Raw genomic sequence first — 66752 nt, 5'->3', positions numbered from 1 at the left:
CTATCCAGTTTTTCCAACACCATTTGTAGATTTTTTTCCCCACTGGATATTCTTTCCAGCTTTATCAAGGATTAAACGACGACATAGTTGTGGGTTCATTTCTGGGAGGTCTGCTCTGTTCTCTTGGTCTGTGTGTCCGTTGTCGTGCCAGGACCGTACTGTCTTCATCACAACAGTTTTGTGACATAACTGGGAATCTAGCGATGTGAAGCTTCCTACTTTGCTTTTCTTTTGCAAGGCTGCTTCGCCTGTCTGGGGTCTTTTGAGGTTCCATGCAAAGTTGAAGATCATTTATCTTAGCTCTGTGAGAAATGCTGGGGGCATTTTGATAGGGTTTATAGGAATGTCTGGGCTGCTCTCGGTTGTGAAGACACTTCGTACCCTTTCAGTCCACGAGTGTGGAGTGTCTCTTTCCGTTTCTTTGTGTCATCGATTTCTTTCCATCATCGTCTTCAGAGTAAGTTTTTATAGCTGTTTCCTTAGGTTTTTTCTTAAGTATAATATTATTTTTTGTTTCATTTTAAATTTATTTTTATTAATGTCTTAGTTTCTCTTTTTCTTACCTTCTTACTGAGGTATAGGAATGCAACAGAATTCTGTGCATTAATTATGTATCCTGTGACTTTACTGAATTCATTTACCGGTTCTAACATTTTTTTGTTTGTTCATTTTTGTAGTTTTCTATATATAGTGTCATGGTGTCCATTTCTTGTAGGTTGTCCTATTGGCATATAGTTTCTGATGTGCCATCAAGCCCTCTTGTCTCCACCGTTTCTGTCAGAACCCTGCGTTCACCCTGCCTGTGTCCGAGTTTTGTTTTGTTTTGTTTTGTTTTTTTTTCTTTTTATCTCGGACAAGTGACTGAGTTTCAAACCTCCAAGTTTTAGGGGCTGCCCTGGGGGAGACCCGTGCTCCTCCCGCCCGGGAGGGTCTCCTCCCACTTCTGGCCTTTGCTGGCCCGGCCCAGGGACGCGGCCCCGTGACCGCACAGGGGTTTGCAGTTTGTGGCCACACAGGGCAGACAGCTGGCCCTAGTCCCGCGGCCCTCGGCCGGGGTCCCCGCTCCTGGGCCTGGGAACCGTTGGCGCCACCGTCCTTGGGACCCCGGGGACCCTGAGCCCACCCTGTCGCTCCAGGGGCCGCCCCCCACTTCGCCTCCCGAGCACCGTCGAGGCCGGCGTGTCCCCCCCTCTAGCAGACTTCTGGAAGTTCTGACTTTGTGCTCTGCTGCTTCTAATAGTGTGCGTAGACCCGTCAGCTGGCTCCCTGCCCCTGTGGGATCCGGGGCTGTGTCTCCCCCAGACCGACTGACTGATTTTCTTTTTAAGATTTTATTTTTCTGTCATCTCTACAGCCACATGGGGCTTGAACTCTCCGCCCCAAGAACAAGAGTCGCGTGTTCTTACCAACCACCCCAACCACCCCGAGAGCGGCCAGGCTCCCTTTGATTGATTGACAGGGAGTAACTGAAGCCGACGTGCTGCCTGTGTCGTGTCAGGGCAGAAACTGAGCCCCGGCGTCGAGGTGCGGTGGAGTCATTGGGACCTTGGTCGATGTTAAAGAAAGCGGAGCCTCCCCGGGAGCCCCGGGAGCCCAGGGAGCGGGGCCCACACACGTGACAAGTTGGCCGTTTCCTTGACCAGGAGTCATTGGGCTGGCTGCCGATTTATTTGAGTTGCTGTTCGACGGCGAAGGTCGTTCTAGGATGGGGACACAGCGAGAACGTTCCGGGTTCTTGCGGGTTCGGAGGTAGCTAAAGCTCCCCCGTCGTGGACTCGATGTCCCAGCTGGGTGCAGAGATAGGCGAGCCAGCAAAGAGATGAGAAACATGGCCCTGGGGTGCCTGGCCGGCCTGGTCGGGGGACCTTGATGTCAGGACTGTGAGCTGGAATTCCGTGTTGGGTGTAGAGAGGACATAAACGTAAAACCTTTAACAAATAATAAATGGATGAACTAAGACAGCGTGACGTGGAAGGGGAGTGCTCGCTTCAGGACAAACCTCAGAGCGGACCATGTCTAGCCTGCGACCTGTTCTTGATGGCCCCGCTCGCTCTCCCGGGCCCAGATGACGGGGTCCCCCACGAGGGACGGTCCCGCCCGAGTGGGAGTGGGCCTCCTTCCCCGTAAGGCCCGTGCCTCCCCTCGTTCTGCAGGACAGAAGAGCCGGGAAGGCACGAGCTCGGGGGGATCAGCATAAACCTCGGCGATGGTCCTTCTCGATCCCGGGAGCCAGAGCTCGGCCTCCTTTTGGGACCCGACGTCCTAAAGAAGCCCGTGTGGTCAGTGGCTCGGATGCAGGGCGGAGGCCGACGGAGAATCAGGAAGAGCAAAATGGGGCGGGGGGGAACCAGAAGCTGAAGGAGAGGGGGACAGCTGTCAGCATCGGGAGCCTTCGCGGGGACCCGGCGTCCTTTCCCAGGAGGGGCCCCCCTCTGTAGGGTGCTTCCCGCCGCCCCGCGCTCCCCGTGGGCACCCGCAGGCGCATCCCCGGGCCTCCAGCGCCTCTGCAGCCGTGGTCTGGAGCGTCCTCCGTGTGTCCTACCGGGGACCCCAGCGTCACGTCTGTAACCGTCCGGCTGCTGTCTGACAACAGTCGGGGGATTCCGACGTTTGTTGGGTTTGGGGTGTGTGCCTGTCTGTCGCCGTGCCGCGATCTGATCCTCGGGCCGCGTCGTCCTGACGCCGAAACGGTTGAAACACCATCATTTCTGGTGCTGGCGCTGGGCGGCTAGCTGGGTTCTCCCGGCCGACCCGGGCCCCCTCGTGCCGTCCCGTGCCGTCCCGTGCCGTCCCGTCCCGCCGGGGGGTCAGCTGAGCTGGAAGGTCCGGCTCGGCCACATTCCCGTGGGTGGCAGCGGGTCCCCGCCGAGCGCCGGCCGCTTCTCTTCTCCCCGATGCCTCTCCAGCGGGGAGCCAGACCTCGGGGCCGCCCTGGGGGGAGCTCCTGAGGGGCCGGCTGCCCGTGGGGGGAGCCCTGGGGCTGCCTGTGTGTGTGTGTGTGTGTGTGGGAGTCGGGGTGGGGACGGGGCCGGGGTCCCTCGGTCCCCTGCGCTGCCTGCCCCCAGGCCGAGCCCCGCGCTCACCCAGCCCCTACTCTCCAGGGCGTGCAGGGTGCCCTCCACACTCTGGTGCGAGGGATCCAGCAGCACCGGGTGTGCACGCTGAGCCCGCCCGGTGAGGGTGGCCCAGGTGTGAGAGCTGCAAGGGCCTGCTGTCCTGACGTCCGCTCCGGGGCCACGCTGACCGCCCCGCGGGCCCTCTGTGCCCCAGGCGCACAGGCCCGGGGCGGGGAGGGGAGGAAGCGCCCCGGAGCCCGGGCAGCCCAGGCCCCCTGGACAGAGGGGGCACAGACCTCCCAGGGCGCTTAGCACAGACCCTGGTGACCTGAGGCTCCCCGGCTGTCACTCTGTCCCAGGGCCCGTCCTGGCCGCGGGCGCAGGCTGAGTCGCAGTAGAGTCTGCGGGGTCCTGACCCTGGCGTCTGGCCGCCCCGGGAAGGCACGTGGGGACGTCAGCCGTGTGTGCCTGGCGGCGCCCCCGCAGGGGCTGGTCGGGGCCTGGGCGGCGCCCCCTCCTCCTCTCTGGGGGTGTCTCCGCACCCCGTGCACAGAGCTCCGGGAGACGCAGAAACGAGCCGGCCGTGCCCTCTCACACAACAACACTTTATTGAACTTGCAACAGCAAACAGGGGCTCAGAGCCGAGGGTGCGCGCCTTCCCCTGGGAGACCTTCCTGTCCTTAGAGGAAAGCGGGAATCCCACAGGGGTGCGGGTGCTGGAGTCGTCCCCCGCCTGGGAGCCTGTGCGGACTCGACTCCGGGTGGGGGCGCGTGTCCTGAGGTCGGGGCGGTGAGAGGCGGTTCTGGGGGCGGCAGGGCTGACGTGGACCTGCGGCCCATGGGCTCCTGCGCTGGGTCCCCGCAGGGCAGCTGGACCCCGGCCTCGGGCCCCCTGGGGCCGGGTGACTGACTGCTGGAGCCCCAGCGCGTGGAGGAGCCTGCCTCCTCGTGTGGGTGGGGGTGGGGGTGGGGGTGGGGGTGTGGGTGGGGGTGTGGGTGGGGCCCACGGGCCTGCCCCCGCTGCCCTGCCCTGGGGTGTCCCGGGATCCCCAGGGCTGCCCTAGGTCAGCGACCTGGGTCTGTGGGGCACGCCCAGGGCCCAGGAGGCCACATCCTGCTGTGAGAGGGCTCGCTCGGCCCGGGGCCAGAACGCAGGCCTGGCCAGGGCCCCGGGGCGCTGGATCCCATTAGCGCTGGGCCTGGGGCAGGCGCTCGAGTCGCCCCTGCCCCCACAGAGCCCGGGGCCAGGCCAGCCCAGGTCCCTCTGGGTCAGGGGCTGGTGTCCCGTGCGGGCGGTGCCGCCCTCCGGGAGGCACAGCGAGACGAGGCAGGGCACGGTGACGGCGGGCCGGAGCCTCCGGGCCCCCGCCCTCACCGCCACGCTCTGCCCCCGAGGCCCGCGAGCATCGAGCTGCCCCGTGGACGCGGGGGGCAGAGGGTCCCGGGCCTGTGCGGGGCCTCGGGGCAGCGGGCTCAGCGCCGCCCTGGCTCTGCCCTGGCTGTGCCCGTCACTGCCCAGCGAGGGGCACGAGCTGCAGTGGCCGCGGGGCAGGAAGGGTGTCCTGGGCCCGACAGCGTCATCCCTAGGGGGCTGGGGGGACCGCGTGATGGGAGTCCCGGGGGTGCTCCAGGGCCCGGTCCGTCGCGGGGCCTCTGGGGTGGCCCAGGCAGGTGCCAAATGGAAGGAGACCCCGTTTTCTGTCTCGAAGCCCGCCGTGTCCCGGGGCCGCCTGCCTGCACCGCCTTGTTGCCCCGGGAGGGTGGGGAGGGAGTTCCACCGCCGGGGCTGGGGGGCAAGTTGGACGATGGCCTGGCCGGGAGGGGGTCCGGGCGGCTCAGGCCGGGCGGCTGGGCCCGGGGAGGCCGGCTCCTCCACCCTGGGCGGTGGCTCAGAGGCCGGAGAAGGGAGGAGAGGCCCGGGCGCCGGGGACACTGGCTCCAGGCCCAGGGGCCTCGTGGGGAACTCCTCAGGTCCCGCTGGAAAGAGGCCGACGGGGTCAGCGTCTCCAGCAGGCTGTGTGTCCCCCGCTGGGGGCCCCGGGGTCCTCACGGCTCCCGCGTGACCCCCCCCCCCACCGGCCTGACCCTGTGCTCAGCCCCCCACACTGCTGCCCGGGCCCTGCAGTGGGTACCCGCCCGCCCGCCCAGCCCTGGCCTGGGGTCCCCGAGGCTGGAGCAGAAGAGGAGAGCCCCAGAGATGAGGACGGGGGCCCCGGGGGCTCTGTCCCCTGTGGGCGGCCCCAGCAGGCCGAGTCGGGAGGGGCCGGGGCCCTGAGCCCACCTGGCGGGGGCAGGTCGCACCGCATCCTGCGGAGCTGGGTCATGGAGGCCCGAAGGTGTCTCAGCACGGCCTCGTCCTCCAGGGCCCAGGGCTGGGCCAGAGAGTCCTGGAGGAACTCCCGGAGCCCTTCCAGGGGCAGCTTCAGGAGGCGCTCTGGGCGGTGGGCGAGAGTCAGACCCAGAGGGCCCCGCCCTGGGGCCCCCGGGGCCCCCAGGCCAGCGGCTGGGGTCCCGCTGTGCCCAGGAGCGCCGCGGGCAGTGCGCTGGCCGGGGTGGCCCCTGCCCGCTGCTCCACTCGGGGAGCCCCGCTGCACCCGCCTGCCCCGCCGTCCCCCCGCCCCAGGTCTGGGTGCTGCTCAGAGCCCAGGGTCACCGCCCCTGCCCCCCGCCCCCGGCACACCTGGGCTCCCGGGGGCTCACTTACTCCTGTGCACCTTGAGGATGGTATAGGCCATGGCCGTGAGCACCCTCTCCCCATCCAACACGTAGGCATCCCACAGCTTCAGGGTGAGCGAGAAGGGGGTCTAGGGGGACGGCGGGGTGGGAGGAGCGGCCTGAGCAGGGCCCCTGGGGGGCTCGGCTGGGGCTAGGCTAGGCCTGCCATCTGGCCCCCGGCTGCCTGCGACGAGGCCCCGCAGCGCCCCCCCCCCCCCGCCCCCCGCCCCCCGCCCCCCGCCTCCCCGTCCGTGCCCTCCTCCCAGGGAGATCAGGGACTCCCGGCCGCTCCGGGTTCCGACCCCGGCCAGCACCTCCCGCACCCCTGGGGGCACAGACTCTGCCCGCACTTGACGACACCACGCCTCGAGAGGACCCCAGGCTGGCCGCCCGATGGGCCGAGGGCCCGTCCACACCCCGGGCTGACCCGGCCTCCCCCGGGGGAGCTGAGGCAGAGACGGGCCGCCCCCCGGGACCTCGTCCAGGGACCCTCTGGGCTTCTCCAGGACGGGCTGGGCTGCGAGCCTCAGCCTCAGCCTCAGGACCCCGGGGTCGGGCCTGGCTCGTCTGGAGGGTGGGGCTGAGCTGGGCCCTCCCCGGGGGCAGGGGGCAGGTCCGGGAGCGGGGGTCCCGGGGGGGGGGGCCTCACCCGGCCGAGGAAGCACTGGAGAAACCATTTGGGGCTGTAGATGCCGGTGGACATCTGCTCCTCGTCCTGGCGGGAGGGCAGGGGGTGCTCAGGCCCCACGCCGCGGCCCCTGGAGCCGGGTGGACGCGCTCCCCACGGCCCAGCCCAGCCCCGAGGGCGCCCCCGGGCCCCAGGGGGAGGAACGTGACCCCAACTCTGGGCAGCTCGGAGGGAGGGCCATGCCCCCCACCCCCTGCCCCGGGCTCCGGGGACGGAGCCTCAGGAGCTCCCACTCGCCCCCACTCGCCATGTGCTTCCTCAGGTCCGGGAGAGCTCTTTGGAGGACCCGCTCGTGATGTCTCTGGAACCTGAGGAGCTTCGGGAAGCCCGGGACGAAGAAGCCTGAGAAGGCCCCAGGCCCCCACGGTCAGGGCCTCCTCCTGCACCAGGCGGGGTGGGGGGTGTCGGGGCAGGGGCCTCCCCGCCACGCCCTGACCCCCGTGTGCCCACCGCCCTCGGAGCCCTGGCTGGATCCGCTCTTCCCAGAGGGCAGGGCCTGCCTCCCAGGCCGGGGGCGCGGGGCCCGGGGACCCTCGTCCTCACAGAGACCCCGCGGGGCGTGGGCTGGGGGCTGAGGACCGGGCCCGGCTGACCCAGCACCCTCTCTCCTGCGGGGGCCGCCGCGGGGACAGGCGGGTCCCCAGCCCCGAGGGGCAGCGGGTGCAGGCCAAGGGGAGGGTGATGGGCGTGCACGGCCCTCTGCTGTGGGGCTTGGGAGTGAGGCTGGGGGCCCCCGGGAGGGGGAGACGCTGCCCCCTGGGCCCCGTGTGGCCGTGGGCTGGCAGGGGGGCCTGGGGGACAAGCCGGCTGCCCGGCGGGAGGCTGGGGGAGCAACGGGAGTGCGTGCCTGGCCTGCAGACGGTGGGGCGGGTGGCCGTGGCTCCGGGACCCCGAGGCCACCGGGGAGGCGGGGCCCTTGCCCGTGGGGGGGCGAGCTGGGGGGTCCCCGCCTGCCCCCCGGTGCAGCAGCCTGCAGGGAGGCCCTCCTGAGCTCCCCGGCGGGCCCCTACCGTGCATGGAGTGCCGGTCGCCCACCATCAGCTGGGCCAGCGCCCAGAAGGCGTCCTCCTCGGGCAGGAACATGAGGAGGACGGCCGCGATCTCGCTCATGCCCTGGCAGTAGCCCACCTCCTGCAAGAGCCAGAGCCCCACGGAGGGCGTGCGCCCCGAGGCCCCCTCTGAGCCCTCCCCGCGGGCGTCAGGCTCCCCCGGCTCCCTCCCAGCCCGGGCTCCCGGAGGGGGCTCCCAGAGGGCGGGGGAGCAGGTGAGGGCCACCCGGACCAGCTGGGGCGCGAGCACCCCGGGCCCCGCTACCGAGCCCTGCGGCCGCCGTGCCAGGACCCCCGTCCTCAGGCCAGCAGGAGGGGCCTCCGTGAGCTGTGCCAGGCTGTAGGGGACCCGCCAGGTCTGGAGACCCCCCAGAGGGCAGGTCGGCGGGGGGGTGGGGGGGCCTGACTGTGGCCCCTGGCAGGTCCCACGAGGGGAGCTGGGCCAGGACACCCCGCGGGGCCGGGGAGCGTGTGAGCTGGGGTCCTCGGGGACCCTTCTGGAATGCGCCGTGGAAGGGGGCGGCCTCCTGGGCGCCTCGGCCTCGTTCCCTTCGGGGGAGTGGGAGCCTTCCCCGCCCGGGCTCTCGTCGGTAGTGCCGTCTGTCAGGGTCCAGACCCGAGCTCTAGGACGGCCGCGGTGCACGCGGGGGCCCCGGGCAGCCCCGGCCCTCGGGCACGCAGGCCCTGCCTCCCCTGGGAGGTCTGCACCCCGCCCCCTGCCCGTCCCGGAGGAGAGAGACCCTCCCCGGCATCTCGGGGGCCGTGGAGCCGGGGCCATAACTGTGAGTCCCGCTGGTCACCACCACTCAGGACAAGGCCGCCCGCGGGGCAGGAGGCGGGGGCAGGGACACTCACCGTGTCGTACAGCGAGTAGGCTGCCAGTACGCAGAACAGGGCTCGCTGCCTAGGAGGGGGGACAGCGGGGGGCTCTGCTCAGTCAGCCCCCGCCCAGCGAGGCCGCCGAGGTGCCGACACCGGCCCCGCAGGCCCCGCGGCCCGCAGGGCCCCTCCGCGGGGGCCGATCTCCGGGGTCAGGTCTGCGCACGGGGACAGGCGGCGACCTCACACGTGCAGCGTGCCGGGGGTTCAGTGCACCCTGGGGTGTCCGACGCCTCCGAGCGGCTCCCGCCGTGGGGTGTGCAGCTCCGGGCTCCCCCAGCGCCGCCAGCGCCCCGGGCCTCCAGCCCTGGAGCGGCCCCCCCCCCCCCCCGCACGCCCCCATGGGAGCCAGCGCTCCCCCTGCCCCGGTCCCCGCAGCCCCTGACGCCTCTCCTCCGCTGCCCTGGCCTGGCCCGGCCCCGTGTCCCGGGAACACCACCAGCCCCACGTGACCCCTGCCCCGAGCCCACGCAGCCGGGGCATCCGTGGCCCTGAGCGCACCCCCAGGTCTTCCCAGGTGTCCCTGGGCTGGACTCTGTGGGGGGCACCCCGGGCCCGCCCATCCCAGAGCATCTCGGGGCTCCAGGTCTCAGCCGCCGTGAGGAGAGCAGGGAACGTCGTGCAGGTGTGACCCCGATACAGGCTGCGAACCCCTGGGGTCACTATCTGAGCACGGGGGGGTACGGGGTGCGGCCCCCTCAGCGCTGCCAGGAGCCGCCCGATGCCCCCCGCACGGCGGCCTGAGTCTGCACCCCGGCTCCGCGGCCCCCGGGCCCGGGCTGCTGGAGGCCGGCTCCCCCCGGGCCGGGGGTCACAGGTCAGCCTGACCCGGCCGCGCTCTGAGGGCCGCGGGGGCCCCGGGGGGCAGCAGGTTCCCTGCAGGGAGGAGCACCGAGTTCTCGTGGGGAGACGGTCCGAGCGGCCCGCCCGGGAAGCCCAGCCACCCATGCCTGGCGTATCCCCAGCCCCGCCCCTGGCGCCCCAGCAGGTCACCCCAGGGGTCCCGGGCTCCCACACACCCCGCCCGCTGCACACACAGGTAGCTGCACCCTATGCTCCACCCACCTGCAAGCCCCTGTCGGGGGGCTCCCTGCCTTCCCCACCTCCCCGCGGCCCCTGGGGACTCTGCGGGACACCCGGGCTTCTGACGGGAGCAGGCCGTCCAGAGAACCCCAAGGTGGCCGGGGAGGCTGAGCATGTCCCACAGGGGGCAGCTGCACCGCGTCCTCGTGGGGGTGGGGTGGGGTGGGGGTGGGGGCGGGACCGATAGTGTAGGGGTGGGGGTCTGGGGTTGTGGGGGATGGTGTGGGGGGTGATGCAGGGGGATGGCGTGGGGGCGGTGGGTGAGGGGATGGGGTGGGGGGCTGCGGACACAGGGCACCCCCTTCTCTAAGGTGCACACGGAGACGTCTACAGATAAAGGCGACCCCAGTCTGGGGTTTGCTGTGACCCCTGCCCCTGCCCCTGCCCCTGGGGCCCCGTGTGCTCCGCGCAGGGCCTGCCTGGACCGGGGCGGCGTCTGGGGGGGGGGGGGGGGGGCGGCGTCATGCCGTGTGTGCTCACCAAGTGCAAATTGTCTAAAACAAAATGCCCAGAATTCAGAAGTACATAAAGCACCGGAGGGTGGGTGTCACCCTGACCTGTCCGACCCTCGTCGGGTCCACGTGTCCCGGTCCAGCCGCGGCCATGCACCCTGGCCCCAGGTCCCCTTCGTGCCCCCCACGCCCCCACCCCGGCCCCCTGCTCTTCACGGGGCCGCCCCTCACCCCCTTGGGGTTCAGCTCAGACGGTGACCCCTGGAGGCCCCGTCCTGCGGCCTCCCCATCCCCGAGACCCTGGGGTTGGGGGCACGGGGGTCATCCCCAGCACCCTACCACGTGGCAGTGTGTTGTTTGCTGCCGTCGCTCCCCCCGGCCTCGGAGACCCCGTGTCCCCAGCACAGAAGCCCCCGGGCCTCTCCCAGGCCGGGCCCCCGACCCCCGAACCCCGCTGGCCCAGCAGCCTCACCCGACCCCGTAGCGGTCCCAGAACATGGTGTGACTGCGGAACGTGCGGTTGACGTCCAGGTCGATCTGCACGATGTCCCGGGAGGAGACCAGGGCCGCCTCCTTCATTGCCTGCGGGGAGACCCCGGGAGGAGGAGCCGGCGTCAGGGACACAGACCCCGACCTGTCAGCAGCTGCCGTCCTGGGCAGGGAGCCCCGGGGCCACCACGGGAGTGTGTCCTGCAGGAACCTCCACCCTTCCCCTGGGAGGCCGGGGACGGCGGGAGTGCCCACCGTGCCCGCGGGGCCTGCGTGAGGGCCTGTGCCCAGCTGTCGTGGGCGGGGAGGGGACTGAGGGTCAGCCCTGGACAGGGAGGGGACGTGGAGGATCAGCCCGGGTGGGGAGGGGTCACGGAGGGTCAGCCCTGGGCAGGGAGGGGACCGAGGGTCCACGGGGAGTAGACGGGTCGGGTCCCACCTGGTATTTCCCGGCATTGCTGGCCTTAACCTGGTCGACGTTCAGCAATCGCAGCCACACCTGTCCCCGCACCTGGGGCGGGACCCCCTTGTACACCCGGCGTCGCAGCTGCGGGGAGGAAGGCAGTGCTGGTGAGAGGGGCCCAGGGCGGCCCCTTGGAGCCCAGGGAACACGAGGCATCTAGAAGGTTCCGGCGTCGGCTCCAGGGTGTCTGCAGAGAGGCTGGGTCTCCCTGGATCTGGGCCCCCCCCCCCCCCCGTCCCCCGCGAGGAGCAGGGACCCTGGCCCCGACCTGACGCTCCCCCACCGCCGTCCCGGGGCCTGGGGAGGGAGGCCCGGGCTCCCAGCAGACTCTCCCCAGGCAGGGGGCTCCCCCGAGGACGGGGCAGGAGGACACTGAGGGCGGCCCCCCAGCCCCGTCAGGACGGAGAGCCCTCGGGGGCACCCAGCGCCCCACCTTCTCGCTGGGGAGGTAGTGGTCCCATCGCTTGAGCATTTTTATCCATTTGTCCGCGCGCCGGGTCTCCTGGCGGAGTTTCTGGGAGAGGACAGGCGGGGGCCGCAGGTGAGGCTCCCGCCGCGGGAGGTGGGCGCTCGGGCCGCGTCCAGTGCCCCGCGGGACCCGGAGGAGCCAGGAAGGCACAGGGCCCCCCGCGGACCGCGGCTCCGGGTCTCGGGTGCGTTCCCGGCGGCCCGTGCAGCGCTGGGACGGGGGACTGGGGAGACGCCCGGGGATGTCCTGGGGGACGCGGTGCAGACAGCTGGCCCCAGCTCCCCCCCACGTCCTGCCCGGGGCCCAGGACGGGCTCTCACCTTGGCCTCGCCGGGGCTGGGGTCGGGCAGCTCCCTGTCCCTGGAAGGCAGGAGACGCAGAGCCCTGAGGCCCCGGCCCCACAGCCACACACACACACACACACCCCGTCTGCACCCAGCGTCCTGGGGAGGGCAGGGCTCCCCCGGGGAGGGCAGGGGCTGCCAGCGGCCTGAGGGCGGGCGGGGGCGGCGTCTGGGGGGTCTGAGGAGGGTGTTTGCCGGTGGTGGGCTGGGCGGGGACCCCTCGGCGCCCCCAGGGGGTGACCTGCCCCCCTCCTCGATGGACCAGCCCGAGAGCTGTCAGCGTGGCCCGGGTGCCCCGTGACCGTCCCGCTGAGGTCCCCCCGCCTCCCCAGGGCCTGACTGCCCAGCGTCCAGCCGGCCTCCCCCTGCCCCCTGGCCGTCCCCCTGCTGTCCCCGGGCTCCCCTCTCTGCTGTCCCCTCTGCCACCCTGGCCCATTTCACCTCCCGTCCTGTCGGAGCCCCTGAGCACGACCACCCCTGAGCCATCCCAGCAGACACTGGGCCGTGAGCAGGGCCGAGGGGGCCCCACCTGGGGTCTCCAGCGTCCGTCAGGTTCTCGTGGGGCTGTTGACCCATCAGCCTCGTCCCCTGCGACCTAGGCCACTGGGCTGTCCCCTCCCTCCTTCCCGCCCAGGGCAGCCCCCTCCTCCTCTTGCCTCCTCCTGCCTGGTCGGGGCCTCCCTCTGCGGCCCCCCCCCCCTCCCTGCGCTGGCCTGGTCCCCGGCATCCACCTGCAGCCCCGCAAAAGCCTTCGGGTGTGGGCGAGAGCACCCCTGCGGACTCGGCCCAGACCAGGCCGTCCCCCTACGGAGAGCACGCCCCGGCCCCAGAGCCCCTCACGGGCGGGATCCCCTGCTGAAGGGACTGGACACCCCACCCCACCACCACCCCCGGATGCAGCAGGCTGACACCTGGGCCTGCCCAAAGCAGGCGTGGGGGCCCCTCCTCTGAGTGTCCAGGGGCCTCCCCCGGGCCCAGCTCCCTTCCTGCCCACGTCCCGGGTCGGTCTCCGGGGTGTCTCAGCTGCAACCCAGCGCAGACATGGCCCTCAGAGGGCTCCAGGGGACCAGGTCCCGACCTGGGGGCGGGGGGGTCAGCCTCCAGAGAGGTGTTCCTGCAAAGGCCACCCGCCCTGGGATGGATGAGGGGTGTCCAGGGGACTCACTGCAGAAAGCCCTGGTGGTCGGCGACCTTGCACAGTGACAGGTCCTGCGGAGACCCTGCTTGGGGCGCCTGCAACAGAGGGGGCTCCGTGGTGGGGACCGATCAGAGCAGGGGAGTGGGGACAGAGACAGGAGGGAGCAGAAGGGCTCCTCCCTCCCCTGGATCCTGAGGGAGCGCCGACCCTCTGAGATTGGCCGGGCGCCAGAGTGGGCGCAGCCTGGCAGCCTCAGCTGCTTCTGTCTGTCAGTGACGATCCCCCCCTGGGCCTCACCCGGACCCGGCGACTGTGGTCCCCACCTGGGCCTCACTTGACCTGGTGACTCTGATCCCTACCTGGCCCTCACCCAGGCCTGGTGACTCTAGTCCCCAACTGGGCTTCACCCAGGTGACTCTGGTCTCCACCTGAGCCTCATGTGGATCTGCGACTGTGGTCCCCACCTTGGCCTCACCTGAACCTGGTGACTCTGGTCCCCACCTGGGCTCACCTGGACCTGGTAGCTGTGGTCTTCATCTGGACCTGGTGACTCTGGTCCCCACCCGGGCCTCACCTGTACCTGGTGCCTGGGCTCCTCCGCTACCAATGACGAGGATCCAGGATGGACCCTTAGTTGCTACTGACACCGGGACCATCCCCAGGGTCTCACTTGTTCCTGGTGACTGTGGTCCTTGCCTGGGCTGACCTGGCTCATCCTTGGCTCTGATCCCCTCTTGAGCCTCACCTGCTCTTGCAGGTACGGTCCCCCCTGTCGTGGGTGTGTAGTGTCTATGGTCCCTTCTGGGCCTCACCTGATGGTACTGGGCCACGATATTGGCCCTTTGCAAGGCCAGCAGGGTCTCCGGGTCCTCCTGCATCGTGCTGCAATCCAAACACATCCAAGGATGACGGCGCGTGAGAACCTTCCGAGGACACATGCGTCCGGGTGCTCCCCGTGGGCGGGCGCCCCTCTGTCTGACCGGAGCCGGAGACAACCCCGTAGCCCCGAGGGGCACAGGCATCACACACGGGCCCTCGCTGCCTGTCTGTCTGTCCGTCGCCCACCGACAGTCCACCTTCCCAGCCACTGTCCCAGGGCACGCCGTCACGCTGGGGTCACAGAGCGCTCCCACCCCGGTATCAGGAGCACACGGGCGGGGGACCCAGGGGCTCCGGGGAACTGCCCACCTGATGCTCGGGGGTGACGTCTCCCAGCCCGGGGCCGGCGCAGAGATGGTGGTGGGTGGGCCGGCCAGCGAGTGTCCCTGCGGGCTTGGGGGGGCGGGGGGGGCGGGAATGGAAGGTTTCTCCGAGATTCCACAAGCACACGACCAAGGGGAGAAAGCGACGGACTGGACTTCATCAAAACTAAAACCTGATGCCAGCAAGAGTGCGACCGAACTCCCCACCCTGAGGGCAGCGATGTGTGAATAGCCTGAGGGGGGCCCTGGGGGAGCACGAGGGACTCCACGTTCTTTGGAGCCTGAAGAGCAAGCCTGCTCACGGGCCAGGGGGACCCAGCGGGCACAGGGCGGGATGGGGGGGTGACAGTCACCCCTGTCGGGGTCCATGCGTCTAGGACAGGCTGGAAAGGTCATGGCTTGGGTGCCTGCACAGCAGAGGGCTTACAGGGGAGCGGGGGTCCCGGGGGAGCTGCCTGAGTTCCGACTGCAGCCTCCTTCCCTGGACGGGGGCAGCAGGGTGGCCGCTCTCACCCCGTGGGGCTGTGGAAGGGCTGTGGGAGCTGCTCACGGTCATCGCATGGGGGTCGGGGTGTTGTGGACCCCAGCGCGGGAGGCCTGTGCCCCCACCCGGATCCACAGGCCCCACTGTGGCCCGCGGGGATCAGGGATCAGCTGCCACTCACCTGTGACCTGTCGCTGTGTGGGCGCCTCCTCTTTATGCACTGGGGTACTGGGGAGAGTGGGAGGGTGGGGGTACTGGGGAGAGTGGGAGTAGCGGGGTACTGGGGAGAGTGGGAGGGTGGGGGTACTGGGGAGAGTGGGAGGGTGGGGGTACTGGGGAGAGTGGGAGTAGCGGGGTACTGGGGAGAGTGGGAGGGTGGGGGTACTGAGGAGAGACGAGTCCTGGGCTACTGGGGAGAGCAGGAGAGTCGGGTCGCTGCGAGCCAGATCCGGAGCACCGGTGCCTCCGAAGGTCTGCGGACGCAGAGTGGGCACCAGGCAGCGGTGGAACCCGGGGGCACCACAGTTCCGCCCAGAGCGGGGTCCCGCATCATCACTGTGGGCAGGCGGGGTCCAATCAGCACTCAGCCCTCACCCTGGTGGCCGAGGGTCCCGGGGGAGGGTCCTGTCCCCACGCCGGGCGGGAAGGCGATGCAGGCAGCCTCCCGCATCCTCAGTTCCCATCCTCGGGCCCTGCAGGCCTCCCGCCCTTCAAGGCAGACTGGGGGTCACAGATGCCCCCCTCCGCCCCCCAGGGTTCACAGCGTGGGGTTGCAGTTAGGAGCATTTGAGGGGCTCCTGGGTGGTTCCGTCCGTCGGTTCCACGTCGACTCTTGAGTTTGGCTCAAGCCAGGATCTCCAGGTTGTGGCGTGGAGCCTCGGGTGGGGCTCGGTCTCCGGTGGGTGAGGAGTCCGCTCCAGGTTCCCCCTGTCCCTCCGCCCCTGCCCCCCGCACCGTCTCCCAAGTACATCTTCTAAACATTAACATGAAGACACGTGAGCATCTGGATCCCCTCTGCAGAGGCGCCTTCGTGTGCGTCACGACCGTGTAAATGCCTTTCACGGACCCACCGGGATTCCCACCGGAAACCCCTTTTCCTTGGTATCTATTGAAGTGCCGTCGACACCCAAGGGGACAGTAGTTTCAGGGCTACAGCTGGCGACTTGACAATTCTGTGCCTCGCTCAGCTCTCCCCGCGAGAAGCGGCGTCACCGTCTGTCCCCGTCCCGAGTTGTCCCCACGGTCCTGACTCTATTGCCAGGCCGTACTTTCTAAATTTCCGGGATTCCTTTATTTAGAACCACACGCTTGTAGCTTTCCCTATTTGTTCATCCACGTTGCCCACCTGCCCCCCGCGGCCCCTCTGATCACTCAGCACGATCCATCCCGTTAACCAGAGAAAGGACATGGGGCGGCCCGGGGCGGAGGGGGGCGGCGGGGCTCAGCGCTTCAGCGCCTGCCTTCCCTTCGGCCCAGGGCGTGATCCTGGAGTCCCGGGATCGAGTCCCACATCGGGCTCCCTGCACGGAGCCTTCTTCTCCCTCTGCCCGTGTCTCTGCCTCTCTCTCTCTCTCTCTCTCTCTCTCTCTCTCTCTCGTCTCTCGGTGTCTCTCAAGGATATATAAATAAAATCTTTAAAAAAACAACAAAAACAAAGAGAAAGGAGACGATCCCCTCAAGAGTCGCAGAAAACGCATTTGACAGAACAAAGCATGAAAAGCACAGGGGGTTTTAGGAAAGGTCTGTCAACAGAGGAGAGGCCGCGTAGGAGGGCCCGCAGCTGACGTCATCCCCGGGGGTGACGACCTGAAATCGTCTCCCCCGAGAGCAGGAACAAGCCACGGAGGTGCCCTCTCAGCGCTGGGAGTCCCACGTAGTCAACAGACGGGAAACAGCCGTGTGGGGGTCGCGTCCACGCCCACAGGGGCCCGGCCTCCTCAGGACCCGCGGGGAGGCTTCCGGGTCAGGGTTAGGGTCAGGGTCAGGGTCAGGGTTAGGGTTAGGGTTAGGGTTGGCATATTGTGCTTAGCATAATACTCTTTCTAGGCTTTAATACTTCTTTAAATGTTTCATAGAATTCACTCATGAAGCCATCTGGTCGTGGACTTCTGCGTTTTGGGAATTTTTTTTCTATTACTCAACAGCTTCGCTGAGAATTGGTCTATTCAAATTTTCTATTTCTCTGTGTGTCAGTTTTGGTAGGTTATATATTTTCTAGGAATTTAGCCACACACAAAAGTAAAATCAAAAACTAGAAATTTCATTCTTTGGCTTGTGTCTATCCAGTTTTTCCAACACCATTTGTAGATTTTTTTCCCCACTGGATATTCTTTCCAGCTTTATCAAGGATTAAACGACGACATAGTTGTGGGTTCATTTCTGGGAGGTCTGCTCTGTTCTCTTGGTCTGTGTGTCCGTTGTCGTGCCAGGACCGTACTGTCTTCATCACAACAGTTTTGTGACATAACTGGGAATCTAGCGATGTGAAGCTTCCTACTTTGCTTTTCTTTTGCAAGGCTGCTTCGCCTGTCTGGGGTCTTTTGAGGTTCCATGCAAAGTTGAAGATCATTTATCTTAGCTCTGTGAGAAATGCTGGGGGCATTTTGATAGGGTTTATAGGAATGTCTGGGCTGCTCTCGGTTGTGAAGACACTTCGTACCCTTTCAGTCCACGAGTGTGGAGTGTCTCTTTCCGTTTCTTTGTGTCATCGATTTCTTTCCATCATCGTCTTCAGAGTAAGTTTTTATAGCTGTTTCCTTAGGTTTTTTCTTAAGTATAATATTATTTTTTGTTTCATTTTAAATTTATTTTTATTAATGTCTTAGTTTCTCTTTTTCTTACCTTCTTACTGAGGTATAGGAATGCAACAGAATTCTGTGCATTAATTATGTATCCTGTGACTTTACTGAATTCATTTACCGGTTCTAACATTTTTTTGTTTGTTCATTTTTGTAGTTTTCTATATATAGTGTCATGGTGTCCATTTCTTGTAGGTTGTCCTATTGGCATATAGTTTCTGATGTGCCATCAAGCCCTCTTGTCTCCACCGTTTCTGTCAGAACCCTGCGTTCACCCTGCCTGTGTCCGAGTTTTGTTTTGTTTTGTTTTGTTTTTTTTTCTTTTTATCTCGGACAAGTGACTGAGTTTCAAACCTCCAAGTTTTAGGGGCTGCCCTGGGGGAGACCCGTGCTCCTCCCGCCCGGGAGGGTCTCCTCCCACTTCTGGCCTTTGCTGGCCCGGCCCAGGGACGCGGCCCCGTGACCGCACAGGGGTTTGCAGTTTGTGGCCACACAGGGCAGACAGCTGGCCCTAGTCCCGCGGCCCTCGGCCGGGGTCCCCGCTCCTGGGCCTGGGAACCGTTGGCGCCACCGTCCTTGGGACCCCGGGGACCCTGAGCCCACCCTGTCGCTCCAGGGGCCGCCCCCCACTTCGCCTCCCGAGCACCGTCGAGGCCGGCGTGTCCCCCCCTCTAGCAGACTTCTGGAAGTTCTGACTTTGTGCTCTGCTGCTTCTAATAGTGTGCGTAGACCCGTCAGCTGGCTCCCTGCCCCTGTGGGATCCGGGGCTGTGTCTCCCCCAGACCGACTGACTGATTTTCTTTTTAAGATTTTATTTTTCTGTCATCTCTACAGCCACATGGGGCTTGAACTCTCCGCCCCAAGAACAAGAGTCGCGTGTTCTTACCAACCACCCCAACCACCCCGAGAGCGGCCAGGCTCCCTTTGATTGATTGACAGGGAGTAACTGAAGCCGACGTGCTGCCTGTGTCGTGTCAGGGCAGAAACTGAGCCCCGGCGTCGAGGTGCGGTGGAGTCATTGGGACCTTGGTCGATGTTAAAGAAAGCGGAGCCTCCCCGGGAGCCCCGGGAGCCCAGGGAGCGGGGCCCACACACGTGACAAGTTGGCCGTTTCCTTGACCAGGAGTCATTGGGCTGGCTGCCGATTTATTTGAGTTGCTGTTCGACGGCGAAGGTCGTTCTAGGATGGGGACACAGCGAGAACGTTCCGGGTTCTTGCGGGTTCGGAGGTAGCTAAAGCTCCCCCGTCGTGGACTCGATGTCCCAGCTGGGTGCAGAGATAGGCGAGCCAGCAAAGAGATGAGAAACATGGCCCTGGGGTGCCTGGCCGGCCTGGTCGGGGGACCTTGATGTCAGGACTGTGAGCTGGAATTCCGTGTTGGGTGTAGAGAGGACATAAACGTAAAACCTTTAACAAATAATAAATGGATGAACTAAGACAGCGTGACGTGGAAGGGGAGTGCTCGCTTCAGGACAAACCTCAGAGCGGACCATGTCTAGCCTGCGACCTGTTCTTGATGGCCCCGCTCGCTCTCCCGGGCCCAGATGACGGGGTCCCCCACGAGGGACGGTCCCGCCCGAGTGGGAGTGGGCCTCCTTCCCCGTAAGGCCCGTGCCTCCCCTCGTTCTGCAGGACAGAAGAGCCGGGAAGGCACGAGCTCGGGGGGATCAGCATAAACCTCGGCGATGGTCCTTCTCGATCCCGGGAGCCAGAGCTCGGCCTCCTTTTGGGACCCGACGTCCTAAAGAAGCCCGTGTGGTCAGTGGCTCGGATGCAGGGCGGAGGCCGACGGAGAATCAGGAAGAGCAAAATGGGGCGGGGGGGAACCAGAAGCTGAAGGAGAGGGGGACAGCTGTCAGCATCGGGAGCCTTCGCGGGGACCCGGCGTCCTTTCCCAGGAGGGGCCCCCCTCTGTAGGGTGCTTCCCGCCGCCCCGCGCTCCCCGTGGGCACCCGCAGGCGCATCCCCGGGCCTCCAGCGCCTCTGCAGCCGTGGTCTGGAGCGTCCTCCGTGTGTCCTACCGGGGACCCCAGCGTCACGTCTGTAACCGTCCGGCTGCTGTCTGACAACAGTCGGGGGATTCCGACGTTTGTTGGGTTTGGGGTGTGTGCCTGTCTGTCGCCGTGCCGCGATCTGATCCTCGGGCCGCGTCGTCCTGACGCCGAAACGGTTGAAACACCATCATTTCTGGTGCTGGCGCTGGGCGGCTAGCTGGGTTCTCCCGGCCGACCCGGGCCCCCTCGTGCCGTCCCGTGCCGTCCCGTGCCGTCCCGTCCCGCCGGGGGGTCAGCTGAGCTGGAAGGTCCGGCTCGGCCACATTCCCGTGGGTGGCAGCGGGTCCCCGCCGAGCGCCGGCCGCTTCTCTTCTCCCCGATGCCTCTCCAGCGGGGAGCCAGACCTCGGGGCCGCCCTGGGGGGAGCTCCTGAGGGGCCGGCTGCCCGTGGGGGGAGCCCTGGGGCTGCCTGTGTGTGTGTGTGTGTGTGTGGGAGTCGGGGTGGGGACGGGGCCGGGGTCCCTCGGTCCCCTGCGCTGCCTGCCCCCAGGCCGAGCCCCGCGCTCACCCAGCCCCTACTCTCCAGGGCGTGCAGGGTGCCCTCCACACTCTGGTGCGAGGGATCCAGCAGCACCGGGTGTGCACGCTGAGCCCGCCCGGTGAGGGTGGCCCAGGTGTGAGAGCTGCAAGGGCCTGCTGTCCTGACGTCCGCTCCGGGGCCACGCTGACCGCCCCGCGGGCCCTCTGTGCCCCAGGCGCACAGGCCCGGGGCGGGGAGGGGAGGAAGCGCCCCGGAGCCCGGGCAGCCCAGGCCCCCTGGACAGAGGGGGCACAGACCTCCCAGGGCGCTTAGCACAGACCCTGGTGACCTGAGGCTCCCCGGCTGTCACTCTGTCCCAGGGCCCGTCCTGGCCGCGGGCGCAGGCTGAGTCGCAGTAGAGTCTGCGGGGTCCTGACCCTGGCGTCTGGCCGCCCCGGGAAGGCACGTGGGGACGTCAGCCGTGTGTGCCTGGCGGCGCCCCCGCAGGGGCTGGTCGGGGCCTGGGCGGCGCCCCCTCCTCCTCTCTGGGGGTGTCTCCGCACCCCGTGCACAGAGCTCCGGGAGACGCAGAAACGAGCCGGCCGTGCCCTCTCACACAACAACACTTTATTGAACTTGCAACAGCAAACAGGGGCTCAGAGCCGAGGGTGCGCGCCTTCCCCTGGGAGACCTTCCTGTCCTTAGAGGAAAGCGGGAATCCCACAGGGGTGCGGGTGCTGGAGTCGTCCCCCGCCTGGGAGCCTGTGCGGACTCGACTCCGGGTGGGGGCGCGTGTCCTGAGGTCGGGGCGGTGAGAGGCGGTTCTGGGGGCGGCAGGGCTGACGTGGACCTGCGGCCCATGGGCTCCTGCGCTGGGTCCCCGCAGGGCAGCTGGACCCCGGCCTCGGGCCCCCTGGGGCCGGGTGACTGACTGCTGGAGCCCCAGCGCGTGGAGGAGCCTGCCTCCTGGTGTGGGTGGGGGTGGGGGTGGGGGTGGGGGTGTGGGTGGGGGTGTGGGTGGGGCCCACGGGCCTGCCCCCGCTGCCCTGCCCTGGGGTGTCCCGGGATCCCCAGGGCTGCCCTAGGTCAGCGACCTGGGTCTGTGGGGCACGCCCAGGGCCCAGGAGGCCACATCCTGCTGTGAGAGGGCTCGCTCGGCCCGGGGCCAGAACGCAGGCCTGGCCAGGGCCCCGGGGCGCTGGATCCCATTAGCGCTGGGCCTGGGGCAGGCGCTCGAGTCGCCCCTGCCCCCACAGAGCCCGGGGCCAGGCCAGCCCAGGTCCCTCTGGGTCAGGGGCTGGTGTCCCGTGCGGGCGGTGCCGCCCTCCGGGAGGCACAGCGAGACGAGGCAGGGCACGGTGACGGCGGGCCGGAGCCTCCGGGCCCCCGCCCTCACCGCCACGCTCTGCCCCCGAGGCCCGCGAGCATCGAGCTGCCCCGTGGACGCGGGGGGCAGAGGGTCCCGGGCCTGTGCGGGGCCTCGGGGCAGCGGGCTCAGCGCCGCCCTGGCTCTGCCCTGGCTGTGCCCGTCACTGCCCAGCGAGGGGCACGAGCTGCAGTGGCCGCGGGGCAGGAAGGGTGTCCTGGGCCCGACAGCGTCATCCCTAGGGGGCTGGGGGGACCGCGTGATGGGAGTCCCGGGGGTGCTCCAGGGCCCGGTCCGTCGCGGGGCCTCTGGGGTGGCCCAGGCAGGTGCCAAATGGAAGGAGACCCCGTTTTCTGTCTCGAAGCCCGCCGTGTCCCGGGGCCGCCTGCCTGCACCGCCTTGTTGCCCCGGGAGGGTGGGGAGGGAGTTCCACCGCCGGGGCTGGGGGGCAAGTTGGACGATGGCCTGGCCGGGAGGGGGTCCGGGCGGCTCAGGCCGGGCGGCTGGGCCCGGGGAGGCCGGCTCCTCCACCCTGGGCGGTGGCTCAGAGGCCGGAGAAGGGAGGAGAGGCCCGGGCGCCGGGGACACTGGCTCCAGGCCCAGGGGCCTCGTGGGGAACTCCTCAGGTCCCGCTGGAAAGAGGCCGACGGGGTCAGCGTCTCCAGCAGGCTGTGTGTCCCCCGCTGGGGGCCCCGGGGTCCTCACGGCTCCCGCGTGACCCCCCCCCCCACCGGCCTGACCCTGTGCTCAGCCCCCCACACTGCTGCCCGGGCCCTGCAGTGGGTACCCGCCCGCCCGCCCAGCCCTGGCCTGGGGTCCCCGAGGCTGGAGCAGAAGAGGAGAGCCCCAGAGATGAGGACGGGGGCCCCGGGGGCTCTGTCCCCTGTGGGCGGCCCCAGCAGGCCGAGTCGGGAGGGGCCGGGGCCCTGAGCCCACCTGGCGGGGGCAGGTCGCACCGCATCCTGCGGAGCTGGGTCATGGAGGCCCGAAGGTGTCTCAGCACGGCCTCGTCCTCCAGGGCCCAGGGCTGGGCCAGAGAGTCCTGGAGGAACTCCCGGAGCCCTTCCAGGGGCAGCTTCAGGAGGCGCTCTGGGCGGTGGGCGAGAGTCAGACCCAGAGGGCCCCGCCCTGGGGCCCCCGGGGCCCCCAGGCCAGCGGCTGGGGTCCCGCTGTGCCCAGGAGCGCCGCGGGCAGTGCGCTGGCCGGGGTGGCCCCTGCCCGCTGCTCCACTCGGGGAGCCCCGCTGCACCCGCCTGCCCCGCCGTCCCCCCGCCCCAGGTCTGGGTGCTGCTCAGAGCCCAGGGTCACCGCCCCTGCCCCCCGCCCCCGGCACACCTGGGCTCCCGGGGGCTCACTTACTCCTGTGCACCTTGAGGATGGTATAGGCCATGGCCGTGAGCACCCTCTCCCCATCCAACACGTAGGCATCCCACAGCTTCAGGGTGAGCGAGAAGGGGGTCTAGGGGGACGGCGGGGTGGGAGGAGCGGCCTGAGCAGGGCCCCTGGGGGGCTCGGCTGGGGCTAGGCTAGGCCTGCCATCTGGCCCCCGGCTGCCTGCGACGAGGCCCCGCAGCGCCCCGCCCCCCGCCCCCCGCCCCCCGCCTCCCCGTCCGTGCCCTCCTCCCAGGGAGATCAGGGACTCCCGGCCGCTCCGGGTTCCGACCCCGGCCAGCACCTCCCGCACCCCTGGGGGCACAGACTCTGCCCGCACTTGACGACACCACGCCTCGAGAGGACCCCAGGCTGGCCGCCCGATGGGCCGAGGGCCCGTCCACACCCCGGGCTGACCCGGCCTCCCCCGGGGGAGCTGAGGCAGAGACGGGCCGCCCCCCGGGACCTCGTCCAGGGACCCTCTGGGCTTCTCCAGGACGGGCTGGGCTGCGAGCCTCAGCCTCAGCCTCAGGACCCCGGGGTCGGGCCTGGCTCGTCTGGAGGGTGGGGCTGAGCTGGGCCCTCCCCGGGGGCAGGGGGCAGGTCCGGGAGCGGGGGTCCCGGGGGGGGGGGCCTCACCCGGCCGAGGAAGCACTGGAGAAACCATTTGGGGCTGTAGATGCCGGTGGACATCTGCTCCTCGTCCTGGCGGGAGGGCAGGGGGTGCTCAGGCCCCACGCCGCGGCCCCTGGAGCCGGGTGGACGCGCTCCCCACGGCCCAGCCCAGCCCCGAGGGCGCCCCCGGGCCCCAGGGGGAGGAACGTGACCCCAACTCTGGGCAGCTCGGAGGGAGGGCCATGCCCCCCACCCCCTGCCCCGGGCTCCGGGGACGGAGCCTCAGGAGCTCCCACTCGCCCCCACTCGCCATGTGCTTCCTCAGGTCCGGGAGAGCTCTTTGGAGGACCCGCTCGTGATGTCTCTGGAACCTGAGGAGCTTCGGGAAGCCCGGGACGAAGAAGCCTGAGAAGGCCCCAGGCCCCCACGGTCAGGGCCTCCTCCTGCACCAGGCGGGGTGGGGGGTGTCGGGGCAGGGGCCTCCCCGCCACGCCCTGACCCCCGTGTGCCCACCGCCCTCGGAGCCCTGGCTGGATCCGCTCTTCCCAGAGGGCAGGGCCTGCCTCCCAGGCCGGGGGCGCGGGGCCCGGGGACCCTCGTCCTCACAGAGACCCCGCGGGGCGTGGGCTGGGGGCTGAGGACCGGGCCCGGCTGACCCAGCACCCTCTCTCCTGCGGGGGCCGCCGCGGGGACAGGCGGGTCCCCAGCCCCGAGGGGCAGCGGGTGCAGGCCAAGGGGAGGGTGATGGGCGTGCACGGCCCTCTGCTGTGGGGCTTGGGAGTGAGGCTGGGGGCCCCCGGGAGGGGGAGACGCTGCCCCCTGGGCCCCGTGTGGCCGTGGGCTGGCAGGGGGGCCTGGGGGACAAGCCGGCTGCCCGGCGGGAGGCTGGGGGAGCAACGGGAGTGCGTGCCTGGCCTGCAGACGGTGGGGCGGGTGGCCGTGGCTCCGGGACCCCGAGGCCACCGGGGAGGCGGGGCCCTTGCCCGTGGGGGGGCGAGCTGGGGGGTCCCCGCCTGCCCCCCGGTGCAGCAGCCTGCAGGGAGGCCCTCCTGAGCTCCCCGGCGGGCCCCTACCGTGCATGGAGTGCCGGTCGCCCACCATCAGCTGGGCCAGCGCCCAGAAGGCGTCCTCCTCGGGCAGGAACATGAGGAGGACGGCCGCGATCTCGCTCATGCCCTGGCAGTAGCCCACCTCCTGCAAGAGCCAGAGCCCCACGGAGGGCGTGCGCCCCGAGGCCCCCTCTGAGCCCTCCCCGCGGGCGTCAGGCTCCCCCGGCTCCCTCCCAGCCCGGGCTCCCGGAGGGGGCTCCCAGAGGGCGGGGGAGCAGGTGAGGGCCACCCGGACCAGCTGGGGCGCGAGCACCCCGGGCCCCGCTACCGAGCCCTGCGGCCGCCGTGCCAGGACCCCCGTCCTCAGGCCAGCAGGAGGGGCCTCCGTGAGCTGTGCCAGGCTGTAGGGGACCCGCCAGGTCTGGAGACCCCCCAGAGGGCAGGTCGGCGGGGGGGTGGGGGGGCCTGACTGTGGCCCCTGGCAGGTCCCACGAGGGGAGCTGGGCCAGGACACCCCGCGGGGCCGGGGAGCGTGTGAGCTGGGGTCCTCGGGGACCCTTCTGGAATGCGCCGTGGAAGGGGGCGGCCTCCTGGGCGCCTCGGCCTCGTTCCCTTCGGGGGAGTGGGAGCCTTCCCCGCCCGGGCTCTCGTCGGTAGTGCCGTCTGTCAGGGTCCAGACCCGAGCTCTAGGACGGCCGCGGTGCACGCGGGGGCCCCGGGCAGCCCCGGCCCTCGGGCACGCAGGCCCTGCCTCCCCTGGGAGGTCTGCACCCCGCCCCCTGCCCGTCCCGGAGGAGAGAGACCCTCCCCGGCATCTCGGGGGCCGTGGAGCCGGGGCCATAACTGTGAGTCCCGCTGGTCACCACCACTCAGGACAAGGCCGCCCGCGGGGCAGGAGGCGGGGGCAGGGACACTCACCGTGTCGTACAGCGAGTAGGCTGCCAGTACGCAGAACAGGGCTCGCTGCCTAGGAGGGGGGACAGCGGGGGGCTCTGCTCAGTCAGCCCCCGCCCAGCGAGGCCGCCGAGGTGCCGACACCGGCCCCGCAGGCCCCGCGGCCCGCAGGGCCCCTCCGCGGGGGCCGATCTCCGGGGTCAGGTCTGCGCACGGGGACAGGCGGCGACCTCACACGTGCAGCGTGCCGGGGGTTCAGTGCACCCTGGGGTGTCCGACGCCTCCGAGCGGCTCCCGCCGTGGGGTGTGCAGCTCCGGGCTCCCCCAGCGCCGCCAGCGCCCCGGGCCTCCAGCCCTGGAGCGCCCCCCCCCCCCCCCCCCGCACGCCCCCATGGGAGCCAGCGCTCCCCCTGCCCCGGTCCCCGCAGCCCCTGACGCCTCTCCTCCGCTGCCCTGGCCTGGCCCGGCCCCGTGTCCCGGGAACACCACCAGCCCCACGTGACCCCTGCCCCGAGCCCACGCAGCCGGGGCATCCGTGGCCCTGAGCGCACCCCCAGGTCTTCCCAGGTGTCCCTGGGCTGGACTCTGTGGGGGGCACCCCGGGCCCGCCCATCCCAGAGCATCTCGGGGCTCCAGGTCTCAGCCGCCGTGAGGAGAGCAGGGAACGTCGTGCAGGTGTGACCCCGATACAGGCTGCGAACCCCTGGGGTCACTATCTGAGCACGGGGGGGTACGGGGTGCGGCCCCCTCAGCGCTGCCAGGAGCCGCCCGATGCCCCCCGCACGGCGGCCTGAGTCTGCACCCCGGCTCCGCGGCCCCCGGGCCCGGGCTGCTGGAGGCCGGCTCCCCCCGGGCCGGGGGTCACAGGTCAGCCTGACCCGGCCGCGCTCTGAGGGCCGCGGGGGCCCCGGGGGGCAGCAGGTTCCCTGCAGGGAGGAGCACCGAGTTCTCGTGGGGAGACGGTCCGAGCGGCCCGCCCGGGAAGCCCAGCCACCCATGCCTGGCGTATCCCCAGCCCCGCCCCTGGCGCCCCAGCAGGTCACCCCAGGGGTCCCGGGCTCCCACACACCCCGCCCGCTGCACACACAGGTAGCTGCACCCTATGCTCCACCCACCTGCAAGCCCCTGTCGGGGGGCTCCCTGCCTTCCCCACCTCCCCGCGGCCCCTGGGGACTCTGCGGGACACCCGGGCTTCTGACGGGAGCAGGCCGTCCAGAGAACCCCAAGGTGGCCGGGGAGGCTGAGCATGTCCCACAGGGGGCAGCTGCACCGCGTCCTCGTGGGGGTGGGGTGGGGTGGGGGTGGGGGCGGGACCGATAGTGTAGGGGTGGGGGTCTGGGGTTGTGGGGGATGGTGTGGGGGGTGATGCAGGGGGATGGCGTGGGGGCGGTGGGTGAGGGGATGGGGTGGGGGGCTGCGGACACAGGGCACCCCCTTCTCTAAGGTGCACACGGAGACGTCTACAGATAAAGGCGACCCCAGTCTGGGGTTTGCTGTGACCCCTGCCCCTGCCCCTGCCCCTGGGGCCCCGTGTGCTCCGCGCAGGGCCTGCCTGGACCGGGGCGGCGTCTGGGGGGGGGGGGGGGGGGCGGCGTCATGCCGTGTGTGCTCACCAAGTGCAAATTGTCTAAAACAAAATGCCCAGAATTCAGAAGTACATAAAGCACCGGAGGGTGGGTGTCACCCTGACCTGTCCGACCCTCGTCGGGTCCACGTGTCCCGGTCCAGCCGCGGCCATGCACCCTGGCCCCAGGTCCCCTTCGTGCCCCCCACGCCCCCACCCCGGCCCCCTGCTCTTCACGGGGCCGCCCCTCACCCCCTTGGGGTTCAGCTGAGACGGTGACCCCTGGAGGCCCCGTCCTGCGGCCTCCCCATCCCCGAGACCCTGGGGTTGGGGGCACGGGGGTCATCCCCAGCACCCTACCACGTGGCAGTGTGTTGTTTGCTGCCGTCGCTCCCCCCGGCCTCGGAGACCCCGTGTCCCCAGCACAGAAGCCCCCGGGCCTCTCCCAGGCCGGGCCCCCGACCCCCGAACCCCGCTGGCCCAGCAGCCTCACCCGACCCCGTAGCGGTCCCAGAACATGGTGTGACTGCGGAACGTGCGGTTGACGTCCAGGTCGATCTGCACGATGTCCCGGGAGGAGACCAGGGCCGCCTCCTTCATTGCCTGCGGGGAGACCCCGGGAGGAGGAGCCGGCGTCAGGGACACAGACCCCGACCTGTCAGCAGCTGCCGTCCTGGGCAGGGAGCCCCGGGGCCACCACGGGAGTGTGTCCTGCAGGAACCTCCACCCTTCCCCTGGGAGGCCGGGGACGGCGGGAGTGCCCACCGTGCCCGCGGGGCCTGCGTGAGGGCCTGTGCCCAGCTGTCGTGGGCGGGGAGGGGACTGAGGGTCAGCCCTGGACAGGGAGGGGACGTGGAGGATCAGCCCGGGTGGGGAGGGGTCACGGAGGGTCAGCCCTGGGCAGGGAGGGGACCGAGGGTCCACGGGGAGTAGACGGGTCGGGTCCCACCTGGTATTTCCCGGCATTGCTGGCCTTAACCTGGTCGACGTTCAGCAATCGCAGCCACACCTGTCCCCGCACCTGGGGCGGGACCCCCTTGTACACCCGGCGTCGCAGCTGCGGGGAGGAAGGCAGTGCTGGTGAGAGGGGCCCAGGGCGGCCCCTTGGAGCCCAGGGAACACGAGGCATCTAGAAGGTTCCGGCGTCGGCTCCAGGGTGTCTGCAGAGAGGCTGGGTCTCCCTGGATCTGGGCCCCCCCCCCCCCCCCCCCGTCCCCCGCGAGGAGCAGGGACCCTGGCCCCGACCTGACGCTCCCCCACCGCCGTCCCGGGGCCTGGGGAGGGAGGCCCGGGCTCCCAGCAGACTCTCCCCAGGCAGGGGGCTCCCCCGAGGACGGGGCAGGAGGACACTGAGGGCGGCCCCCCAGCCCCGTCAGGACGGAGAGCCCTCGGGGGCACCCAGCGCCCCACCTTCTCGCTGGGGAGGTAGTGGTCCCATCGCTTGAGCATTTTTATCCATTTGTCCGCGCGCCGGGTCTCCTGGCGGAGTTTCTGGGAGAGGACAGGCGGGGGCCGCAGGTGAGGCTCCCGCCGCGGGAGGTGGGCGCTCGGGCCGCGTCCAGTGCCCCGCGGGACCCGGAGGAGCCAGGAAGGCACAGGGCCCCCCGCGGACCGCGGCTCCGGGTCTCGGGTGCGTTCCCGGCGGCCCGTGCAGCGCTGGGACGGGGGACTGGGGAGACGCCCGGGGATGTCCTGGGGGACGCGGTGCAGACAGCTGGCCCCAGCTCCCCCCCACGTCCTGCCCGGGGCCCAGGACGGGCTCTCACCTTGGCCTCGCGGGGGCTGGGGTCGGGCAGCTCCCTGTCCCTGGAAGGCAGGAGACGCAGAGCCCTGAGGCCCCGGCCCCACAGCCACACACACACACACACACCCCGTCTGCACCCAGCGTCCTGGGGAGGGCAGGGCTCCCCCGGGGAGGGCAGGGGCTGCCAGCGGCCTGAGGGCGGGCGGGGGCGGCGTCTGGGGGGTCTGAGGAGGGTGTTTGCCGGTGGTGGGCTGGGCGGGGACCCCTCGGCGCCCCCAGGGGGTGACCTGCCCCCCTCCTCGATGGACCAGCCCGAGAGCTGTCAGCGTGGCCCGGGTGCCCCGTGACCGTCCCGCTGAGGTCCCCCCGCCTCCCCAGGGCCTGACTGCCCAGCGTCCAGCCGGCCTCCCCCTGCCCCCTGGCCGTCCCCCTGCTGTCCCCGGGCTCCCCTCTCTGCTGTCCCCTCTGCCACCCTGGCCCATTTCACCTCCCGTCCTGTCGGAGCCCCTGAGCACGACCACCCCTGAGCCATCCCAGCAGACACTGGGCCGTGAGCAGGGCCGAGGGGGCCCCACCTGGGGTCTCCAGCGTCCGTCAGGTTCTCGTGGGGCTGTTGACCCATCAGCCTCGTCCCCTGCGACCTAGGCCACTGGGCTGTCCCCTCCCTCCTTCCCGCCCAGGGCAGCCCCCTCCTCCTCTTGCCTCCTCCTGCCTGGTCGGGGCCTCCCTCTGCGGCCCCCCCCCCCCTCCCTGCGCTGGCCTGGTCCCCGGCATCCACCTGCAGCCCCGCAAAAGCCTTCGGGTGTGGGCGAGAGCACCCCTGCGGACTCGGCCCAGACCAGGCCGTCCCCCTACGGAGAGCACGCCCCGGCCCCAGAGCCCCTCACGGGCGGGATCCCCTGCTGAAGGGACTGGACACCCCACCCCACCACCACCCCCGGATGCAGCAGGCTGACACCTGGGCCTGCCCAAAGCAGGCGTGGGGGCCCCTCCTCTGAGTGTCCAGGGGCCTCCCCCGGGCCCAGCTCCCTTCCTGCCCACGTCCCGGGTCGGTCTCCGGGGTGTCTCAGCTGCAACCCAGCGCAGACATGGCCCTCAGAGGGCTCCAGGGGACCAGGTCCCGACCTGGGGGCGGGGGGGTCAGCCTCCAGAGAGGTGTTCCTGCAAAGGCCACCCGCCCTGGGATGGATGAGGGGTGTCCAGGGGACTCACTGCAGAAAGCCCTGGTGGTCGGCGACCTTGCACAGTGACAGGTCCTGCGGAGACCCTGCTTGGGGCGCCTGCAACAGAGGGGGCTCCGTGGTGGGGACCGATCAGAGCAGGGGAGTGGGGACAGAGACAGGAGGGAGCAGAAGGGCTCCTCCCTCCCCTGGATCCTGAGGGAGCGCCGACCCTCTGAGATTGGCCGGGCGCCAGAGTGGGCGCAGCCTGGCAGCCTCAGCTGCTTCTGTCTGTCAGTGACGATCCCCCCCTGGGCCTCACCCGGACCCGGCGACTGTGGTCCCCACCTGGGCCTCACTTGACCTGGTGACTCTGATCCCTACCTGGCCCTCACCCAGGCCTGGTGACTCTAGTCCCCAACTGGGCTTCACCCAGGTGACTCTGGTCTCCACCTGAGCCTCATGTGGATCTGCGACTGTGGTCCCCACCTTGGCCTCACCTGAACCTGGTGACTCTGGTCCCCACCTGGGCTCACCTGGACCTGGTAGCTGTGGTCTTCATCTGGACCTGGTGACTCTGGTCCCCACCCGGGCCTCACCTGTACCTGGTGCCTGGGCTCCTCCGCTACCAATGACGAGGATCCAGGATGGACCCTTAGTTGCTACTGACACCGGGACCATCCCCAGGGTCTCACTTGTTCCTGGTGACTGTGGTCCTTGCCTGGGCTGACCTGGCTCATCCTTGGCTCTGATCCCCTCTTGAGCCTCACCTGCTCTTGCAGGTACGGTCCCCCCTGTCGTGGGTGTGTAGTGTCTATGGTCCCTTCTGGGCCTCACCTGATGGTACTGGGCCACGATATTGGCCCTTTGCAAGGCCAGCAGGGTCTCCGGGTCCTCCTGCATCGTGCTGCAATCCAAACACATCCAAGGATGACGGCGCGTGAGAACCTTCCGAGGACACATGCGTCCGGGTGCTCCCCGTGGGCGGGCGCCCCTCTGTCTGACCGGAGCCGGAGACAACCCCGTAGCCCCGAGGGGCACAGGCATCACACACGGGCCCTCGCTGCCTGTCTGTCTGTCCGTCGCCCACCGACAGTCCACCTTCCCAGCCACTGTCCCAGGGCACGCCGTCACGCTGGGGTCACAGAGCGCTCCCACCCCGGTATCAGGAGCACACGGGCGGGGGACCCAGGGGCTCCGGGGAACTGCCCACCTGATGCTCGGGGGTGACGTCTCCCAGCCCGGGGCCGGCGCAGAGATGGTGGTGGGTGGGCCGGCCAGCGAGTGTCCCTGCGGGCTTGGGGGGGCGGGGGGGGCGGGAATGGAAGGTTTCTCCGAGATTCCACAAGCACACGACCAAGGGGAGAAAGCGACGGACTGGACTTCATCAAAACTAAAACCTGATGCCAGCAAGAGTGCGACCGAACTCCCCACCCTGAGGGCAGCGATGTGTGAATAGCCTGAGGGGGGCCCTGGGGGAGCACGAGGGACTCCACGTTCTTTGGAGCCTGAAGAGCAAGCCTGCTCACGGGCCAGGGGGACCCAGCGGGCACAGGGCGGGATGGGGGGGTGACAGTCACCCCTGTCGGGGTCCATGCGTCTAGGACAGGCTGGAAAGGTCATGGCTTGGGTGCCTGCACAGCAGAGGGCTTACAGGGGAGCGGGGGTCCCGGGGGAGCTGCCTGAGTTCCGACTGCAGCCTCCTTCCCTGGACGGGGGCAGCAGGGTGGCCGCTCTCACCCCGTGGGGCTGTGGAAGGGCTGTGGGAGCTGCTCACGGTCATCGCATGGGGGTCGGGGTGTTGTGGACCCCAGCGCGGGAGGCCTGTGCCCCCACCCGGATCCACAGGCCCCACTGTGGCCCGCGGGGATCAGGGATCAGCTGCCACTCACCTGTGACCTGTCGCTGTGTGGGCGCCTCCTCTTTATGCACTGGGGTACTGGGGAGAGTGGGAGGGTGGGGGTACTGGGGAGAGTGGGAGTAGCGGGGTACTGGGGAGAGTGGGAGGGTGGGGGTACTGGGGAGAGTGGGAGGGTGGGGGTACTGGGGAGAGTGGGAGTAGCGGGGTACTGGGGAGAGTGGGAGGGTGGGGGTACTGAGGAGAGACGAGTCCTGGGCTACTGGGGAGAGCAGGAGAGTCGGGTCGCTGCGAGCCAGATCCGGAGCACCGGTGCCTCCGAAGGTCTGCGGACGCAGAGTGGGCACCAGGCAGCGGTGGAACCCGGGGGCACCACAGTTCCGCCCAGAGCGGGGTCCCGCATCATCACTGTGGGCAGGCGGGGTCCAATCAGCACTCAGCCCTCACCCTGGTGGCCGAGGGTCCCGGGGGAGGGTCCTGTCCCCACGCCGGGCGGGAAGGCGATGCAGGCAGCCTCCCGCATCCTCAGTTCCCATCCTCGGGCCCTGCAGGCCTCCCGCCCTTCAAGGCAGACTGGGGGTCACAGATGCCCCCCTCCGCCCCCCAGGGTTCACAGCGTGGGGTTGCAGTTAGGAGCATTTGAGGGGCTCCTGGGTGGTTCCGTCCGTCGGTTCCACGTCGACTCTTGAGTTTGGCTCAAGCCAGGATCTCCAGGTTGTGGCGTGGAGCCTCGGGTGGGGCTCGGTCTCCGGTGGGTGAGGAGTCCGCTCCAGGTTCCCCCTGTCCCTCCGCCCCTGCCCCCCGCACCGTCTCCCAAGTACATCTTCTAAACATTAACATGAAGACACGTGAGCATCTGGATCCCCTCTGCAGAGGCGCCTTCGTGTGCGTCACGACCGTGTAAATGCCTTTCACGGACCCACCGGGATTCCCACCGGAAACCCCTTTTCCTTGGTATCTATTGAAGTGCCGTCGACACCCAAGGGGACAGTAGTTTCAGGGCTACAGCTGGCGACTTGACAATTCTGTGCCTCGCTCAGCTCTCCCCGCGAGAAGCGGCGTCACCGTCTGTCCCCGTCCCGAGTTGTCCCCACGGTCCTGACTCTATTGCCAGGCCGTACTTTCTAAATTTCCGGGATTCCTTTATTTAGAACCACACGCTTGTAGCTTTCCCTATTTGTTCATCCACGTTGCCCACCTGCCCCCCGCGGCCCCTCTGATCACTCAGCACGATCCATCCCGTTAACCAGAGAAAGGACATGGGGCGGCCCGGGGCGGAGGGGGGCGGCGGGGCTCAGCGCTTCAGCGCCTGCCTTCCCTTCGGCCCAGGGCGTGATCCTGGAGTCCCGGGATCGAGTCCCACATCGGGCTCCCTGCACGGAGCCTTCTTCTCCCTCTGCCCGTGTCTCTGCCTCTCTCTCTCTCTCTCTCTCTCTCTCTCTCTCTCTCTCGTCTCTCGGTGTCTCTCAAGGATATATAAATAAAATCTTTAAAAAAACAACAAAAACAAAGAGAAAGGAGACGATCCCCTCAAGAGTCGCAGAAAACGCATTTGACAGAACAAAGCATGAAAAGCACAGGGGGTTTTAGGAAAGGTCTGTCAACAGAGGAGAGGCCGCGTAGGAGGGCCCGCAGCTGACGTCATCCCCGGGGGTGACGACCTGAAATCGTCTCCCCCGAGAGCAGGAACAAGCCACGGAGGTGCCCTCTCAGCGCTGGGAGTCCCACGTAGTCAACAGACGGGAAACAGCCGTGTGGGGGTCGCGTCCACGCCCACAGGGGCCCGGCCTCCTCAGGACCCGCGGGGAGGCTTCCGGGTCAGGGTTAGGGTCAGGGTCAGGGTCAGGGTTAGGGTTAGGGTTAGGGTTGGCATATTGTGCTTAGCATAATACTCTTTCTAGGCTTTAATACTTCTTTAAATGTTTCATAGAATTCACTCATGAAGCCATCTGGTCGTGGACTTCTGCGTTTTGGGAATTTTTTTTCTATTACTCAACAGCTTCGCTGAGAATTGGTCTATTCAAATTTTCTATTTCTCTATGTGTCAGTTTTGGTAGGTTATATATTTTCTAGGAATTTAGCCACACACAAAAGTAAAATCAAAAACTAGAAATTTCATTCTTTGGCTTGTGTCTATCCAGTTTTTCCAACACCATTTGTAGATTTTTTTCCCCACTGGATATTCTTTCCAGCTTTATCAAGGATTAAACGACGACATAGTTGTGGGTTCATTTCTGGGAGGTCTGCTCTGTTCTCTTGGTCTGTGTGTCCGTTGTCGTGCCAGGACCGTACTGTCTTCATCACAACAGTTTTGTGACATAACTGGGAATCTAGCGATGTGAAGCTTCCTACTTTGCTTTTCTTTTGCAAGGCTGCTTCGCCTGTCTGGGGTCTTTTGAGGTTCCATGCAAAGTTGAAGATCATTTATCTTAGCTCTGTGAGAAATGCTGGGGGCATTTTGATAGGGTTTATAGGAATGTCTGGGCTGCTCTCGGTTGTGAAGACACTTCGTACCCTTTCAGTCCACGAGTGTGGAGTGTCTCTTTCCGTTTCTTTGTGTCATCGATTTCTTTCCATCATCGTCTTCAGAGTAAGTTTTTATAGCTGTTTCCTTAGGTTTTTTCTTAAGTATAATATTATTTTTTGTTTCATTTTAAATTTATTTTTATTAATGTCTTAGTTTCTCTTTTTCTTACCTTCTTACTGAGGTATAGGAATGCAACAGAATTCTGTGCATTAATTATGTATCCTGTGACTTTACTGAATTCATTTACCGGTTCTAACATTTTTTTGTTTGTTCATTTTTGTAGTTTTCTATATATAGTGTCATGGTGTCCATTTCTTGTAGGTTGTCCTATTGGCATATAGTTTCTGATGTGCCATCAAGCCCTCTTGTCTCCACCGTTTCTGTCAGAACCCTGCGTTCACCCTGCCTGTGTCCGAGTTTTGTTTTGTTTTGTTTTGTTTTTTTTTCTTTTTATCTCGGACAAGTGACTGAGTTTCAAACCTCCAAGTTTTAGGGGCTGCCCTGGGGGAGACCCGTGCTCCTCCCGCCCGGGAGGGTCTCCTCCCACTTCTGGCCTTTGCTGGCCCGGCCCAGGGACGCGGCCCCGTGACCGCACAGGGGTTTGCAGTTTGTGGCCACACAGGGCAGACAGCTGGCCCTAGTCCCGCGGCCCTCGGCCGGGGTCCCCGCTCCTGGGCCTGGGAACCGTTGGCGCCACCGTCCTTGGGACCCCGGGGACCCTGAGCCCACCCTGTCGCTCCAGGGGCCGCCCCCCACTTCGCCTCCCGAGCACCGTCGAGGCCGGCGTGTCCCCCCCTCTAGCAGACTTCTGGAAGTTCTGACTTTGTGCTCTGCTGCTTCTAATAGTGTGCGTAGACCCGTCAGCTGGCTCCCTGCCCCTGTGGGATCCGGGGCTGTGTCTCCCCCAGACCGACTGACTGATTTTCTTTTTAAGATTTTATTTTTCTGTCATCTCTACAGCCACATGGGGCTTGAACTCTCCGCCCCAAGAACAAGAGTCGCGTGTTCTTACCAACCACCCCAACCACCCCGAGAGCGGCCAGGCTCCCTTTGATTGATTGACAGGGAGTAACTGAAGCCGACGTGCTGCCTGTGTCGTGTCAGGGCAGAAACTGAGCCCCGGCGTCGAGGTGCGGTGGAGTCATTGGGACCTTGGTCGATGTTAAAGAAAGCGGAGCCTCCCCGGGAGCCCCGGGAGCCCAGGGAGCGGGGCCCACACACGTGACAAGTTGGCCGTTTCCTTGACCAGGAGTCATTGGGCTGGCTGCCGATTTATTTGAGTTGCTGTTCGACGGCGAAGGTCGTTCTAGGATGGGGACACAGCGAGAACGTTCCGGGTTCTTGCGGGTTCGGAGGTAGCTAAAGCTCCCCCGTCGTGGACTCGATGTCCCAGCTGGGTGCAGAGATAGGCGAGCCAGCAAAGAGATGAGAAACATGGCCCTGGGGTGCCTGGCCGGCCTGGTCGGGGGACCTTGATGTCAGGACTGTGAGCTGGAATTCCGTGTTGGGTGTAGAGAGGACATAAACGTAAAACCTTTAACAAATAATAAATGGATGAACTAAGACAGCGTGACGTGGAAGGGGAGTGCTCGCTTCAGGACAAACCTCAGAGCGGACCATGTCTAGCCTGCGACCTGTTCTTGATGGCCCCGCTCGCTCTCCCGGGCCCAGATGACGGGGTCCCCCACGAGGGACGGTCCCGCCCGAGTGGGAGTGGGCCTCCTTCCCCGTAAGGCCCGTGCCTCCCCTCGTTCTGCAGGACAGAAGAGCCGGGAAGGCACGAGCTCGGGGGGATCAGCATAAACCTCGGCGATGGTCCTTCTCGATCCCGGGAGCCAGAGCTCGGCCTCCTTTTGGGACCCGACGTCCTAAAGAAGCCCGTGTGGTCAGTGGCTCGGATGCAGGGCGGAGGCCGACGGAGAATCAGGAAGAGCAAAATGGGGCGGGGGGGAACCAGAAGCTGAAGGAGAGGGGGACAGCTGTCAGCATCGGGAGCCTTCGCGGGGACCCGGCGTCCTTTCCCAGGAGGGGCCCCCCTCTGTAGGGTGCTTCCCGCCGCCCCGCGCTCCCCGTGGGCACCCGCAGGCGCATCCCCGGGCCTCCAGCGCCTCTGCAGCCGTGGTCTGGAGCGTCCTCCGTGTGTCCTACCGGGGACCCCAGCGTCACGTCTGTAACCGTCCGGCTGCTGTCTGACAACAGTCGGGGGATTCCGACGTTTGTTGGGTTTGGGGTGTGTGCCTGTCTGTCGCCGTGCCGCGATCTGATCCTCGGGCCGCGTCGTCCTGACGCCGAAACGGTTGAAACACCATCATTTCTGGTGCTGGCGCTGGGCGGCTAGCTGGGTTCTCCCGGCCGACCCGGGCCCCCTCGTGCCGTCCCGTGCCGTCCCGTGCCGTCCCGTCCCGCCGGGGGGTCAGCTGAGCTGGAAGGTCCGGCTCGGCCACATTCCCGTGGGTGGCAGCGGGTCCCCGCCGAGCGCCGGCCGCTTCTCTTCTCCCCGATGCCTCTCCAGCGGGGAGCCAGACCTCGGGGCCGCCCTGGGGGGAGCTCCTGAGGGGCCGGCTGCCCGTGGGGGGAGCCCTGGGGCTGCCTGTGTGTGTGTGTGTGTGTGTGGGAGTCGGGGTGGGGACGGGGCCGGGGTCCCTCGGTCCCCTGCGCTGCCTGCCCCCAGGCCGAGCCCCGCGCTCACCCAGCCCCTACTCTCCAGGGCGTGCAGGGTGCCCTCCACACTCTGGTGCGAGGGATCCAGCAGCACCGGGTGTGCACGCTGAGCCCGCCCGGTGAGGGTGGCCCAGGTGTGAGAGCTGCAAGGGCCTGCTGTCCTGACGTCCGCTCCGGGGCCACGCTGACCGCCCCGCGGGCCCTCTGTGCCCCAGGCGCACAGGCCCGGGGCGGGGAGGGGAGGAAGCGCCCCGGAGCCCGGGCAGCCCAGGCCCCCTGGACAGAGGGGGCACAGACCTCCCAGGGCGCTTAGCACAGACCCTGGTGACCTGAGGCTCCCCGGCTGTCACTCTGTCCCAGGGCCCGTCCTGGCCGCGGGCGCAGGCTGAGTCGCAGTAGAGTCTGCGGGGTCCTGACCCTGGCGTCTGGCCGCCCCGGGAAGGCACGTGGGGACGTCAGCCGTGTGTGCCTGGCGGCGCCCCCGCAGGGGCTGGTCGGGGCCTGGGCGGCGCCCCCTCCTCCTCTCTGGGGGTGTCTCCGCACCCCGTGCACAGAGCTCCGGGAGACGCAGAAACGAGCCGGCCGTGCCCTCTCACACAACAACACTTTATTGAACTTGCAACAGCAAACAGGGGCTCAGAGCCGAGGGTGCGCGCCTTCCCCTGGGAGACCTTCCTGTCCTTAGAGGAAAGCGGGAATCCCACAGGGGTGCGGGTGCTGGAGTCGTCCCCCGCCTGGGAGCCTGTGCGGACTCGACTCCGGGTGGGGGCGCGTGTCCTGAGGTCGGGGCGGTGAGAGGCGGTTCTGGGGGCGGCAGGGCTGACGTGGACCTGCGGCCCATGGGCTCCTGCGCTGGGTCCCCGCAGGGCAGCTGGACCCCGGCCTCGGGCCCCCTGGGGCCGGGTGACTGACTGCTGGAGCCCCAGCGCGTGGAGGAGCCTGCCTCCTCGTGTGGGTGGGGGTGGGGGTGGGGGTGGGGGTGTGGGTGGGGGTGTGGGTGGGGCCCACGGGCCTGCCCCCGCTGCCCTGCCCTGGGGTGTCCCGGGATCCCCAGGGCTGCCCTAGGTCAGCGACCTGGGTCTGTGGGGCACGCCCAGGGCCCAGGAGGCCACATCCTGCTGTGAGAGGGCTCGCTCGGCCCGGGGCCAGAACGCAGGCCTGGCCAGGGCCCCGGGGCGCTGGATCCCATTAGCGCTGGGCCTGGGGCAGGCGCTCGAGTCGCCCCTGCCCCCACAGAGCCCGGGGCCAGGCCAGCCCAGGTCCCTCTGGGTCAGGGGCTGGTGTCCCGTGCGGGCGGTGCCGCCCTCCGGGAGGCACAGCGAGACGAGGCAGGGCACGGTGACGGCGGGCCGGAGCCTCCGGGCCCCCGCCCTCACCGCCACGCTCTGCCCCCGAGGCCCGCGAGCATCGAGCTGCCCCGTGGACGCGGGGGGCAGAGGGTCCCGGGCCTGTGCGGGGCCTCGGGGCAGCGGGCTCAGCGCCGCCCTGGCTCTGCCCTGGCTGTGCCCGTCACTGCCCAGCGAGGGGCACGAGCTGCAGTGGCCGCGGGGCAGGAAGGGTGTCCTGGGCCCGACAGCGTCATCCCTAGGGGGCTGGGGGGACCGCGTGATGGGAGTCCCGGGGGTGCTCCAGGGCCCGGTCCGTCGCGGGGCCTCTGGGGTGGCCCAGGCAGGTGCCAAATGGAAGGAGACCCCGTTTTCTGTCTCGAAGCCCGCCGTGTCCCGGGGCCGCCTGCCTGCACCGCCTTGTTGCCCCGGGAGGGTGGGGAGGGAGTTCCACCGCCGGGGCTGGGGGGCAAGTTGGACGATGGCCTGGCCGGGAGGGGGTCCGGGCGGCTCAGGCCGGGCGGCTGGGCCCGGGGAGGCCGGCTCCTCCACCCTGGGCGGTGGCTCAGAGGCCGGAGAAGGGAGGAGAGGCCCGGGCGCCGGGGACACTGGCTCCAGGCCCAGGGGCCTCGTGGGGAACTCCTCAGGTCCCGCTGGAAAGAGGCCGACGGGGTCAGCGTCTCCAGCAGGCTGTGTGTCCCCCGCTGGGGGCCCCGGGGTCCTCACGGCTCCCGCGTGACCCCCCCCCCCACCGGCCTGACCCTGTGCTCAGCCCCCCACACTGCTGCCCGGGCCCTGCAGTGGGTACCCGCCCGCCCGCCCAGCCCTGGCCTGGGGTCCCCGAGGCTGGAGCAGAAGAGGAGAGCCCCAGAGATGAGGACGGGGGCCCCGGGGGCTCTGTCCCCTGTGGGCGGCCCCAGCAGGCCGAGTCGGGAGGGGCCGGGGCCCTGAGCCCACCTGGCGGGGGCAGGTCGCACCGCATCCTGCGGAGCTGGGTCATGGAGGCCCGAAGGTGTCTCAGCACGGCCTCGTCCTCCAGGGCCCAGGGCTGGGCCAGAGAGTCCTGGAGGAACTCCCGGAGCCCTTCCAGGGGCAGCTTCAGGAGGCGCTCTGGGCGGTGGGCGAGAGTCAGACCCAGAGGGCCCCGCCCTGGGGCCCCCGGGGCCCCCAGGCCAGCGGCTGGGGTCCCGCTGTGCCCAGGAGCGCCGCGGGCAGTGCGCTGGCCGGGGTGGCCCCTGCCCGCTGCTCCACTCGGGGAGCCCCGCTGCACCCGCCTGCCCCGCCGTCCCCCCGCCCCAGGTCTGGGTGCTGCTCAGAGCCCAGGGTCACCGCCCCTGCCCCCCGCCCCCGGCACACCTGGGCTCCCGGGGGCTCACTTACTCCTGTGCACCTTGAGGATGGTATAGGCCATGGCCGTGAGCACCCTCTCCCCATCCAACACGTAGGCATCCCACAGCTTCAGGGTGAGCGAGAAGGGGGTCTAGGGGGACGGCGGGGTGGGAGGAGCGGCCTGAGCAGGGCCCCTGGGGGGCTCGGCTGGGGCTAGGCTAGGCCTGCCATCTGGCCCCCGGCTGCCTGCGACGAGGCCCCGCAGCGCCCCCCCCCCCCGCCCCCCGCCCCCCGCCCCCCGCCTCCCCGTCCGTGCCCTCCTCCCAGGGAGATCAGGGACTCCCGGCCGCTCCGGGTTCCGACCCCGGCCAGCACCTCCCGCACCCCTGGGGGCACAGACTCTGCCCGCACTTGACGACACCACGCCTCGAGAGGACCCCAGGCTGGCCGCCCGATGGGCCGAGGGCCCGTCCACACCCCGGGCTGACCCGGCCTCCCCCGGGGGAGCTGAGGCAGAGACGGGCCGCCCCCCGGGACCTCGTCCAGGGACCCTCTGGGCTTCTCCAGGACGGGCTGGGCTGCGAGCCTCAGCCTCAGCCTCAGGACCCCGGGGTCGGGCCTGGCTCGTCTGGAGGGTGGGGCTGAGCTGGGCCCTCCCCGGGGGCAGGGGGCAGGTCCGGGAGCGGGGGTCCCGGGGGGGGGGGCCTCACCCGGCCGAGGAAGCACTGGAGAAACCATTTGGGGCTGTAGATGCCGGTGGACATCTGCTCCTCGTCCTGGCGGGAGGGCAGGGGGTGCTCAGGCCCCACGCCGCGGCCCCTGGAGCCGGGTGGACGCGCTCCCCACGGCCCAGCCCAGCCCCGAGGGCGCCCCCGGGCCCCAGGGGGAGGAACGTGACCCCAACTCTGGGCAGCTCGGAGGGAGGGCCATGCCCCCCACCCCCTGCCCCGGGCTCCGGGGACGGAGCCTCAGGAGCTCCCACTCGCCCCCACTCGCCATGTGCTTCCTCAGGTCCGGGAGAGCTCTTTGGAGGACCCGCTCGTGATGTCTCTGGAACCTGAGGAGCTTCGGGAAGCCCGGGACGAAGAAGCCTGAGAAGGCCCCAGGCCCCCACGGTCAGGGCCTCCTCCTGCACCAGGCGGGGTGGGGGGTGTCGGGGCAGGGGCCTCCCCGCCACGCCCTGACCCCCGTGTGCCCACCGCCCTCGGAGCCCTGGCTGGATCCGCTCTTCCCAGAGGGCAGGGCCTGCCTCCCAGGCCGGGGGCGCGGGGCCCGGGGACCCTCGTCCTCACAGAGACCCCGCGGGGCGTGGGCTGGGGGCTGAGGACCGGGCCCGGCTGACCCAGCACCCTCTCTCCTGCGGGGGCCGCCGCGGGGACAGGCGGGTCCCCAGCCCCGAGGGGCAGCGGGTGCAGGCCAAGGGGAGGGTGATGGGCGTGCACGGCCCTCTGCTGTGGGGCTTGGGAGTGAGGCTGGGGGCCCCCGGGAGGGGGAGACGCTGCCCCCTGGGCCCCGTGTGGCCGTGGGCTGGCAGGGGGGCCTGGGGGACAAGCCGGCTGCCCGGCGGGAGGCTGGGGGAGCAACGGGAGTGCGTGCCTGGCCTGCAGACGGTGGGGCGGGTGGCCGTGGCTCCGGGACCCCGAGGCCACCGGGGAGGCGGGGCCCTTGCCCGTGGGGGGGCGAGCTGGGGGGTCCCCGCCTGCCCCCCGGTGCAGCAGCCTGCAGGGAGGCCCTCCTGAGCTCCCCGGCGGGCCCCTACCGTGCATGGAGTGCCGGTCGCCCACCATCAGCTGGGCCAGCGCCCAGAAGGCGTCCTCCTCGGGCAGGAACATGAGGAGGACGGCCGCGATCTCGCTCATGCCCTGGCAGTAGCCCACCTCCTGCAAGAGCCAGAGCCCCACGGAGGGCGTGCGCCCCGAGGCCCCCTCTGAGCCCTCCCCGCGGGCGTCAGGCTCCCCCGGCTCCCTCCCAGCCCGGGCTCCCGGAGGGGGCTCCCAGAGGGCGGGGGAGCAGGTGAGGGCCACCCGGACCAGCTGGGGCGCGAGCACCCCGGGCCCCGCTACCGAGCCCTGCGGCCGCCGTGCCAGGACCCCCGTCCTCAGGCCAGCAGGAGGGGCCTCCGTGAGCTGTGCCAGGCTGTAGGGGACCCGCCAGGTCTGGAGACCCCCCAGAGGGCAGGTCGGCGGGGGGGTGGGGGGGCCTGACTGTGGCCCCTGGCAGGTCCCACGAGGGGAGCTGGGCCAGGACACCCCGCGGGGCCGGGGAGCGTGTGAGCTGGGGTCCTCGGGGACCCTTCTGGAATGCGCCGTGGAAGGGGGCGGCCTCCTGGGCGCCTCGGCCTCGTTCCCTTCGGGGGAGTGGGAGCCTTCCCCGCCCGGGCTCTCGTCGGTAGTGCCGTCTGTCAGGGTCCAGACCCGAGCTCTAGGACGGCCGCGGTGCACGCGGGGGCCCCGGGCAGCCCCGGCCCTCGGGCACGCAGGCCCTGCCTCCCCTGGGAGGTCTGCACCCCGCCCCCTGCCCGTCCCGGAGGAGAGAGACCCTCCCCGGCATCTCGGGGGCCGTGGAGCCGGGGCCATAACTGTGAGTCCCGCTGGTCACCACCACTCAGGACAAGGCCGCCCGCGGGGCAGGAGGCGGGGGCAGGGACACTCACCGTGTCGTACAGCGAGTAGGCTGCCAGTACGCAGAACAGGGCTCGCTGCCTAGGAGGGGGGACAGCGGGGGGCTCTGCTCAGTCAGCCCCCGCCCAGCGAGGCCGCCGAGGTGCCGACACCGGCCCCGCAGGCCCCGCGGCCCGCAGGGCCCCTCCGCGGGGGCCGATCTCCGGGGTCAGGTCTGCGCACGGGGACAGGCGGCGACCTCACACGTGCAGCGTGCCGGGGGTTCAGTGCACCCTGGGGTGTCCGACGCCTCCGAGCGGCTCCCGCCGTGGGGTGTGCAGCTCCGGGCTCCCCCAGCGCCGCCAGCGCCCCGGGCCTCCAGCCCTGGAGCGGCCCCCCCCCCCCCCCCGCACGCCCCCATGGGAGCCAGCGCTCCCCCTGCCCCGGTCCCCGCAGCCCCTGACGCCTCTCCTCCGCTGCCCTGGCCTGGCCCGGCCCCGTGTCCCGGGAACACCACCAGCCCCACGTGACCCCTGCCCCGAGCCCACGCAGCCGGGGCATCCGTGGCCCTGAGCGCACCCCCAGGTCTTCCCAGGTGTCCCTGGGCTGGACTCTGTGGGGGGCACCCCGGGCCCGCCCATCCCAGAGCATCTCGGGGCTCCAGGTCTCAGCCGCCGTGAGGAGAGCAGGGAACGTCGTGCAGGTGTGACCCCGATACAGGCTGCGAACCCCTGGGGTCACTATCTGAGCACGGGGGGGTACGGGGTGCGGCCCCCTCAGCGCTGCCAGGAGCCGCCCGATGCCCCCCGCACGGCGGCCTGAGTCTGCACCCCGGCTCCGCGGCCCCCGGGCCCGGGCTGCTGGAGGCCGGCTCCCCCCGGGCCGGGGGTCACAGGTCAGCCTGACCCGGCCGCGCTCTGAGGGCCGCGGGGGCCCCGGGGGGCAGCAGGTTCCCTGCAGGGAGGAGCACCGAGTTCTCGTGGGGAGACGGTCCGAGCGGCCCGCCCGGGAAGCCCAGCCACCCATGCCTGGCGTATCCCCAGCCCCGCCCCTGGCGCCCCAGCAGGTCACCCCAGGGGTCCCGGGCTCCCACACACCCCGCCCGCTGCACACACAGGTAGCTGCACCCTATGCTCCACCCACCTGCAAGCCCCTGTCGGGGGGCTCCCTGCCTTCCCCACCTCCCCGCGGCCCCTGGGGACTCTGCGGGACACCCGGGCTTCTGACGGGAGCAGGCCGTCCAGAGAACCCCAAGGTGGCCGGGGAGGCTGAGCATGTCCCACAGGGGGCAGCTGCACCGCGTCCTCGTGGGGGTGGGGTGGGGTGGGGGTGGGGGCGGGACCGATAGTGTAGGGGTGGGGGTCTGGGGTTGTGGGGGATGGTGTGGGGGGTGATGCAGGGGGATGGCGTGGGGGCGGTGGGTGAGGGGATGGGGTGGGGGGCTGCGGACACAGGGCACCCCCTTCTCTAAGGTGCACACGGAGACGTCTACAGATAAAGGCGACCCCAGTCTGGGGTTTGCTGTGACCCCTGCCCCTGCCCCTGCCCCTGGGGCCCCGTGTGCTCCGCGCAGGGCCTGCCTGGACCGGGGCGGCGTCTGGGGGGGGGGGGGGGGGCGGCGTCATGCCGTGTGTGCTCACCAAGTGCAAATTGTCTAAAACAAAATGCCCAGAATTCAGAAGTACATAAAGCACCGGAGGGTGGGTGTCACCCTGACCTGTCCGACCCTCGTCGGGTCCACGTGTCCCGGTCCAGCCGCGGCCATGCACCCTGGCCCCAGGTCCCCTTCGTGCCCCCCACGCCCCCACCCCGGCCCCCTGCTCTTCACGGGGCCGCCCCTCACCCCCTTGGGGTTCAGCTCAGACGGTGACCCCTGGAGGCCCCGTCCTGCGGCCTCCCCATCCCCGAGACCCTGGGGTTGGGGGCACGGGGGTCATCCCCAGCACCCTACCACGTGGCAGTGTGTTGTTTGCTGCCGTCGCTCCCCCCGGCCTCGGAGACCCCGTGTCCCCAGCACAGAAGCCCCCGGGCCTCTCCCAGGCCGGGCCCCCGACCCCCGAACCCCGCTGGCCCAGCAGCCTCACCCGACCCCGTAGCGGTCCCAGAACATGGTGTGACTGCGGAACGTGCGGTTGACGTCCAGGTCGATCTGCACGATGTCCCGGGAGGAGACCAGGGCCGCCTCCTTCATTGCCTGCGGGGAGACCCCGGGAGGAGGAGCCGGCGTCAGGGACACAGACCCCGACCTGTCAGCAGCTGCCGTCCTGGGCAGGGAGCCCCGGGGCCACCACGGGAGTGTGTCCTGCAGGAACCTCCACCCTTCCCCTGGGAGGCCGGGGACGGCGGGAGTGCCCACCGTGCCCGCGGGGCCTGCGTGAGGGCCTGTGCCCAGCTGTCGTGGGCGGGGAGGGGACTGAGGGTCAGCCCTGGACAGGGAGGGGACGTGGAGGATCAGCCCGGGTGGGGAGGGGTCACGGAGGGTCAGCCCTGGGCAGGGAGGGGACCGAGGGTCCACGGGGAGTAGACGGGTCGGGTCCCACCTGGTATTTCCCGGCATTGCTGGCCTTAACCTGGTCGACGTTCAGCAATCGCAGCCACACCTGTCCCCGCACCTGGGGCGGGACCCCCTTGTACACCCGGCGTCGCAGCTGCGGGGAGGAAGGCAGTGCTGGTGAGAGGGGCCCAGGGCGGCCCCTTGGAGCCCAGGGAACACGAGGCATCTAGAAGGTTCCGGCGTCGGCTCCAGGGTGTCTGCAGAGAGGCTGGGTCTCCCTGGATCTGGGCCCCCCCCCCCCCCCCGTCCCCCGCGAGGAGCAGGGACCCTGGCCCCGACCTGACGCTCCCCCACCGCCGTCCCGGGGCCTGGGGAGGGAGGCCCGGGCTCCCAGCAGACTCTCCCCAGGCAGGGGGCTCCCCCGAGGACGGGGCAGGAGGACACTGAGGGCGGCCCCCCAGCCCCGTCAGGACGGAGAGCCCTCGGGGGCACCCAGCGCCCCACCTTCTCGCTGGGGAGGTAGTGGTCCCATCGCTTGAGCATTTTTATCCATTTGTCCGCGCGCCGGGTCTCCTGGCGGAGTTTCTGGGAGAGGACAGGCGGGGGCCGCAGGTGAGGCTCCCGCCGCGGGAGGTGGGCGCTCGGGCCGCGTCCAGTGCCCCGCGGGACCCGGAGGAGCCAGGAAGGCACAGGGCCCCCCGCGGACCGCGGCTCCGGGTCTCGGGTGCGTTCCCGGCGGCCCGTGCAGCGCTGGGACGGGGGACTGGGGAGACGCCCGGGGATGTCCTGGGGGACGCGGTGCAGACAGCTGGCCCCAGCTCCCCCCCACGTCCTGCCCGGGGCCCAGGACGGGCTCTCACCTTGGCCTCGCGGGGGCTGGGGTCGGGCAGCTCCCTGTCCCTGGAAGGCAGGAGACGCAGAGCCCTGAGGCCCCGGCCCCACAGCCACACACACACACACACACCCCGTCTGCACCCAGCGTCCTGGGGAGGGCAGGGCTCCCCCGGGGAGGGCAGGGGCTGCCAGCGGCCTGAGGGCGGGCGGGGGCGGCGTCTGGGGGGTCTGAGGAGGGTGTTTGCCGGTGGTGGGCTGGGCGGGGACCCCTCGGCGCCCCCAGGGGGTGACCTGCCCCCCTCCTCGATGGACCAGCCCGAGAGCTGTCAGCGTGGCCCGGGTGCCCCGTGACCGTCCCGCTGAGGTCCCCCCGCCTCCCCAGGGCCTGACTGCCCAGCGTCCAGCCGGCCTCCCCCTGCCCCCTGGCCGTCCCCCTGCTGTCCCCGGGCTCCCCTCTCTGCTGTCCCCTCTGCCACCCTGGCCCATTTCACCTCCCGTCCTGTCGGAGCCCCTGAGCACGACCACCCCTGAGCCATCCCAGCAGACACTGGGCCGTGAGCAGGGCCGAGGGGGCCCCACCTGGGGTCTCCAGCGTCCGTCAGGTTCTCGTGGGGCTGTTGACCCATCAGCCTCGTCCCCTGCGACCTAGGCCACTGGGCTGTCCCCTCCCTCCTTCCCGCCCAGGGCAGCCCCCTCCTCCTCTTGCCTCCTCCTGCCTGGTCGGGGCCTCCCTCTGCGGCCCCCCCCCCCTCCCTGCGCTGGCCTGGTCCCCGGCATCCACCTGCAGCCCCGCAAAAGCCTTCGGGTGTGGGCGAGAGCACCCCTGCGGACTCGGCCCAGACCAGGCCGTCCCCCTACGGAGAGCACGCCCCGGCCCCAGAGCCCCTCACGGGCGGGATCCCCTGCTGAAGGGACTGGACACCCCACCCCACCACCACCCCCGGATGCAGCAGGCTGACACCTGGGCCTGCCCAAAGCAGGCGTGGGGGCCCCTCCTCTGAGTGTCCAGGGGCCTCCCCCGGGCCCAGCTCCCTTCCTGCCCACGTCCCGGGTCGGTCTCCGGGGTGTCTCAGCTGCAACCCAGCGCAGACATGGCCCTCAGAGGGCTCCAGGGGACCAGGTCCCGACCTGGGGGCGGGGGGGTCAGCCTCCAGAGAGGTGTTCCTGCAAAGGCCACCCGCCCTGGGATGGATGAGGGGTGTCCAGGGGACTCACTGCAGAAAGCCCTGGTGGTCGGCGACCTTGCACAGTGACAGGTCCTGCGGAGACCCTGCTTGGGGCGCCTGCAACAGAGGGGGCTCCGTGGTGGGGACCGATCAGAGCAGGGGAGTGGGGACAGAGACAGGAGGGAGCAGAAGGGCTCCTCCCTCCCCTGGATCCTGAGGGAGCGCCGACCCTCTGAGATTGGCCGGGCGCCAGAGTGGGCGCAGCCTGGCAGCCTCAGCTGCTTCTGTCTGTCAGTGACGATCCCCCCCTGGGCCTCACCCGGACCCGGCGACTGTGGTCCCCACCTGGGCCTCACTTGACCTGGTGACTCTGATCCCTACCTGGCCCTCACCCAGGCCTGGTGACTCTAGTCCCCAACTGGGCTTCACCCAGGTGACTCTGGTCTCCACCTGAGCCTCATGTGGATCTGCGACTGTGGTCCCCACCTTGGCCTCACCTGAACCTGGTGACTCTGGTCCCCACCTGGGCTCACCTGGACCTGGTAGCTGTGGTCTTCATCTGGACCTGGTGACTCTGGTCCCCACCCGGGCCTCACCTGTACCTGGTGCCTGGGCTCCTCCGCTACCAATGACGAGGATCCAGGATGGACCCTTAGTTGCTACTGACACCGGGACCATCCCCAGGGTCTCACTTGTTCCTGGTGACTGTGGTCCTTGCCTGGGCTGACCTGGCTCATCCTTGGCTCTGATCCCCTCTTGAGCCTCACCTGCTCTTGCAGGTACGGTCCCCCCTGTCGTGGGTGTGTAGTGTCTATGGTCCCTTCTGGGCCTCACCTGATGGTACTGGGCCACGATATTGGCCCTTTGCAAGGCCAGCAGGGTCTCCGGGTCCTCCTGCATCGTGCTGCAATCCAAACACATCCAAGGATGACGGCGCGTGAGAACCTTCCGAGGACACATGCGTCCGGGTGCTCCCCGTGGGCGGGCGCCCCTCTGTCTGACCGGAGCCGGAGACAACCCCGTAGCCCCGAGGGGCACAGGCATCACACACGGGCCCTCGCTGCCTGTCTGTCTGTCCGTCGCCCACCGACAGTCCACCTTCCCAGCCACTGTCCCAGGGCACGCCGTCACGCTGGGGTCACAGAGCGCTCCCACCCCGGTATCAGGAGCACACGGGCGGGGGACCCAGGGGCTCCGGGGAACTGCCCACCTGATGCTCGGGGGTGACGTCTCCCAGCCCGGGGCCGGCGCAGAGATGGTGGTGGGTGGGCCGGCCAGCGAGTGTCCCTGCGGGCTTGGGGGGGCGGGGGGGGCGGGAATGGAAGGTTTCTCCGAGATTCCACAAGCACACGACCAAGGGGAGAAAGCGACGGACTGGACTTCATCAAAACTAAAACCTGATGCCAGCAAGAGTGCGACCGAACTCCCCACCCTGAGGGCAGCGATGTGTGAATAGCCTGAGGGGGGCCCTGGGGGAGCACGAGGGACTCCACGTTCTTTGGAGCCTGAAGAGCAAGCCTGCTCACGGGCCAGGGGGACCCAGCGGGCACAGGGCGGGATGGGGGGGTGACAGTCACCCCTGTCGGGGTCCATGCGTCTAGGACAGGCTGGAAAGGTCATGGCTTGGGTGCCTGCACAGCAGAGGGCTTACAGGGGAGCGGGGGTCCCGGGGGAGCTGCCTGAGTTCCGACTGCAGCCTCCTTCCCTGGACGGGGGCAGCAGGGTGGCCGCTCTCACCCCGTGGGGCTGTGGAAGGGCTGTGGGAGCTGCTCACGGTCATCGCATGGGGGTCGGGGTGTTGTGGACCCCAGCGCGGGAGGCCTGTGCCCCCACCCGGATCCACAGGCCCCACTGTGGCCCGCGGGGATCAGGGATCAGCTGCCACTCACCTGTGACCTGTCGCTGTGTGGGCGCCTCCTCTTTATGCACTGGGGTACTGGGGAGAGTGGGAGGGTGGGGGTACTGGGGAGAGTGGGAGTAGCGGGGTACTGGGGAGAGTGGGAGGGTGGGGGTACTGGGGAGAGTGGGAGGGTGGGGGTACTGGGGAGAGTGGGAGTAGCGGGGTACTGGGGAGAGTGGGAGGGTGGGGGTACTGAGGAGAGACGAGTCCTGGGCTACTGGGGAGAGCAGGAGAGTCGGGTCGCTGCGAGCCAGATCCGGAGCACCGGTGCCTCCGAAGGTCTGCGGACGCAGAGTGGGCACCAGGCAGCGGTGGAACCCGGGGGCACCACAGTTCCGCCCAGAGCGGGGTCCCGCATCATCACTGTGGGCAGGCGGGGTCCAATCAGCACTCAGCCCTCACCCTGGTGGCCGAGGGTCCCGGGGGAGGGTCCTGTCCCCACGCCGGGCGGGAAGGCGATGCAGGCAGCCTCCCGCATCCTCAGTTCCCATCCTCGGGCCCTGCAGGCCTCCCGCCCTTCAAGGCAGACTGGGGGTCACAGATGCCCCCCTCCGCCCCCCAGGGTTCACAGCGTGGGGTTGCAGTTAGGAGCATTTGAGGGGCTCCTGGGTGGTTCCGTCCGTCGGTTCCACGTCGACTCTTGAGTTTGGCTCAAGCCAGGATCTCCAGGTTGTGGCGTGGAGCCTCGGGTGGGGCTCGGTCTCCGGTGGGTGAGGAGTCCGCTCCAGGTTCCCCCTGTCCCTCCGCCCCTGCCCCCCGCACCGTCTCCCAAGTACATCTTCTAAACATTAACATGAAGACACGTGAGCATCTGGATCCCCTCTGCAGAGGCGCCTTCGTGTGCGTCACGACCGTGTAAATGCCTTTCACGGACCCACCGGGATTCCCACCGGAAACCCCTTTTCCTTGGTATCTATTGAAGTGCCGTCGACACCCAAGGGGACAGTAGTTTCAGGGCTACAGCTGGCGACTTGACAATTCTGTGCCTCGCTCAGCTCTCCCCGCGAGAAGCGGCGTCACCGTCTGTCCCCGTCCCGAGTTGTCCCCACGGTCCTGACTCTATTGCCAGGCCGTACTTTCTAAATTTCCGGGATTCCTTTATTTAGAACCACACGCTTGTAGCTTTCCCTATTTGTTCATCCACGTTGCCCACCTGCCCCCCGCGGCCCCTCTGATCACTCAGCACGATCCATCCCGTTAACCAGAGAAAGGACATGGGGCGGCCCGGGGCGGAGGGGGGCGGCGGGGCTCAGCGCTTCAGCGCCTGCCTTCCCTTCGGCCCAGGGCGTGATCCTGGAGTCCCGGGATCGAGTCCCACATCGGGCTCCCTGCACGGAGCCTTCTTCTCCCTCTGCCCGTGTCTCTGCCTCTCTCTCTCTCTCTCTCTCTCTCTCTCTCTCTCTCTCGTCTCTCGGTGTCTCTCAAGGATATATAAATAAAATCTTTAAAAAAACAACAAAAACAAAGAGAAAGGAGACGATCCCCTCAAGAGTCGCAGAAAACGCATTTGACAGAACAAAGCATGAAAAGCACAGGGGGTTTTAGGAAAGGTCTGTCAACAGAGGAGAGGCCGCGTAGGAGGGCCCGCAGCTGACGTCATCCCCGGGGGTGACGACCTGAAATCGTCTCCCCCGAGAGCAGGAACAAGCCACGGAGGTGCCCTCTCAGCGCTGGGAGTCCCACGTAGTCAACAGACGGGAAACAGCCGTGTGGGGGTCGCGTCCACGCCCACAGGGGCCCGGCCTCCTCAGGACCCGCGGGGAGGCTTCCGGGTCAGGGTTAGGGTCAGGGTCAGGGTCAGGGTTAGGGTTAGGGTTAGGGTTGGCATATTGTGCTTAGCATAATACTCTTTCTAGGCTTTAATACTTCTTTAAATGTTTCATAGAATTCACTCATGAAGCCATCTGGTCGTGGACTTCTGCGTTTTGGGAATTTTTTTTCTATTACTCAACAGCTTCGCTGAGAATTGGTCTATTCAAATTTTCTATTTCTCTATGTGTCAGTTTTGGTAGGTTATATATTTTCTAGGAATTTAGCCACACACAAAAGTAAAATCAAAAACTAGAAATTTCATTCTTTGGCTTGTGTCTATCCAGTTTTTCCAACACCATTTGTAGATTTTTTTCCCCACTGGATATTCTTTCCAGCTTTATCAAGGATTAAACGACGACATAGTTGTGGGTTCATTTCTGGGAGGTCTGCTCTGTTCTCTTGGTCTGTGTGTCCGTTGTCGTGCCAGGACCGTACTGTCTTCATCACAACAGTTTTGTGACATAACTGGGAATCTAGCGATGTGAAGCTTCCTACTTTGCTTTTCTTTTGCAAGGCTGCTTCGCCTGTCTGGGGTCTTTTGAGGTTCCATGCAAAGTTGAAGATCATTTATCTTAGCTCTGTGAGAAATGCTGGGGGCATTTTGATAGGGTTTATAGGAATGTCTGGGCTGCTCTCGGTTGTGAAGACACTTCGTACCCTTTCAGTCCACGAGTGTGGAGTGTCTCTTTCCGTTTCTTTGTGTCATCGATTTCTTTCCATCATCGTCTTCAGAGTAAGTTTTTATAGCTGTTTCCTTAGGTTTTTTCTTAAGTATAATATTATTTTTTGTTTCATTTTAAATTTATTTTTATTAATGTCTTAGTTTCTCTTTTTCTTACCTTCTTACTGAGGTATAGGAATGCAACAGAATTCTGTGCATTAATTATGTATCCTGTGACTTTACTGAATTCATTTACCGGTTCTAACATTTTTTTGTTTGTTCATTTTTGTAGTTTTCTATATATAGTGTCATGGTGTCCATTTCTTGTAGGTTGTCCTATTGGCATATAGTTTCTGATGTGCCATCAAGCCCTCTTGTCTCCACCGTTTCTGTCAGAACCCTGCGTTCACCCTGCCTGTGTCCGAGTTTTGTTTTGTTTTGTTTTGTTTTTTTTTCTTTTTATCTCGGACAAGTGACTGAGTTTCAAACCTCCAAGTTTTAGGGGCTGCCCTGGGGGAGACCCGTGCTCCTCCCGCCCGGGAGGGTCTCCTCCCACTTCTGGCCTTTGCTGGCCCGGCCCAGGGACGCGGCCCCGTGACCGCACAGGGGTTTGCAGTTTGTGGCCACACAGGGCAGACAGCTGGCCCTAGTCCCGCGGCCCTCGGCCGGGGTCCCCGCTCCTGGGCCTGGGAACCGTTGGCGCCACCGTCCTTGGGACCCCGGGGACCCTGAGCCCACCCTGTCGCTCCAGGGGCCGCCCCCCACTTCGCCTCCCGAGCACCGTCGAGGCCGGCGTGTCCCCCCCTCTAGCAGACTTCTGGAAGTTCTGACTTTGTGCTCTGCTGCTTCTAATAGTGTGCGTAGACCCGTCAGCTGGCTCCCTGCCCCTGTGGGATCCGGGGCTGTGTCTCCCCCAGACCGACTGACTGATTTTCTTTTTAAGATTTTATTTTTCTGTCATCTCTACAGCCACATGGGGCTTGAACTCTCCGCCCCAAGAACAAGAGTCGCGTGTTCTTACCAACCACCCCAACCACCCCGAGAGCGGCCAGGCTCCCTTTGATTGATTGACAGGGAGTAACTGAAGCCGACGTGCTGCCTGTGTCGTGTCAGGGCAGAAACTGAGCCCCGGCGTCGAGGTGCGGTGGAGTCATTGGGACCTTGGTCGATGTTAAAGAAAGCGGAGCCTCCCCGGGAGCCCCGGGAGCCCAGGGAGCGGGGCCCACACACGTGACAAGTTGGCCGTTTCCTTGACCAGGAGTCATTGGGCTGGCTGCCGATTTATTTGAGTTGCTGTTCGACGGCGAAGGTCGTTCTAGGATGGGGACACAGCGAGAACGTTCCGGGTTCTTGCGGGTTCGGAGGTAGCTAAAGCTCCCCCGTCGTGGACTCGATGTCCCAGCTGGGTGCAGAGATAGGCGAGCCAGCAAAGAGATGAGAAACATGGCCCTGGGGTGCCTGGCCGGCCTGGTCGGGGGACCTTGATGTCAGGACTGTGAGCTGGAATTCCGTGTTGGGTGTAGAGAGGACATAAACGTAAAACCTTTAACAAATAATAAATGGATGAACTAAGACAGCGTGACGTGGAAGGGGAGTGCTCGCTTCAGGACAAACCTCAGAGCGGACCATGTCTAGCCTGCGACCTGTTCTTGATGGCCCCGCTCGCTCTCCCGGGCCCAGATGACGGGGTCCCCCACGAGGGACGGTCCCGCCCGAGTGGGAGTGGGCCTCCTTCCCCGTAAGGCCCGTGCCTCCCCTCGTTCTGCAGGACAGAAGAGCCGGGAAGGCACGAGCTCGGGGGGATCAGCATAAACCTCGGCGATGGTCCTTCTCGATCCCGGGAGCCAGAGCTCGGCCTCCTTTTGGGACCCGACGTCCTAAAGAAGCCCGTGTGGTCAGTGGCTCGGATGCAGGGCGGAGGCCGACGGAGAATCAGGAAGAGCAAAATGGGGCGGGGGGGAACCAGAAGCTGAAGGAGAGGGGGACAGCTGTCAGCATCGGGAGCCTTCGCGGGGACCCGGCGTCCTTTCCCAGGAGGGGCCCCCCTCTGTAGGGTGCTTCCCGCCGCCCCGCGCTCCCCGTGGGCACCCGCAGGCGCATCCCCGGGCCTCCAGCGCCTCTGCAGCCGTGGTCTGGAGCGTCCTCCGTGTGTCCTACCGGGGACCCCAGCGTCACGTCTGTAACCGTCCGGCTGCTGTCTGACAACAGTCGGGGGATTCCGACGTTTGTTGGGTTTGGGGTGTGTGCCTGTCTGTCGCCGTGCCGCGATCTGATCCTCGGGCCGCGTCGTCCTGACGCCGAAACGGTTGAAACACCATCATTTCTGGTGCTGGCGCTGGGCGGCTAGCTGGGTTCTCCCGGCCGACCCGGGCCCCCTCGTGCCGTCCCGTGCCGTCCCGTGCCGTCCCGTCCCGCCGGGGGGTCAGCTGAGCTGGAAGGTCCGGCTCGGCCACATTCCCGTGGGTGGCAGCGGGTCCCCGCCGAGCGCCGGCCGCTTCTCTTCTCCCCGATGCCTCTCCAGCGGGGAGCCAGACCTCGGGGCCGCCCTGGGGGGAGCTCCTGAGGGGCCGGCTGCCCGTGGGGGGAGCCCTGGGGCTGCCTGTGTGTGTGTGTGTGTGTGTGGGAGTCGGGGTGGGGACGGGGCCGGGGTCCCTCGGTCCCCTGCGCTGCCTGCCCCCAGGCCGAGCCCCGCGCTCACCCAGCCCCTACTCTCCAGGGCGTGCAGGGTGCCCTCCACACTCTGGTGCGAGGGATCCAGCAGCACCGGGTGTGCACGCTGAGCCCGCCCGGTGAGGGTGGCCCAGGTGTGAGAGCTGCAAGGGCCTGCTGTCCTGACGTCCGCTCCGGGGCCACGCTGACCGCCCCGCGGGCCCTCTGTGCCCCAGGCGCACAGGCCCGGGGCGGGGAGGGGAGGAAGCGCCCCGGAGCCCGGGCAGCCCAGGCCCCCTGGACAGAGGGGGCACAGACCTCCCAGGGCGCTTAGCACAGACCCTGGTGACCTGAGGCTCCCCGGCTGTCACTCTGTCCCAGGGCCCGTCCTGGCCGCGGGCGCAGGCTGAGTCGCAGTAGAGTCTGCGGGGTCCTGACCCTGGCGTCTGGCCGCCCCGGGAAGGCACGTGGGGACGTCAGCCGTGTGTGCCTGGCGGCGCCCCCGCAGGGGCTGGTCGGGGCCTGGGCGGCGCCCCCTCCTCCTCTCTGGGGGTGTCTCCGCACCCCGTGCACAGAGCTCCGGGAGACGCAGAAACGAGCCGGCCGTGCCCTCTCACACAACACCACTTTATTGAACTTGCAACAGCAAACAGGGGCTCAGAGCCGAGGGTGCGCGCCTTCCCCTGGGAGACCTTCCTGTCCTTAGAGGAAAGCGGGAATCCCACAGGGGTGCGGGTGCTGGAGTCGTCCCCCGCCTGGGAGCCTGTGCGGACTCGACTCCGGGTGGGGGCGCGTGTCCTGAGGTCGGGGCGGTGAGAGGCGGTTCTGGGGGCGGCAGGGCTGACGTGGACCTGCGGCCCATGGGCTCCTGCGCTGGGTCCCCGCAGGGCAGCTGGACCCCGGCCTCGGGCCCCCTGGGGCCGGGTGACTGACTGCTGGAGCCCCAGCGCGTGGAGGAGCCTGCCTCCTCGTGTGGGTGGGGGTGGGGGTGGGGGTGGGGGTGTGGGTGGGGGTGTGGGTGGGGCCCACGGGCCTGCCCCCGCTGCCCTGCCCTGGGGTGTCCCGGGATCCCCAGGGCTGCCCTAGGTCAGCGACCTGGGTCTGTGGGGCACGCCCAGGGCCCAGGAGGCCACATCCTGCTGTGAGAGGGCTCGCTCGGCCCGGGGCCAGAACGCAGGCCTGGCCAGGGCCCCGGGGCGCTGGATCCCATTAGCGCTGGGCCTGGGGCAGGCGCTCGAGTCGCCCCTGCCCCCACAGAGCCCGGGGCCAGGCCAGCCCAGGTCCCTCTGGGTCAGGGGCTGGTGTCCCGTGCGGGCGGTGCCGCCCTCCGGGAGGCACAGCGAGACGAGGCAGGGCACGGTGACGGCGGGCCAGAGCCTCCGGGCCCCCGCCCTCACCGCCACGCTCTGCCCCCGAGGCCCGCGAGCATCGAGCTGCCCCGTGGACGCGGGGGGCAGAGGGTCCCGGGCCTGTGCGGGGCCTCGGGGCAGCGGGCTCAGCGCCGCCCTGGCTCTGCCCTGGCTGTGCCCGTCACTGCCCAGCGAGGGGCACGAGCTGCAGTGGCCGCGGGGCAGGAAGGGTGTCCTGGGCCCGACAGCGTCATCCCTAGGGGGCTGGGGGGACCGCGTGATGGGAGTCCCGGGGGTGCTCCAGGGCCCGGTCCGTCGCGGGGCCTCTGGGGTGGCCCAGGCAGGTGCCAAATGGAAGGAGACCCCGTTTTCTGTCTCGAAGCCCGCCGTGTCCCGGGGCCGCCTGCCTGCACCGCCTTGTTGCCCCGGGAGGGTGGGGAGGGAGTTCCACCGCCGGGGCTGGGGGGCAAGTTGGACGATGGCCTGGCCGGGAGGGGGTCCGGGCGGCTCAGGCCGGGCGGCTGGGCCCGGGGAGGCCGGCTCCTCCACCCTGGGCGGTGGCTCAGAGGCCGGAGAAGGGAGGAGAGGCCCGGGCGCCGGGGACACTGGCTCCAGGCCCAGGGGCCTCGTGGGGAACTCCTCAGGTCCCGCTGGAAAGAGGCCGACGGGGTCAGCGTCTCCAGCAGGCTGTGTGTCCCCCGCTGGGGGCCCCGGGGTCCTCACGGCTCCCGCGTGACCCCCCCCCCCACCGGCCTGACCCTGTGCTCAGCCCCCCACACTGCTGCCCGGGCCCTGCAGTGGGTACCCGCCCGCCCGCCCAGCCCTGGCCTGGGGTCCCCGAGGCTGGAGCAGAAGAGGAGAGCCCCAGAGATGAGGACGGGGGCCCCGGGGGCTCTGTCCCCTGTGGGCGGCCCCAGCAGGCCGAGTCGGGAGGGGCCGGGGCCCTGAGCCCACCTGGCGGGGGCAGGTCGCACCGCATCCTGCGGAGCTGGGTCATGGAGGCCCGAAGGTGTCTCAGCACGGCCTCGTCCTCCAGGGCCCAGGGCTGGGCCAGAGAGTCCTGGAGGAACTCCCGGAGCCCTTCCAGGGGCAGCTTCAGGAGGCGCTCTGGGCGGTGGGCGAGAGTCAGACCCAGAGGGCCCCGCCCTGGGGCCCCCGGGGCCCCCAGGCCAGCGGCTGGGGTCCCGCTGTGCCCAGGAGCGCCGCGGGCAGTGCGCTGGCCGGGGTGGCCCCTGCCCGCTGCTCCACTCGGGGAGCCCCGCTGCACCCGCCTGCCCCGCCGTCCCCCCGCCCCAGGTCTGGGTGCTGCTCAGAGCCCAGGGTCACCGCCCCTGCCCCCCGCCCCCGGCACACCTGGGCTCCCGGGGGCTCACTTACTCCTGTGCACCTTGAGGATGGTATAGGCCATGGCCGTGAGCACCCTCTCCCCATCCAACACGTAGGCATCCCACAGCTTCAGGGTGAGCGAGAAGGGGGTCTAGGGGGACGGCGGGGTGGGAGGAGCGGCCTGAGCAGGGCCCCTGGGGGGCTCGGCTGGGGCTAGGCTAGGCCTGCCATCTGGCCCCCGGCTGCCTGCGACGAGGCCCCGCAGCGCCCCCCCCCCCCGCCCCCCGCCCCCCGCCCCCCGCCTCCCCGTCCGTGCCCTCCTCCCAGGGAGATCAGGGACTCCCGGCCGCTCCGGGTTCCGACCCCGGCCAGCACCTCCCGCACCCCTGGGGGCACAGACTCTGCCCGCACTTGACGACACCACGCCTCGAGAGGACCCCAGGCTGGCCGCCCGATGGGCCGAGGGCCCGTCCACACCCCGGGCTGACCCGGCCTCCCCCGGGGGAGCTGAGGCAGAGACGGGCCGCCCCCCGGGACCTCGTCCAGGGACCCTCTGGGCTTCTCCAGGACGGGCTGGGCTGCGAGCCTCAGCCTCAGCCTCAGGACCCCGGGGTCGGGCCTGGCTCGTCTGGAGGGTGGGGCTGAGCTGGGCCCTCCCCGGGGGCAGGGGGCAGGTCCGGGAGCGGGGGTCCCGGGGGGGGGGGCCTCACCCGGCCGAGGAAGCACTGGAGAAACCATTTGGGGCTGTAGATGCCGGTGGACATCTGCTCCTCGTCCTGGCGGGAGGGCAGGGGGTGCTCAGGCCCCACGCCGCGGCCCCTGGAGCCGGGTGGACGCGCTCCCCACGGCCCAGCCCAGCCCCGAGGGCGCCCCCGGGCCCCAGGGGGAGGAACGTGACCCCAACTCTGGGCAGCTCGGAGGGAGGGCCATGCCCCCCACCCCCTGCCCCGGGCTCCGGGGACGGAGCCTCAGGAGCTCCCACTCGCCCCCACTCGCCATGTGCTTCCTCAGGTCCGGGAGAGCTCTTTGGAGGACCCGCTCGTGATGTCTCTGGAACCTGAGGAGCTTCGGGAAGCCCGGGACGAAGAAGCCTGAGAAGGCCCCAGGCCCCCACGGTCAGGGCCTCCTCCTGCACCAGGCGGGGTGGGGGGTGTCGGGGCAGGGGCCTCCCCGCCACGCCCTGACCCCCGTGTGCCCACCGCCCTCGGAGCCCTGGCTGGATCCGCTCTTCCCAGAGGGCAGGGCCTGCCTCCCAGGCCGGGGGCGCGGGGCCCGGGGACCCTCGTCCTCACAGAGACCCCGCGGGGCGTGGGCTGGGGGCTGAGGACCGGGCCCGGCTGACCCAGCACCCTCTCTCCTGCGGGGGCCGCCGCGGGGACAGGCGGGTCCCCAGCCCCGAGGGGCAGCGGGTGCAGGCCAAGGGGAGGGTGATGGGCGTGCACGGCCCTCTGCTGTGGGGCTTGGGAGTGAGGCTGGGGGCCCCCGGGAGGGGGAGACGCTGCCCCCTGGGCCCCGTGTGGCCGTGGGCTGGCAGGGGGGCCTGGGGGACAAGCCGGCTGCCCGGCGGGAGGCTGGGGGAGCAACGGGAGTGCGTGCCTGGCCTGCAGACGGTGGGGCGGGTGGCCGTGGCTCCGGGACCCCGAGGCCACCGGGGAGGCGGGGCCCTTGCCCGTGGGGGGGCGAGCTGGGGGGTCCCCGCCTGCCCCCCGGTGCAGCAGCCTGCAGGGAGGCCCTCCTGAGCTCCCCGGCGGGCCCCTACCGTGCATGGAGTGCCGGTCGCCCACCATCAGCTGGGCCAGCGCCCAGAAGGCGTCCTCCTCGGGCAGGAACATGAGGAGGACGGCCGCGATCTCGCTCATGCCCTGGCAGTAGCCCACCTCCTGCAAGAGCCAGAGCCCCACGGAGGGCGTGCGCCCCGAGGCCCCCTCTGAGCCCTCCCCGCGGGCGTCAGGCTCCCCCGGCTCCCTCCCAGCCCGGGCTCCCGGAGGGGGCTCCCAGAGGGCGGGGGAGCAGGTGAGGGCCACCCGGACCAGCTGGGGCGCGAGCACCCCGGGCCCCGCTACCGAGCCCTGCGGCCGCCGTGCCAGGACCCCCGTCCTCAGGCCAGCAGGAGGGGCCTCCGTGAGCTGTGCCAGGCTGTAGGGGACCCGCCAGGTCTGGAGACCCCCCAGAGGGCAGGTCGGCGGGGGGGTGGGGGGGCCTGACTGTGGCCCCTGGCAGGTCCCACGAGGGGAGCTGGGCCAGGACACCCCGCGGGGCCGGGGAGCGTGTGAGCTGGGGTCCTCGGGGACCCTTCTGGAATGCGCCGTGGAAGGGGGCGGCCTCCTGGGCGCCTCGGCCTCGTTCCCTTCGGGGGAGTGGGAGCCTTCCCCGCCCGGGCTCTCGTCGGTAGTGCCGTCTGTCAGGGTCCAGACCCGAGCTCTAGGACGGCCGCGGTGCACGCGGGGGCCCCGGGCAGCCCCGGCCCTCGGGCACGCAGGCCCTGCCTCCCCTGGGAGGTCTGCACCCCGCCCCCTGCCCGTCCCGGAGGAGAGAGACCCTCCCCGGCATCTCGGGGGCCGTGGAGCCGGGGCCATAACTGTGAGTCCCGCTGGTCACCACCACTCAGGACAAGGCCGCCCGCGGGGCAGGAGGCGGGGGCAGGGACACTCACCGTGTCGTACAGCGAGTAGGCTGCCAGTACGCAGAACAGGGCTCGCTGCCTAGGAGGGGGGACAGCGGGGGGCTCTGCTCAGTCAGCCCCCGCCCAGCGAGGCCGCCGAGGTGCCGACACCGGCCCCGCAGGCCCCGCGGCCCGCAGGGCCCCTCCGCGGGGGCCGATCTCCGGGGTCAGGTCTGCGCACGGGGACAGGCGGCGACCTCACACGTGCAGCGTGCCGGGGGTTCAGTGCACCCTGGGGTGTCCGACGCCTCCGAGCGGCTCCCGCCGTGGGGTGTGCAGCTCCGGGCTCCCCCAGCGCCGCCAGCGCCCCGGGCCTCCAGCCCTGGAGCGGCCCCCCCCCCCCCCCCGCACGCCCCCATGGGAGCCAGCGCTCCCCCTGCCCCGGTCCCCGCAGCCCCTGACGCCTCTCCTCCGCTGCCCTGGCCTGGCCCGGCCCCGTGTCCCGGGAACACCACCAGCCCCACGTGACCCCTGCCCCGAGCCCACGCAGCCGGGGCATCCGTGGCCCTGAGCGCACCCCCAGGTCTTCCCAGGTGTCCCTGGGCTGGACTCTGTGGGGGGCACCCCGGGCCCGCCCATCCCAGAGCATCTCGGGGCTCCAGGTCTCAGCCGCCGTGAGGAGAGCAGGGAACGTCGTGCAGGTGTGACCCCGATACAGGCTGCGAACCCCTGGGGTCACTATCTGAGCACGGGGGGGTACGGGGTGCGGCCCCCTCAGCGCTGCCAGGAGCCGCCCGATGCCCCCCGCACGGCGGCCTGAGTCTGCACCCCGGCTCCGCGGCCCCCGGGCCCGGGCTGCTGGAGGCCGGCTCCCCCCGGGCCGGGGGTCACAGGTCAGCCTGACCCGGCCGCGCTCTGAGGGCCGCGGGGGCCCCGGGGGGCAGCAGGTTCCCTGCAGGGAGGAGCACCGAGTTCTCGTGGGGAGACGGTCCGAGCGGCCCGCCCGGGAAGCCCAGCCACCCATGCCTGGCGTATCCCCAGCCCCGCCCCTGGCGCCCCAGCAGGTCACCCCAGGGGTCCCGGGCTCCCACACACCCCGCCCGCTGCACACACAGGTAGCTGCACCCTATGCTCCACCCACCTGCAAGCCCCTGTCGGGGGGCTCCCTGCCTTCCCCACCTCCCCGCGGCCCCTGGGGACTCTGCGGGACACCCGGGCTTCTGACGGGAGCAGGCCGTCCAGAGAACCCCAAGGTGGCCGGGGAGGCTGAGCATGTCCCACAGGGGGCAGCTGCACCGCGTCCTCGTGGGGGTGGGGTGGGGTGGGGGTGGGGGCGGGACCGATAGTGTAGGGGTGGGGGTCTGGGGTTGTGGGGGATGGTGTGGGGGGTGATGCAGGGGGATGGCGTGGGGGCGGTGGGTGAGGGGATGGGGTGGGGGGCTGCGGACACAGGGCACCCCCTTCTCTAAGGTGCACACGGAGACGTCTACAGATAAAGGCGACCCCAGTCTGGGGTTTGCTGTGACCCCTGCCCCTGCCCCTGCCCCTGGGGCCCCGTGTGCTCCGCGCAGGGCCTGCCTGGACCGGGGCGGCGTCTGGGGGGGGGGGGGGGGGCGGCGTCATGCCGTGTGTGCTCACCAAGTGCAAATTGTCTAAAACAAAATGCCCAGAATTCAGAAGTACATAAAGCACCGGAGGGTGGGTGTCACCCTGACCTGTCCGACCCTCGTCGGGTCCACGTGTCCCGGTCCAGCCGCGGCCATGCACCCTGGCCCCAGGTCCCCTTCGTGCCCCCCACGCCCCCACCCCGGCCCCCTGCTCTTCACGGGGCCGCCCCTCACCCCCTTGGGGTTCAGCTCAGACGGTGACCCCTGGAGGCCCCGTCCTGCGGCCTCCCCATCCCCGAGACCCTGGGGTTGGGGGCACGGGGGTCATCCCCAGCACCCTACCACGTGGCAGTGTGTTGTTTGCTGCCGTCGCTCCCCCCGGCCTCGGAGACCCCGTGTCCCCAGCACAGAAGCCCCCGGGCCTCTCCCAGGCCGGGCCCCCGACCCCCGAACCCCGCTGGCCCAGCAGCCTCACCCGACCCCGTAGCGGTCCCAGAACATGGTGTGACTGCGGAACGTGCGGTTGACGTCCAGGTCGATCTGCACGATGTCCCGGGAGGAGACCAGGGCCGCCTCCTTCATTGCCTGCGGGGAGACCCCGGGAGGAGGAGCCGGCGTCAGGGACACAGACCCCGACCTGTCAGCAGCTGCCGTCCTGGGCAGGGAGCCCCGGGGCCACCACGGGAGTGTGTCCTGCAGGAACCTCCACCCTTCCCCTGGGAGGCCGGGGACGGCGGGAGTGCCCACCGTGCCCGCGGGGCCTGCGTGAGGGCCTGTGCCCAGCTGTCGTGGGCGGGGAGGGGACTGAGGGTCAGCCCTGGACAGGGAGGGGACGTGGAGGATCAGCCCGGGTGGGGAGGGGTCACGGAGGGTCAGCCCTGGGCAGGGAGGGGACCGAGGGTCCACGGGGAGTAGACGGGTCGGGTCCCACCTGGTATTTCCCGGCATTGCTGGCCTTAACCTGGTCGACGTTCAGCAATCGCAGCCACACCTGTCCCCGCACCTGGGGCGGGACCCCCTTGTACACCCGGCGTCGCAGCTGCGGGGAGGAAGGCAGTGCTGGTGAGAGGGGCCCAGGGCGGCCCCTTGGAGCCCAGGGAACACGAGGCATCTAGAAGGTTCCGGCGTCGGCTCCAGGGTGTCTGCAGAGAGGCTGGGTCTCCCTGGATCTGGGCCCCCCCCCCCCCCCCGTCCCCCGCGAGGAGCAGGGACCCTGGCCCCGACCTGACGCTCCCCCACCGCCGTCCCGGGGCCTGGGGAGGGAGGCCCGGGCTCCCAGCAGACTCTCCCCAGGCAGGGGGCTCCCCCGAGGACGGGGCAGGAGGACACTGAGGGCGGCCCCCCAGCCCCGTCAGGACGGAGAGCCCTCGGGGGCACCCAGCGCCCCACCTTCTCGCTGGGGAGGTAGTGGTCCCATCGCTTGAGCATTTTTATCCATTTGTCCGCGCGCCGGGTCTCCTGGCGGAGTTTCTGGGAGAGGACAGGCGGGGGCCGCAGGTGAGGCTCCCGCCGCGGGAGGTGGGCGCTCGGGCCGCGTCCAGTGCCCCGCGGGACCCGGAGGAGCCAGGAAGGCACAGGGCCCCCCGCGGACCGCGGCTCCGGGTCTCGGGTGCGTTCCCGGCGGCCCGTGCAGCGCTGGGACGGGGGACTGGGGAGACGCCCGGGGATGTCCTGGGGGACGCGGTGCAGACAGCTGGCCCCAGCTCCCCCCCACGTCCTGCCCGGGGCCCAGGACGGGCTCTCACCTTGGCCTCGCGGGGGCTGGGGTCGGGCAGCTCCCTGTCCCTGGAAGGCAGGAGACGCAGAGCCCTGAGGCCCCGGCCCCACAGCCACACACACACACACACACCCCGTCTGCACCCAGCGTCCTGGGGAGGGCAGGGCTCCCCCGGGGAGGGCAGGGGCTGCCAGCGGCCTGAGGGCGGGCGGGGGCGGCGTCTGGGGGGTCTGAGGAGGGTGTTTGCCGGTGGTGGGCTGGGCGGGGACCCCTCGGCGCCCCCAGGGGGTGACCTGCCCCCCTCCTCGATGGACCAGCCCGAGAGCTGTCAGCGTGGCCCGGGTGCCCCGTGACCGTCCCGCTGAGGTCCCCCCGCCTCCCCAGGGCCTGACTGCCCAGCGTCCAGCCGGCCTCCCCCTGCCCCCTGGCCGTCCCCCTGCTGTCCCCGGGCTCCCCTCTCTGCTGTCCCCTCTGCCACCCTGGCCCATTTCACCTCCCGTCCTGTCGGAGCCCCTGAGCACGACCACCCCTGAGCCATCCCAGCAGACACTGGGCCGTGAGCAGGGCCGAGGGGGCCCCACCTGGGGTCTCCAGCGTCCGTCAGGTTCTCGTGGGGCTGTTGACCCATCAGCCTCGTCCCCTGCGACCTAGGCCACTGGGCTGTCCCCTCCCTCCTTCCCGCCCAGGGCAGCCCCCTCCTCCTCTTGCCTCCTCCTGCCTGGTCGGGGCCTCCCTCTGCGGCCCCCCCCCCCCTCCCTGCGCTGGCCTGGTCCCCGGCATCCACCTGCAGCCCCGCAAAAGCCTTCGGGTGTGGGCGAGAGCACCCCTGCGGACTCGGCCCAGACCAGGCCGTCCCCCTACGGAGAGCACGCCCCGGCCCCAGAGCCCCTCACGGGCGGGATCCCCTGCTGAAGGGACTGGACACCCCACCCCACCACCACCCCCGGATGCAGCAGGCTGACACCTGGGCCTGCCCAAAGCAGGCGTGGGGGCCCCTCCTCTGAGTGTCCAGGGGCCTCCCCCGGGCCCAGCTCCCTTCCTGCCCACGTCCCGGGTCGGTCTCCGGGGTGTCTCAGCTGCAACCCAGCGCAGACATGGCCCTCAGAGGGCTCCAGGGGACCAGGTCCCGACCTGGGGGCGGGGGGGTCAGCCTCCAGAGAGGTGTTCCTGCAAAGGCCACCCGCCCTGGGATGGATGAGGGGTGTCCAGGGGACTCACTGCAGAAAGCCCTGGTGGTCGGCGACCTTGCACAGTGACAGGTCCTGCGGAGACCCTGCTTGGGGCGCCTGCAACAGAGGGGGCTCCGTGGTGGGGACCGATCAGAGCAGGGGAGTGGGGACAGAGACAGGAGGGAGCAGAAGGGCTCCTCCCTCCCCTGGATCCTGAGGGAGCGCCGACCCTCTGAGATTGGCCGGGCGCCAGAGTGGGCGCAGCCTGGCAGCCTCAGCTGCTTCTGTCTGTCAGTGACGATCCCCCCCTGGGCCTCACCCGGACCCGGCGACTGTGGTCCCCACCTGGGCCTCACTTGACCTGGTGACTCTGATCCCTACCTGGCCCTCACCCAGGCCTGGTGACTCTAGTCCCCAACTGGGCTTCACCCAGGTGACTCTGGTCTCCACCTGAGCCTCATGTGGATCTGCGACTGTGGTCCCCACCTTGGCCTCACCTGAACCTGGTGACTCTGGTCCCCACCTGGGCTCACCTGGACCTGGTAGCTGTGGTCTTCATCTGGACCTGGTGACTCTGGTCCCCACCCGGGCCTCACCTGTACCTGGTGCCTGGGCTCCTCCGCTACCAATGACGAGGATCCAGGATGGACCCTTAGTTGCTACTGACACCGGGACCATCCCCAGGGTCTCACTTGTTCCTGGTGACTGTGGTCCTTGCCTGGGCTGACCTGGCTCATCCTTGGCTCTGATCCCCTCTTGAGCCTCACCTGCTCTTGCAGGTACGGTCCCCCCTGTCGTGGGTGTGTAGTGTCTATGGTCCCTTCTGGGCCTCACCTGATGGTACTGGGCCACGATATTGGCCCTTTGCAAGGCCAGCAGGGTCTCCGGGTCCTCCTGCATCGTGCTGCAATCCAAACACATCCAAGGATGACGGCGCGTGAGAACCTTCCGAGGACACATGCGTCCGGGTGCTCCCCGTGGGCGGGCGCCCCTCTGTCTGACCGGAGCCGGAGACAACCCCGTAGCCCCGAGGGGCACAGGCATCACACACGGGCCCTCGCTGCCTGTCTGTCTGTCCGTCGCCCACCGACAGTCCACCTTCCCAGCCACTGTCCCAGGGCACGCCGTCACGCTGGGGTCACAGAGCGCTCCCACCCCGGTATCAGGAGCACACGGGCGGGGGACCCAGGGGCTCCGGGGAACTGCCCACCTGATGCTCGGGGGTGACGTCTCCCAGCCCGGGGCCGGCGCAGAGATGGTGGTGGGTGGGCCGGCCAGCGAGTGTCCCTGCGGGCTTGGGGGGGCGGGGGGGGCGGGAATGGAAGGTTTCTCCGAGATTCCACAAGCACACGACCAAGGGGAGAAAGCGACGGACTGGACTTCATCAAAACTAAAACCTGATGCCAGCAAGAGTGCGACCGAACTCCCCACCCTGAGGGCAGCGATGTGTGAATAGCCTGAGGGGGGCCCTGGGGGAGCACGAGGGACTCCACGTTCTTTGGAGCCTGAAGAGCAAGCCTGCTCACGGGCCAGGGGGACCCAGCGGGCACAGGGCGGGATGGGGGGGTGACAGTCACCCCTGTCGGGGTCCATGCGTCTAGGACAGGCTGGAAAGGTCATGGCTTGGGTGCCTGCACAGCAGAGGGCTTACAGGGGAGCGGGGGTCCCGGGGGAGCTGCCTGAGTTCCGACTGCAGCCTCCTTCCCTGGACGGGGGCAGCAGGGTGGCCGCTCTCACCCCGTGGGGCTGTGGAAGGGCTGTGGGAGCTGCTCACGGTCATCGCATGGGGGTCGGGGTGTTGTGGACCCCAGCGCGGGAGGCCTGTGCCCCCACCCGGATCCACAGGCCCCACTGTGGCCCGCGGGGATCAGGGATCAGCTGCCACTCACCTGTGACCTGTCGCTGTGTGGGCGCCTCCTCTTTATGCACTGGGGTACTGGGGAGAGTGGGAGGGTGGGGGTACTGGGGAGAGTGGGAGTAGCGGGGTACTGGGGAGAGTGGGAGGGTGGGGGTACTGGGGAGAGTGGGAGGGTGGGGGTACTGGGGAGAGTGGGAGTAGCGGGGTACTGGGGAGAGTGGGAGGGTGGGGGTACTGAGGAGAGACGAGTCCTGGGCTACTGGGGAGAGCAGGAGAGTCGGGTCGCTGCGAGCCAGATCCGGAGCACCGGTGCCTCCGAAGGTCTGCGGACGCAGAGTGGGCACCAGGCAGCGGTGGAACCCGGGGGCACCACAGTTCCGCCCAGAGCGGGGTCCCGCATCATCACTGTGGGCAGGCGGGGTCCAATCAGCACTCAGCCCTCACCCTGGTGGCCGAGGGTCCCGGGGGAGGGTCCTGTCCCCACGCCGGGCGGGAAGGCGATGCAGGCAGCCTCCCGCATCCTCAGTTCCCATCCTCGGGCCCTGCAGGCCTCCCGCCCTTCAAGGCAGACTGGGGGTCACAGATGCCCCCCTCCGCCCCCCAGGGTTCACAGCGTGGGGTTGCAGTTAGGAGCATTTGAGGGGCTCCTGGGTGGTTCCGTCCGTCGGTTCCACGTCGACTCTTGAGTTTGGCTCAAGCCAGGATCTCCAGGTTGTGGCGTGGAGCCTCGGGTGGGGCTCGGTCTCCGGTGGGTGAGGAGTCCGCTCCAGGTTCCCCCTGTCCCTCCGCCCCTGCCCCCCGCACCGTCTCCCAAGTACATCTTCTAAACATTAACATGAAGACACGTGAGCATCTGGATCCCCTCTGCAGAGGCGCCTTCGTGTGCGTCACGACCGTGTAAATGCCTTTCACGGACCCACCGGGATTCCCACCGGAAACCCCTTTTCCTTGGTATCTATTGAAGTGCCGTCGACACCCAAGGGGACAGTAGTTTCAGGGCTACAGCTGGCGACTTGACAATTCTGTGCCTCGCTCAGCTCTCCCCGCGAGAAGCGGCGTCACCGTCTGTCCCCGTCCCGAGTTGTCCCCACGGTCCTGACTCTATTGCCAGGCCGTACTTTCTAAATTTCCGGGATTCCTTTATTTAGAACCACACGCTTGTAGCTTTCCCTATTTGTTCATCCACGTTGCCCACCTGCCCCCCGCGGCCCCTCTGATCACTCAGCACGATCCATCCCGTTAACCAGAGAAAGGACATGGGGCGGCCCGGGGCGGAGGGGGGCGGCGGGGCTCAGCGCTTCAGCGCCTGCCTTCCCTTCGGCCCAGGGCGTGATCCTGGAGTCCCGGGATCGAGTCCCACATCGGGCTCCCTGCACGGAGCCTTCTTCTCCCTCTGCCCGTGTCTCTGCCTCTCTCTCTCTCTCTCTCTCTCTCTCTCTCTCTCTCTCGTCTCTCGGTGTCTCTCAAGGATATATAAATAAAATCTTTAAAAAAACAACAAAAACAAAGAGAAAGGAGACGATCCCCTCAAGAGTCGCAGAAAACGCATTTGACAGAACAAAGCATGAAAAGCACAGGGGGTTTTAGGAAAGGTCTGTCAACAGAGGAGAGGCCGCGTAGGAGGGCCCGCAGCTGACGTCATCCCCGGGGGTGACGACCTGAAATCGTCTCCCCCGAGAGCAGGAACAAGCCACGGAGGTGCCCTCTCAGCGCTGGGAGTC

General features: G+C 68.8%; 3 protein-coding genes across 3 annotated transcripts; all 3 read right to left on the bottom strand.

The window, feature by feature from the left end:
- Nucleotides 1-4043: 4043 nt before the first annotated feature.
- LOC140597429 (uncharacterized) lies at nucleotides 4044-8408 on the bottom strand. The gene is made up of 7 exons (XM_072745702.1): nucleotides 8364-8408; nucleotides 7470-7590; nucleotides 6707-6801; nucleotides 6421-6486; nucleotides 5761-5860; nucleotides 5338-5490; nucleotides 4044-5033 (listed from the first exon to the last, which is right to left on the bottom strand). Exons 2-7 carry the CDS (start codon nucleotides 7567-7569, stop codon nucleotides 4117-4119), a joined length of 1431 nt encoding a protein of 476 aa, XP_072601803.1. The 5' UTR covers nucleotides 7570-7590; nucleotides 8364-8408; the 3' UTR covers nucleotides 4044-4116.
- Nucleotides 8409-20821: 12413 nt separating this feature from the next.
- LOC140597432 (uncharacterized) lies at nucleotides 20822-24364 on the bottom strand. The gene is made up of 6 exons (XM_072745711.1): nucleotides 24250-24364; nucleotides 23487-23581; nucleotides 23201-23266; nucleotides 22550-22649; nucleotides 22127-22279; nucleotides 20822-21822 (listed from the first exon to the last, which is right to left on the bottom strand). Exons 1-6 carry the CDS (start codon nucleotides 24347-24349, stop codon nucleotides 20906-20908), a joined length of 1431 nt encoding a protein of 476 aa, XP_072601812.1. The 5' UTR covers nucleotides 24350-24364; the 3' UTR covers nucleotides 20822-20905.
- A 13257-nt stretch (nucleotides 24365-37621) lies between these two features.
- LOC140597434 (uncharacterized) lies at nucleotides 37622-58780 on the bottom strand (the record flags this gene model as incomplete). Its single annotated transcript, XM_072745735.1, has 14 exons — nucleotides 37622-38611; nucleotides 38916-39068; nucleotides 39339-39438; nucleotides 39998-40063; nucleotides 40284-40378; nucleotides 41047-41167; nucleotides 41941-41989; nucleotides 54742-55402; nucleotides 55707-55859; nucleotides 56130-56229; nucleotides 56789-56854; nucleotides 57075-57169; nucleotides 57838-57958; nucleotides 58732-58780. Coding segments are annotated over 14 exons (2746 nt in total), but the record flags the coding sequence as incomplete, so codon positions are not given.
- Between the last annotated feature and the right edge of the window lie 7972 nt (nucleotides 58781-66752).

This window comes from Vulpes vulpes, unplaced genomic scaffold (genome assembly GCF_048418805.1).
Source record: "Vulpes vulpes isolate BD-2025 unplaced genomic scaffold, VulVul3 u000000659, whole genome shotgun sequence".
Taxonomy (NCBI): Eukaryota; Metazoa; Chordata; class Mammalia; order Carnivora; family Canidae; genus Vulpes; species Vulpes vulpes.
This window is presented reverse-complemented; position numbering and strand designations above follow the sequence as displayed.

Coding starts and splice junctions, on each gene's coding strand:
- LOC140597432 (XM_072745711.1), bottom strand. CDS start 24,349: ATGAGCGAGATCGCGGCCGTCCTCCTCATGTTCCTGCCCGAGGAGGAC. Junction 23,582..24,249: donor CGACCGGCACTCCATGCACG/GTAGGGGCCCGC, acceptor GGGCCTTCTCAG/GCTTCTTCGTCCCGGGCTTC. Junction 23,267..23,486: donor CGGACCTGAGGAAGCACATG/GCGAGTGGGGGC, acceptor CCCTCCCGCCAG/GACGAGGAGCAGATGTCCAC.
- LOC140597429 (XM_072745702.1), bottom strand. CDS start 7,569: ATGAGCGAGATCGCGGCCGTCCTCCTCATGTTCCTGCCCGAGGAGGAC. Junction 5,861..6,420: donor TCCAGTGCTTCCTCGGCCGG/GTGAGGCCCCCC, acceptor CCGTCCCCCTAG/ACCCCCTTCTCGCTCACCCT. Junction 5,034..5,337: donor GTGCGACCTGCCCCCGCCAG/GTGGGCTCAGGG, acceptor GCCTCTTTCCAG/CGGGACCTGAGGAGTTCCCC.